The sequence below is a fragment of the Rana temporaria genome, chromosome 8 (genome assembly GCF_905171775.1).
Source record: "Rana temporaria chromosome 8, aRanTem1.1, whole genome shotgun sequence".
Taxonomy (NCBI): Eukaryota; Metazoa; Chordata; class Amphibia; order Anura; family Ranidae; genus Rana; species Rana temporaria.
Genome location: NC_053496.1, coordinates 68,457,577 through 68,529,665, shown reverse-complemented (window position 1 = coordinate 68,529,665; position 72,089 = coordinate 68,457,577). Strand labels below are relative to the sequence as shown.

The following is a 72,089-nucleotide window of genomic DNA, read 5'->3' as shown; positions in this document are numbered from 1 at the left end:
TCTCCCTCAGAGCGGGGCGGCGAATGGCGCGGCGGCGTCGGGGCCTAACCACACGGGCCAGGAACCTATGCAGAGCGGTGGGGAAGCAGCGCCATCGGGGCCCAGTCACACCGGCCGGGGGACCGCACGGTCGCGCTCGTCGCGCCCCCCCGCAGGTATTCACCCAGCACATCCCCTAGCCAGCAACGGTCGGAAGGCGGCCGGAACAGGGCCCCATCGGGCCCCCCCCGCAAAACGCGCGGCGGCGGCGGCGACAGGGGTCATCGAGGGCCCGGCAGGGGGGACCAGAAGCACCCAAGGACAGAGGGGGGGACGGCCGGGGGGCTCAGGTGCGGCGGCCGTGCCCGCCCGACGTGTGGAGCAGGTGGAGACGGGCCCGGTCAGCAGGCCTCGGCGAGAGGGATCAGTTTATGAAAGTGCGAACTCAGCACCTCACTGGCGATCTGTGACAGAATTCTCACTTTCTGATTCACCATCTCAGAGGTGGAGAATCAGAAAGAGAAGCGCAAAGCTGGCTGAGTATTGTGGAGGAAGAACGAAGTCTTTTGACTTCCATGCTTCACACACAAGCAGCCATACAGTCAGATCACATCTTCCCCACTATTACACACCCCAAAATTAGCAGGTTAGGAATTTATAGTGTATGTACCGTATTTATCGGCGTATATCACGCACTTTTTTCCCCTTAAAATAAGGGGAAAATCGTGGGTGCGCGATATACGCCCATTGCCGCTTCCTGCGCTCAGTTTGAATTCCTGCGCCGACATATACCGAGTGCAGTACACTCGGGTACATTCGGCTAGGCTCGGCTTCGCTCGTGCTCACGCATAAACGTCACAGAGCGTGAGCGCAAGCGAAGCCGAGCCTTGCCGAATGTACTGCACTCTGTATATGTCGGCGGAGGCGTTCGAACTGAGCGCGGGAAGCGGGGACTCGACTTGAGGCGCGCGCTGGAGAAGCCGGGAGGACACCACCGAGGCCGCAGACGGACGCCGGACCGGACGATGGACGCTGGGAAACACCAAAACTGTAAGTAATAAAATCATATAACATTTTTTTTTTTACAGGAATTTCGGGGGCAACTTTAGGGGTGCGCGGTATACGCGGGAGCGCGCTATACCCCAATAAATACGGTATATGTGTTTTTCTCTCTCTCTCTCTCTCTCTGTTTATTTTTATACGTGTGTGTGTATATATATATATATATATATCTCACACACACACACGTATAAAAATAAACACACACACACACACATATATATATATATGTGTGTGTGTGTGTTTATTTTTATACGTGTGTGAGATATATATATATACACACACACACACACACACACACACACACACACACACACACGTATAAAAATAAACACACACACATATATATATATATATATATATATATATATATATATATATATATATATATATATATATTCTACCTGCATTAAAATACTATTATTAAAGTCATTTTTTATCATTTCTAATTTATTAGTAACAAAAAAATTGTAAACCCTAAAATATGGTTTTACCCATGGACTGTTCTATTACAGTTATACAGGTTTATATTTGTATACTTTATTAAAAAAAATATTTAATGATTATAAATTTATTTTTCCATTTATTTGAATGGTGTATAGCTGCATTAGATATGTGTATTCCATTCCTATACTATACACCATTCACATTTAAATAGGCACATGTATGAGCTTCAAATATTGATAAAAACAATGTTTTTTTTATAATTAGGTTAATGTATATCGTTTGGTGGGAATGTAACTTTATTATTTTATTAATATGTGGTGTATAATGTGTGCTGATTCGTGTATTTTTCACTTCCTCATACTGTAATCACGCTACATCACGCGAGATTACAGTGAGAGGAGCCGTTCTCAGGAGTTTCCAGCCGTTTGTAGATCGCTCCTCATCTCAACATGAGAACCGATCTACAAAGTTTCATAAACAGGCACTCAGAGGAGAGCGATCTCCCCTGAGAATGCCTGAGAACTAAAAAGCGGTATTTTACCGCACTTTCATAAAAGGACACCTATGTGTGAAAATTGCTAACAATAATTTATCGTTGTCTAAAAAAAAAAAAAAAAAAAAAAAAAAAAAAAAACACACACAACCAAAATCTTTTTATCTTTTTTTTATTTTAAACTCTGCACTGCAGAAATGACAGTTGGAAGCCAACTGGTTTTCTATTGGCAATAAGGAATTTTGCTGTCAGACTTTTCATATATAAGCTCCACAATAGGCCATTATGCTTTGCATGTATCACAGCTCAATGGACTCAACTGGGACCTTTTTTTTAAATACACCTTTCACGCATGCTAAACCCAACTATAAAGCTAGAATTAGTAATTTTCTAGGAACAATGCTTTTTTTGTTCTTGAAACGTGATCAGTTGTAACATGCTTGGGGGGAGCAGTGGCCACAAACAGGTGCTTTTGTTCCACCTAGAGAATTCTGTTTTTTTTTCTCTATCTAAAGGCCCGTACACACGATCAGATTTTCCGACAACAATTATGTGATGGCGGGGTTTTTGTCGGATAATCCGACCGTTTGTACGCTCCATCGGACAATTGCTGTCGGAATTTCCGTCAACAAATGTGGGATAGCATGCGCTCAAATTTTCCGACAACAAATGTGTGCCTTCAGATTATCTGAACGTGTGTACACAAGTCCATCGGAATAAAATTCAAAGTACAAACACGCATGCTCCGAACTAATGCTAACCATCAGACAACATTAGCAGAAGTTGCCCAAAGGGTGGCGCTAAAGAGCTGAAAAACAACGTCGTTTTGTGTATGTTGGCTGAAAAAGTTCTGCAGTCTGTATGCAGAACATGTTCTTCAATATAAAACGGTGCTAGAACGAAAAACCCTGTTTTTTTTTTTGTGCAACCCTGTTCTCCGTTTCAGGGACACATTTTTGCCTGGTTATGGCCCTGAAACCGAGCCAAAGACGCACAGCTCTGCAGCCACAACGGAGATATGTGAATCGGCTCCATAGAGAGACGGTCACACTCTCCTGTAATGCGAATTAGATGCGGAGGGAGATCCACATCCAATTTGCATAGGTGTTAACCCAGCCGAAAGCTGTACAGTATACTAACCGTACCCTCAATACATTCTGTCCAACAGTCAGTTTTCCCTTAAAGTAGATTATTGCACCTTGTTATGAGACCCCCCCCCCCCCCCAACGTGATAGTATAAGTTGGGATGGACGTTTCGTCCTCCTGGGAATGCTGGGGCTTGTGCTTCTATGGTTGCTAGGATGCCAGCAGTCCTAGGAACCAATGATAGGTGTGGGAGGGAAGCCTTCTAATGGAGAAAGTGGGCGATTGGTGTAGAAGGGGGGTGCCAAGACCACAGGCTGCTGCATATTTGAGCGTCACACACTGATTAACAATGAGGGTGAGTACCCTTACTGGCATGTTGTGCCCCCCTTGGAGTGTTTCCCAGGGTATGTGCCATACCTGTAACAAAGAGATGGCCCCTGCCCCCACCTATAACTGGCCTTCACAGCAAGGAGCACATGGAAGGGTAAACACATGAAAGACAAAACCAGAGAAAATTCCCAGCTCAACTCACGAATCAGTCTGCTTACCAACCAAATTAACCTGTCCAACAGTATGCATTAAAAACAGGGGTTTAGTTAGCACACATATTTGCAAACACATGGGTAAGCTGCAAGGCCTCTTCATGGCACCCTGTATTGTCTGCAGTCCTAACCCTTCTAAATGTATGAGAGTCTCCACAGTGGGAGCATATGCATTGTAATGGATAGATAAGGGGCAGGTGGGCCTGGAGGTAGCCCAATCCTCAAAGGCACAGGGGCACATTGGACCCCAGCACAATGGCATCAAAAAGGTACCCAGTGTGTCCCCTGACCAAATTTACACCAGTAACAAAGAAATGGCCCATGCACCCACCTATAACTGGCCTTCAAAGAAAGGAGCACATGGAAGGGCAAATGCATGGAAGACATCTGCCATACCCTAGATACCCCAAATTACTGCGAGGGGGCATATCTTGGAGATGGGCTTTAATGCCACTTTATATATAAAGTTTTCTTACACTTTAGTCAAAATGACAGTTCCACAATATCAAAGTCTCCCTTATGACAGTGCTGTAATATAAAACTGCCAACCTTAAAAGGGGTTGTAAAGGTTAATGTCTTATGTTCTAAATTGGTTCCTTTAAGCTAGTGCATTGTTGGTTCACTTACCTTTTCCTTCGAATTACCTTCTAAATGTTTATTTTCTTTGTCTGAATTTCTCACTTCCTGTTTCTCCTTAGTAAGCTTGCCCCCATCATCCGAGCGGTGGTTAGTCAGCCAGAACAGCTTACTGAGGAGGAACAGGAAGTGAGAAATTCAGACAAAGAAAAAAAACATTTAGAAGGGAAATCGAAGGAAAAGGTAAGTGAACCAACAATGCACTAGCTTAAAGAGGAAGTTAACCCCCCCCCAAAAAAAAAAAAAACCCTGCAAGACAATGCATAATGAGCCAGTATGCATAGCATACTAGCTCATTATGAAGTACTTACCTGAGATCGAAGCTCCCGCAGCCGACCTCGTTTGCCTCCTCCATCGCCGCCATGTCTCCCGGAGTGACTTCCATGTATGGCGGCTCCAGCACTGTGATTGGCCGGAGCCGCGATGACGCGGCTGCCGCCACTAACGGCATGTTGCCGTTAGCAGCTGTTGTCTACGGCGCATGTCTTTTGCAAATATCTTCTAAAGCGTGTAATTTTAAGAGATATTTCTTGTACCTACAAGTAAGTGTTAATCTAGGCTTACCTGTAGGTAAAAGTGGTCTGTAAGGGTTTACAACCACTTTAAAAGGAACCTATTTAGAAAATAAAAAACAAGCCTTTACAACCCCTGGCAGTGCCATCACATCACTGGCTCTCTTATAATGCCCCCCTGATTATACAGTACAATGATGCCCCCCCTATGACAGAGACGTAATATTACTGTTCCTTTTATAAAGGAGCTGTAGTGTTAAAGTTCCCTTTATGACAACGGTGTAATATCATGGCCACACGTCTATCTCTTGACAATACTATAATGTCCCTGCCCTCTTATCACATTGCTCCAATATCATCATTATTTAGGATTTATATAGTGCCAACAGTTTGCGCAGCACTTTATAACATGAGGGTACAGTTACAATACAACACAGGAGGAATCAGAGCGCCCTGCTCATTGGAGCTTACAATCTAAAACGCATCTCTCCTATAATAGTGGTTATAATGTCACGGTCTCCCTTATGACAGCGCTGCAATATCCCTGTCCCCATTATAACAAGGGCACAATGTCACCATCTCCCTTACCCACACACAGGGGTCCCAGATGTGCTCCTATTCAGGACACAATGTTCTTCCTCTTTCTATGTAGGTCATAGTGACTGTGTATGGGACAGCGGCACCTCGGGATGCCCAGACTGCAATCAATGTTGTTATTTTGTATATTTCTTCCCTGTACAGACACAATGTCTAAACATTTGGAAGAATTATGCAATGTTGTTGCTCAGTCCTAAAACACTGAGTGGGCGCAGTCTGCAGCCACCAATCTGGTGCTTCCATTCATCTTTTAGCCTGCACTGGAATAACGGCAGCTACATTCTGATTGGTTGACGGTCTCCCCCTGCTCTTCTACTGTTCACATGGAGTTCAGGAACAGAGAGGAAGCAGCAGCAGCGGTTCATGCAATACTGAAGGGGTTAAATGAAGCATCAGAGAAGCCCTCCCCTCCCATTGCAGTGCTGAGAAAGGAGGAGCACATGCTTCCCCAGGGGCCACATCCAGCTGGACGGGGACATCCACCTGCCACCCAAATCCAACAATCTATACAAATCCATCTAGATTTTCTTATTCTCGATCGGTCATATTATTGCCCATAATGGATTCCTAATGCCTGCGCACTTCTGGGTTGGGAGACGACAAAAACAATAGACGGATTGCAAGCTCTACATGAAAATGGGCCAAAAAAAATGCAATCTTTAAGATTTTTTTTTTGTTTTTGTTTTTGAGATTTTTATCTCTTGTTTTTATGCCAGCCCCCTTTCCTCTGCCTATAAACTCCCCCATTGTCCTCAGAACAATCCCAAAGGCCAATCACTTAGATTGTAAGCTCTGATGAGCAAAACCCTCTCATCCCTTCTATATTGTATCGTTTTTTTTATTTTGTAGACTGTTGACACTCTATAAATCTTGTACAATAATAATCCCATCGTCCTTTATTACCAAATTATTGTGTCATAGCTAAAAATTAAAGCACCCCCCAATCACCTGTATCAATCCTGTACACCGCCATGGTCTTTATTCCAACACATACCTCCCACCTATTAGATCATCATAAATGGGTAACCAATAAGATCACAGGGGACCCCACTTTATGGCTTTATAACCTAAAAAACAAAATAAAGGCAAAAACACACAAAAAAAGTACAGCTCCCCTCCCATAGCAAGCAATGAGTAATCACATTTCCTGTCTGGATTGCAGGAAGGGGTTAATCATGCAGGTAGAATGCACCCAGAGGAGGGGTCATACTCACTGGCACCCTGTCTGGGTATTTTTTCCTGATCTTCTCCCCCTCCTTCTTCCTGTACTCGTAGGGGTGATCCTCTTTGTACTGAAATTTCATGGCTGCCCTCTGCGGTGTCCTGCTGTCTGCACAACAGATGATCAGATCCTATACAGCTCGCTGTCAGCCTGTCTGCTAGGGAGCAGGCAGAGAGGGACAGGTGACGTCACCGGCCACTCCTCTGGGCGGGACCCATGCAGCCAAACAAAGGGCACGTCGGCTTAACCCCTCCTTTGCTGCGACTCACTGCTCAGCTGATGGAGGAGACAGCGAGCAACCCAGGGAGAAATTCCTCCTCCTCCTCCCTCTCATTATGCCCTGCCAAGACAGGGGGGTCTGGGACTTCTAGTCCTATACAGGACAGGCTGGGACTTCTAGTCCTATACAGGACAGGCTGGGACTTCTAGTCCTATACAGGACAGGCTGGGACTTCTAGTCCTATACAGGAGAGGATGGGACTTCTAGTCCTATACAGGAGAGGCTGTGACTTCTAGTCCTATACTGGAGAGGCTGGGACTTCTAGTCCTATACTGGAGAGGCTGGGACTTCTAGTCCTATACTGGAGAGGCTGGGACTTCTAGTCCTATACTGGAGAGGCTGGGACTTCTAGTCCTATACTGGAGAGGCTGGGACTTCTAGTCCTATACAGGACAGGCTGGGACTTCTAGTCCTATACTGGAGAGGCTGGGACTTCTAGTCCTATACTGGAGAGGCTGGGACTTCTAGTCCTATACAGGACAGGCTGGGACTTCTAGTCCTATACAGGACAGGCTGGGACTTCTAGCCCTATACAGGACAGGCTGGGACTTCTAGCCCTTTACAGGACAGGCTGGGACTTCTAGTCCTATACAGGACAGGCTGGGACTTCTAGTCCTATACAGGAGAGGCTGGGACTTCTTGTCCTATACAGGAGAGGTTGGGACTTCAAGTCCTATACAGGACAGGCTGGGACTTCTAGTCCTATATAGGAGAGGTTGGGACTTCTAGTCCTATACAGGAGAGGCTGGGACTTCTAGTCCTATACAGGAGAGGCTGGGACTTCTAGTCCTATACTGGAGAGGCTGGGACTTCTAGTCCTATACTGGAGAGGCTGGGACTTCTAGTCCTATACAGGACAGGCTGGGACTTCTAGTCCTATACAGGACAGGCTGGGACTTCTAGTCCTATACAGGACAGGCTGGGACTTCTAGTCCTATACAGGACAGGCTGGGACTTCTCGTCCTATACAGGACAGGCTGGGACTTCTCGTCCTGTACAGGACAGGCTGGGACTTCTAGTCCTATACAGGACAGGCTGGGACTTCTCGTCCTATACAGGACAGGCTGGGACTTCTCGTCCTATACAGGACAGGCTGGGACTTCAAGTCCTATACAGGAGAGGCTGGGACTTCTAGTCCTATTAAGGAGAGGCTGGGACTTCTCGTCCTATACAGGAGAGGCTGGGACTTTTAGTCCTATACAGGAGAGGCTGGGACTTCTCGTCCTATACAGGAGAGGCTGGGACTTCTCGTCCTGTACAGGACAGGCTGGGACTTCTAGTCCTATACAGGACAGGCTGGGACTTCTCGTCCTATACAGGCGAGGCTGGGACTTCTCGTCCTATACAGGACAGGCTGGGACTTCTAGTCCTGTACAGGAGAGGCTGGGACTTCTAGTCCTATACAGGAGAGGCTGGGACTTCTAGTCCTATACAGGAGAGGCTGGGACTTCTAGTCCTATACAGGAGAGGCTGGGACTTCTAGTCCTGTACAGGTGTAGCGCTACCCCCGAAGGAGCCGCTGGTTAGTTTGGGATCGGCTTACTGAGTTACCTTCTTGGCTTGGTTTAGGGGTGACATCCGTGAGTGTAGAGCAAGTGTCCAGACACAGAATGAGTTTTCAATGCTTTATTCCAAGGCCCAACATGGCCAACATCAACATGGCACACAATAGAGAAAGGTTGATGAGCGTAGAGAAACTTTAGTATCAGGCCTTGGATATGAAAAAGAGAAAACCTGCTCTTAGCAATATTGTAACTCGATTCTTTGCCACCCCGATCAGGGTGGGTAAAGTGCCCCCAGACAGGCGATTATCACATGCCTGGCAGCCGGAGCGCCACTTAAAAATCACTGGGAGGAACAGGCCTGTAGCACCGGCCTGACTCAGAGCCTCGGGTACAGGCTTTATCAATTGGAGGTATGTGAGATCAGGACGAGTGAATCCTCCCAGTCAATTCAGATTTTTGTGTCACCAACTGACAGCGCATACCTGTCATGCGGCGTGGTGACCGGATCCCCAATGGTTCGTCTAGGCCTCCTGGACAACCTCTAGTTCTAGGTTCTCCTTGAGCCGATCCCCCATCGCACAGCTCCCAGCTTAGGACCATGATGGAAGATGGAAGCCTCTATATTGACCATGATGGAAGCTCCTATAGTGACCATGATGGAAGATGGAAGCCTCTATAGTGACCAAGATGGAAGATAGTAGCCTCTATAGTGACCATGATGGAAGCCTCTATAGTGACCAAGATGGAAGCCTCTATAGTGACCATGATGGAAGATGGAAGCCTCTATAGTGACCAAGATGGAAGCCTCTATAGTGACCATGATGGAAGATAGAAGCCTCTATACTATAGAGGCTTCCATCTTGCATCATGGTCACTAAAGAGGCTTCCATCTTTTATCATGGTCACTATAGAGGCTTCTATCTTGCATCATGGTCACTATAGAGGCTTCCATCTTTCATCATGGTCCTATCTAAGCCTCTAGTGACCATGATGCAAGATGGAAGCCTCTATAGCAGGCGTCTCAAACTGGCAGCCCTCCAGCTGTTGCAAAACTACAATTTCAATGAGGCATTGCAAGAATGACAGTTACCAGCATGACTCCCACAGGCAGAGGCATGATGGGACTTGTAGTTTTACAACAGCTGGAGGGCCACCAGTTTGAGACCCTTGCTCTATAGTGACCAAGATGGAAGCCTCTATAGTGACCATGATGGAAGATAGTAGCCTCTATAGGGACCATGATGCAAGATGGAAGCCTCTATAGTGACCATGATGGAAGATAGTAGCCTCTATAGGGACCATGATGCAAGATGGAAGCCTCTATAGCAGGGGTGGCAAACTCAAATTCATTGGGGCCGCATTAGCAGTATGGTTGCCCTCAAAGGGCCGGTTGTATTGTATTGTATTTACAACAGCTGGAGGGCCACCAGTTTGAGACCCTTGCTCTATAGTGACCAAGATGGAAGCCTCTATAGTGACCATGATGGAAGATAGTAGCCTCTATAGGGACCATGATGCAAGATGGAAGCCTCTATAGTGACCATGATGGAAGATAGTAGCCTCTATAGGGACCATGATGCAAGATGGAAGCCTCTATAGCAGGGGTGGCAAACTCAAATTCATTGGGGCCGCATTAGCAGTATGGTTGCCCTCAAAGGGCCGGTTGTATTGTATTGTATTGTCACTGCATTTGTTTATTACTGGTTTTATGGAGCGCAGGATTCAGGAGTTTGCTGCGTACGAAATGCAGCATACAGGAGTATGCTATGGACCGTGTGCAATATCTGACCTCTGCACCCTTCACTCTCCTTCCATCCACCCTGGGATGAGATGGGATGGGGTGGATGGGATGGGATGGGGTGGGGGGGTGCCGTAGGATGGGGTGGTATAGGATAGCATGGAGTGGGGGTGGAGTGGGATGGGATGGGGGTGGGGTAGGATGAGATGGGATGGGGGATGGTGGGGTTGGATAGGATGGGATGGGCTACCTGACATACATGGACCTACCTGACATACACAATGACTTCACCTACCTGACATACACTGACCTCACCTACCTGACATACATGGACCTACCTGACATACACAATGACTTCACCTACCTGACATACACTGACCTCACCTACCTGACATACATGGACCTACCTGACATACATGGACCTACTTGACATACACAATGACTTCACCTACCTGACATACATGTAATATGGACCTACCTGACATCATGTGTCACAGCAGCCAGCCAGCCAGAAAGGAGGGGAGGAGAGGAGAGGAGAGCCGTCCGCCCATGCACTAGTGTTGTCATATTCTGCTCCCTAGTGCATGGTGTCGAGGAGGCTTGTAATTGCCGCCTTCTGAAGTCTGCGGCGCCTATGATGGACGTCACACATCCCGCGGTCCTGTGATTGGATCTCCAGGACATCTATCATAGGAGCCGGGTGTACCAAGATGGCCGACCGCTCCGGAGCTAGGCCGAAGCCGTGACCTTTCCTAAGGCCGAGGCAGCGGTGCGCTCCGCTGATCACAGATCGGTCACGATCCGTTGCATCACTAGAGGCAACGGACGGCCCGTTGCACGGGCCACATGGCAAGGCCTTGTGTTTGCCACCCCTGCTCTATAGTGACCATGATGGAAGCCTCTATAGTGACCATGATGCAAGATGGAAGCCTCTATAGTGACCATGATGGAAGATAGTAGCCTCTATAGTGACCATGATAGAAAGGTTGAGAACCACTGCTCTGTAGTAAGGATGAGCTCTGGCGTGTTCGCATAGAACACGTGCAGAGCCCGCCAGGATCCCTGCAGCCGAGCATCGGGACAATGTCTCCCTGGCTGTGATTAGCACAGCGCTGTGCACACTTCCTGGCGGGCTCTGCATGTGTTCTATGCGAAAACGCCGGAGCTCATCCTTACTCTGTAGTGACCATGACGCTGGAGGGCTTCATTTCAAGGTAAGTCTTTCATAATGTGCTAGTATGCAATGCATACTAGCACATTATGCCTTTTTTTTCCTTTAAAGCCTTTCTACCGCTTTAAGCACATGCACATATGACATTTTCAATGCTAATGGAAAGCATCGTACACATATCAATGTAAGAACGCGTTTGGCGTATATCACATGGGGAAATACGTTATATAATGGTCCAAAAAGGAATTAATAAGAGAAGTTCATTGCTAAGGTTATCATCCATTGTAATACCTTGTTATTCCTTGTCTGAAAGCCCAAATAGCATGAAGTACAGTGAAGTGCAGGGAGGGAATGGGTTAATGGCGATGGTATTTCAGTGTTTGTGGGAGGAGGTAAGGACTGTGTTGTTGTGGTTTCTGTGCTCCAGTCTTGTGACTGTGTATCACATGAGGACTAGGCAAGGTAAACAGGTGACTCAGGCAGTATGAAGGAGCAGGTGTGTAATGTGTGTGTAATGTGTGTAATGTGTGTACTGTGTGTGTCTGCAAGGGCAGCATAGACTTCCATCACCTCTATGGGACTAACGCAAGCCAAACATTTATTACGCAATTATTTGTAGCCGCTATATAAGCAGATCCAACATGACAACATGATTGATGCTCAATAACGTTGAATCCGACGACCATCCAAATCGAGCAGTTTTGTGAAAAGTAGGCTGAAATATGCGCAATCGCTTCCCGATCAATACAATTGATTGCTGATGGAAACTAACCTCTTCAAACAAATTATTGATTAAAAGATCAATGAAATTGTCCTCAGATTCCCAATCTCCTACATACTGATAAAATCAGACAGGGTGGAACAAGGCTACATTCATAGGGAGCGATTAGCGCACCCTGCGATTTTCAGTGGCAGGAATCCGCAAATTCCTGTGTCTATAATGACAGGTGTGTGCAAGCATCTGTTGTTCGTGACTGTTCATACAGCCAGCAATTAACTGCGGTGATCGTGGCTGGATGCACACATGATGCTATTCGCACACACCTGTCATTCTACATCCAGGAAGGGTTGCTAATCGTCTGTCTGAATGTAGCCTCAGGCTGGGCTTACACCAGAACACGGAGCTGCTGTGCGATGCGTCTCCATTCACCGTTTCGGGTCCGATTTCAACACAAATTTTGGGCTGAATTCGGACCTGAAATGGAACCAAAAGACGCACCAGAGCCGCTTCGGTGTGTGAACCGGCTACATAGAGAGCCAGTCACATTCTCCTGACATGCGAATCGGATGTGGCAATCCACATTCAATTCGCAATAGTGTGAACCAGGGCTGTGGAGTCGGTAGATAAATGTTCCGACTCCGACTCCGACTCCGACTCCTCAGTTTTATGTACTTCCGACTCCGACTCCGACTCCGACTCCTCTGTTTTAATATGCAAATGTATTTTATACATTCCTTGAGGGAAAGAAACGCAACCTACCACAGGACTACTGGCTGGGAAGCCAACAGTCTACTGTATTGCACAGTTTAAGCAAAAGACAAACACAATGAAAACAAAGTTTTATTAATTTTTTTTTATTAAAGCGGGGGTTCACCCGTACAGAACACTTTTTCCCTTTAGATGGATGCTCGTTTTGTCTAGGGGAATCGGCTAGTTTTAAAATATGAGCTGTACTTACCGTTTACGAGATGCATCTTCTCCGCCGCTTCCGGGTATGGGCTGCGGGACTGGGCGTTCCTATTTTGATTGACAGTCTTCCGAGAGGCTTCCGACGGTCGCATCCATCGCGTCACGATTTTCCGAAAGAAGCCGAACGTCGGTGCGCAGGCGCAGTATAGAGCCGCACCGACGTTCGGCTTCTTTCGGCTACTAGTGACGCGATGGATGCGACCGTCGGAAGCCTCTCGGAAGACTGTCAATCAAGAAGGAACGCCCGCTCCCGAAGACCCATACCCGGAAGCCGACGGAGAAGATGCATCTCGAAAATGGTAAGTACTGCTCATATTTTAAAACAACTAGCTGATTCCCCTAGACAAAACGAGCATCCATCTAAGGGGAAAAATTGTTTTATGGGTGAACTCCCGCTTTAATCAATCAAGTGGCTGGATAGTAGCAGCAGGCATAAACATCAGGAACAGGATCTTTACCAGTTCAAAAATACAAACCACATAATTTGGTTGTTTTAGAACAAAAACAAAACATAGGGCAGTGGGAGGATCCAGGAAGGGGCATTTATTCTAAAACATGATTTTCCTAGGAGAATCCCATAGTCATGTTTAAAGTTTAAGCTAACAACCGGAGTTTACACGTTTTTATAGCCTTAGCTAAATGACAGCAGTTTTTCCAATGGTTTACAGCTTCAGTCTTGAACTATTGGCCCTCCATTCCCTTCACTTATACAAGTGTCTCACTCTCTAGTCCTGCAAAAAACATATTTATTTAATCCCTTATCAGTGAGAGGCTAGGTTACACATGGACGCTGCGTTCCCTGTAAAAGCAGAACACAACACTATGGAAAGTATAAGTATTGCAGCTCCTAATTGTGCGTTGCGTGCCATATAGTGAAGCACATGAAAAGCATGCTTCTTCACGGTCACTTAACCTGTTTGTTTTGTGATTACGTGAGGCACTGCATGCATTGGTCTTTATTCTTACAGTAGAGAAGTCATTAATTATAACTTTTTGTGAATTGGGACATTTAAACTTGCTTTTTTTTTTTTTATTCCAATCTAAATTTAGTAGGAGTCGGAGTCGGTGCATTGTTTGCCGACTCCGACTCCGACTCCAGGTACCCAAAATTTCCCCCGACTCCGACTCCTCGACTCCGACTCCGACTCCGACTCCACAGCCCTGGTGTGAACACAGCATTTTAAAATGGTGGAAGTTGGTACATTACGAGATCTACATGCCTATGGGTGTGGTATTTATCAAACTGTCATTTCTAAGGCTTCATTCACACACGAGCGTAGTTCCCACTCATGTTTTTTCGCGTCACACCGGGAGAAGCCCATTTCTTTTCATGGGCTGCCCTACGCGCGACAAACACTCCAAATTAGCTCCAGAACCTTTTCAGTCACTAATTTTGTTGCATGGCAAAAGACACGTCTGCTATCCGAATTTGGGGTGCCATTAACTAATGTTGCCGCCTCTCTAATCCATGTGCCCAGCCCCTAAACTATATGCAAAAAAAGAGGGGAGATTTTGGGACTTTAGATGAGATGCGTTTTTAAGCAAACAGTAAGTATAAATAAAGTTGTAAACTTGCAAATGCGTGCAACCAATCCTCTGCTTTTAACATATACAGTTAGACAGTTGAATTTGGCTTGCTGTTTGGGTGGTAAGTGTGAGCCTGATTAAAAACGTTTACAACTTTATTTATACTTACTGTTTGCTTAAAAACGCATCTCATCTAAAGTCCCAAAATCTGCCCTCTTTTTTGTATCCAACAGGGATGGAGGCGTACGTTTTTCATATGCCTCATTTAAAGTCCCAATGCTAGTTTTCTCTAAACTACATGCAGGGTGCCTGACGCATTGATTTCAATGTTTTTTTTCTTTCTTTGAGGCACTTGCTTAGAGCCGGAGGCTTTAATTGTGTTCAAAAAGGGTGGGCTCGGGGCGCAGAGCACTGCGCCCCGAGCCCACCCAGTTGTGTGCTATTAACAAATGATTATTCGCTAATGTCTTCCTGGTTCTCCTCCCGGCCAATCGTGAAGCGGGTCCTGAGACCCGATTAGCCAGGAGTGCTAAGACCCAATTGGCCGGGAGTTTTAAGTCCTGATTGGCTGGGAGGAGAAGCAACTGCTGGGACCCCAGAGGAGATGTGGGGGGGGGAGCCTCCGAAGCCAGGGGCCTTTCGGGCGAGCGAAGCAAAAGTCGATCAATCAATGGGGGTGGGCAGTGGCAGTCGATGAGTGAGAAGGTGGGGGGTGTTTGGCTGGCTAGGTGGGCCACCTTCCCATGAAAATTGAGCACCAGCTGCCACTGATTGTCAACTATTTTTATAATCGATTAGTTGGTCAGCCGATAAGTTTTACTGCATACAGAATGCATTATTTGTTTCAGAAAACACAGTGCAGTACACCCTTCATAAATGTGAATATACACAGTGCAGCACACATACAGCTCAGTCCACCATCCATACATGTGAGTAAGTGCCTGATAGCCTATGAATGTGAATGTGGGAGGAGCAATGCCTCATGGGACATGTAGTCCTGGCAAGGAGAAGGACGTGATTTGAAGGCAGAATTGCATTTTTCTCGTCATGAAAAACGGTTGTGTGTACGCGGCATAACTCTATGCTTTCTGGTTTAAATTCTGCTGGGTCTTGAGCTTACATTACAGTCACACAACAAATCTCTCTTTTTGATTCTGTGAACACAATATACAACTGTTACATGACATCCATATATAAAGTCACAGGCCCGGATTCAGATAGAATTGTCTATCTATCGTCAGGCGTAACGTATCGCAGATACGTTACGCTGCCGTAAATTAGGGCGCAAGTTCCGTATTCAGAAAGGACTTGCGCCCTATGTTACGGCGGCGTAACGTATGTGTGTCGGCGTAAGCCCGCCTAATTCAAATGGGGATGATGTGGGCGTGTTTTATTTAAATGAATGGTGACCCCGCGTATTCGACGTATTTTACGAACGGCGCATGCGTCGAATACGCGGGGTCACCATTCATTTAAATAAAACACGCCCACATCATCCCCATTTGAATTAGGCGGGCTTAATCCCAGTGTGCATGCTCGAAATTACGCCGCAAATCATCATTGCTTTAGACGTGAACGTAACTTACGTACAGCCCTATTCGTGAACGACTTACGCAAACAACGTAAAATTTTCAAAACTCGACGCAGGAACAACGTCCATACTTAACATTGGCTACGCCTCATATAGCAGGGGTAACTGCCGGAAAAAGCCTAACGTAAACGACGTAAAAAAATGCGCCGGCCGGACGTACGTTTCTGAATCGGCGTATCTACCTAATTAGCATATTCATCGCGTAACTATACGGAAGCGCCACCTAGCGGCCAGCGTAAATATGCAGCCTAAGATACGAAGGTGTAAGACACTTACGCCGGTCGGATCTTAGGGAAATCTTTGTGTAACTGATTCTATGAATCAGTCGCATAGATACGACGCCGCACACTCAGAGATACGACGGCGTATCCGGAGATACGCCGTTGTATCTCCTTTCTGAATCTGGCCCACAGTAAATAGCTCTGCTTTTATGTCTCACATATGAGCATATGAATTGTATTAAAGGGGAGTTCCAGCCAATATTTATGTTTATTAAAAGTCAGCAGCTACATAAAGTGTAGCTGCTGGCTTTTAATAAACAGACACTTACCTGCTCCAGCGTTCCAGCGACGCGCCGGCCGGGGCTCCGCTCCTCTCCCCCCCTCCCCGGCCGGCGTCTTCATTGTCACTGTGGGCACCCGGCCGTGACAGCTTTCGGCTTCACGGCCGGGCACCCACTGCGCATGTGCGCACGGCGTGGCCCGGCGCTGCGCTGTTTGATTGGACAGGCGATCGCCTAGGACCTGTCACGTGTCCTAGGCGATCGCCTACAGGGAGGGGCTGCTAAAAGGCGATTAAGCTTAATCGCCTTTGCAGCCCCTCGGCGGAAGGAGGAAGTGGGACAGGAAGTCCCCTTCTCCTGAAGCCCCCACTGCCCCCCCCAAAAAATGACATGCCAAATGTGGCATGTAAGGGGGTGAGGAGTGGGATAAGCGGAAGTTCCATTTTTGGGTGGAACTCCGCTTTAAGGTTATTAGCAGGTCTAGCTGTATTATGCATGTAAGTCACATTAGCAACCTAGGACAGGTCTTAGCTGGCCAGCTACAATACATAATGACCTAAATATTTTATTTAAAAAATATTTTTTTATATGTTTTATAGCAGAAAGTAAAAAATATTGTTGTTTTCTTTTTTTCAAAATTGTTGATCTTTTTTTTGTTTATAGCACAAAAGAATAAAAACGCAGAAGTGATCAAATACCACCAAAAGAAAGCTCTATATGTGGGTAAAAAATGACATAAATCTTATTTATGTTCGGCGTTGCACAATGCGCAATTGTCATTTAAAGTAAGGCAGTACCGTGTCGCAAAAAATGGCCTGGTCATGAAGGGGGGTAAATCTTCTGGAGGTCAAGTGGTTAAACTGACACATACGCAGCACCTTTACGTGTGCCTTGATAGAATCACTCCTACACGCCCAGGAAGCCTCTGTACGTACGTGCCAGATGTAGGACTGTTTATCATACAATCTGGTGACTATTACCCCTGACCATGCATAGATAAGGTATGCAGTCATCCTTGCTACATGTGTGTAACAATCATGTGATAGTAATGACTATGTAGGATCACGTGTGTGATATTATCCGGTATGATTGGATTATATAATGCTCTGTGAATGTATAAGGAAGAACCTGCTATACTGGACACATGAGTCAGCAGATGTTGGCCATATGAACATCATAGCGTGATTCTCTGGCTGCCAAATGCTGCGTTTTATGTCACATGACTCAGTCATAAAGAACATCCCTCATTGTAAAAGAAAGAAAAGTCTATATTTTCTGTACACTCCAATGTGTATTGTGTTGTGTTACTGTTTTGTTACAAGGCTAAGGCCTCTTGCACACTGCAGCTTTATAATGCTCAGTACTGCTTATTTTTTTTACTGAGCTAAAATACAGGCCATTAACTACTTCAGCCCCGGACCATATTGCTGGTCAAAGACCAGAGCACTTTTTGCGATTCGACACTGCGTCGCTTTAACTGACAATTGCGCGGTCGTGCGACGTAGCTCCCAAACAAAATTGGCGTCCTTTTTCCCCCCCACAAATAGAGCTCTCTTTTGGTGGTATTTGATCACCTCTGCGGTTTTTAGTTTTTGCGCTATAAACAAAAATAGAGCGACAATTGTGAAAAAAAATTATATTTTTTACTTTTTACCATAATAAATATCCTCCAAAAATATATATAAAAAACGATGTTTTTCCTCAGTTTAGACCGATATGTATTCTTCTACATATTTTTCATTAAAATCGCAATAAGCGTTTATTGATTGGTTTGCGCAAAAGTTATAGCGTTTACAAAATAGGGGGTAGTTTTATGGCATTTTTATTAATATTTTTTTTTTACTAGTAATGGCGGCGATCAGCTATTTTTTTTTTTTTTTTTTGGTACTACAACATTATGGCGGACACTTCGGACACTTTTCACACATTTTTGGGACCATTGGCATTTTTATAGCGATCAGTGCTATAAAAATGCATTGATTACTATAAAAATGCCACTGGCAGGGAAGGGGTTAACATTAGGGAGCGGGGAAGGGGTTAAGTATATTCCCTGGGTGTGTTCTAACTGTGGGGGGGGGCGTGGCCTCACTAGGGGAAATGACTGATTGCTGTTCATACATTGTATGAACAGAAGATCAGCATTTCTCCCCTGACAGGACCGGGAGCTGTGTGTTTAAACACACAGCTCCTGGTCCCCGCTCTGTAAAGAGTGATCGTGGGTGCCCGGCGGCGATCGTGCCCACCGGGCACGCGCACAGGAGTCAGGGCCCCTATTGGCTGCTGGGCGAGGTGACGTATAGATACGTGCTCTCGCCCAGCAGAGCCGAACTGCCGTCGTAAAACTGCGGCGGCTGGTCGGCAAGCAGTTAATTGTAATGTGCCTACGCACACAGGCGTGTAAACAAGCACCGTGTATTCTTCAGTATGTACGGCAAAAAATAAAATAAAAAAACAGCATACTGTAGATGTCGGAAGTATGCTGGATGTAATGGTATATACTGTAGATGTTTTTTAGGGTGAACCTCCACTTTAACCACTTCCCGACGGCCGTACGACTATATACGGCTGCAGGGTGGCTCTACTTCTCTGGGAGGCCATGTTTTTACGGCCGCCCCTTTCCTCGTTCCCCGCGCGCGCTCCCGAGCGCGCAGCGGGGAACTGCTGTGCTGGCTGTGTCCCTTGGACACAGCCAAACACACATCGCTGTAAATAGCTAATCACAGCGGCTATTTACAGCGCGATCTGTGCGGTCAATGAGAGATGATCTCATATGTAAACATATAAGATCATTTCTCATTGCCGGCTCTCACAATGACAGCGTTCTGTCAGGGAGAGAAGAGACCGATCTGTGTCTCTTGTACATAGGGACACAGATCGGTCACCTTCCCCAGTCACCCCCCTTCCCCCACAGTTAAAAAACTATATAGGGTACACATTTAACCCCTTCCTCACCCCCTAGTGTTAACCCCTCCAATGCCAGTCACATTTATACTGTAATTAGTGCATATTTATAGCACTGATCGCAGTATAAATATGAATGGTGCCAAAAATGTGTCAAAAGTGTCCGATGTGTCCGCCATAATGACGCCGTCCCAATAAAAATTGCAGATCGCCGCCATTACTAGTACAAAAAAAAAAATTATAATAATAATTCTGTCCCCTATTTTGTAGGCGCTATAACGTCGCTTATTGGGATTTTTTTTTTTTACCAAAAATATGTAGAAGAATACGTATCGGCCTAGACTGAGAATATTTTTTTTTTTTTTAAATTGGGATATTTATTACAGCAACAAGTAAAAAATATTGTATTTTTTTTTCAAAATTGTCGCTCTTTTTTGGTTATAACGCAAATAATAAAAACCGCAGAGGTGATCAAATACCACCAAAAGAAAGCTCTACTTGTGGGGGGAAAAAGGACGTTAATTTTGTTTGGAAGCCACGTTGCACGACCGCGCAATTGTCAGTTAAAGCGACGCAGTGCCGGAAGCTGACATTCCACACTCCACCTTATCTTCTGCTGCTTCCCTTTGAATCATTTACCTATTGAATGTTACTATAACTTAATTTTTCCAAATATTTACAATGAATCTCCCTTATGTGACCCAGAGACAGCCAGCAATAACTGGAAAGCACCAGGGAGCCCTAGGTGATAATGAAATGATATCCCTGGCATGTGATCATATTTCTACTTCACTCACAATTCCCATGGTAATGTTCATTGGTTTATTTAAAGGGATTCACATTTATCTCCACAGTGATGAGAATTTAAATGGCTCAGAAATGAGTGAAATGTCAGTAGTGCACCATCTGCTGGTAGCTGGGAGTGTTACACAGGTCATTTTACTATCACTGTTATGGTAGACAAACATGCTTTCATTTTTTTTTAATCCAGTCGTTGTGAGATTCAAACAAAATAAACAATCACGCAAACAATCAAATAGCCAAAACTTCCCTTTTAATAAATTTAGACTTAATTTTGTTTGTTTGTTTGGATTTGATCAAACTAAGTCAATTGACTAAGGCAAGATATTGATTGTTTTGCATCAATTGGCAGCTCTAAGATATTTTGATCATGAAAATGATAATATTGAAATTGATCAGACGTGAGATTACATGATGGAATCAGAGATGCAATTGTTAACTTTTGATCATAAGACCAGGCAACGTTTTCCCAATCTGCTATTGTCCAATTTTGGTGAGTCTGTGCGAATTGTAGCCTCAGTTTCCTGTTCTTAGCTGATGGGAGTTGCACCCGGTGTGGTCTTCTGCTGCTGTAGCCCATCTGCTTCAAGGTTTGATATGTTGTGCATTCAGAGATGGTATTCTGCATACCTTGGTTGTAACAAGTGGTTATTTGCACTACAGTTGTCATTCTATCATCTCTGACCATTCGCCTCTGACCTCTGACATCAACAAGGCATTTTCTTCCACACAGCCGCCGCTCACTGGATATTTCCTTTTTTTTGGCCATTCTCTGTAAACCCTAGAGATGGTTGTGAGTGAAAATCCCAGTAGATCAGCAGTTTTTTAAATACTCAGAGCAGCCTGTCTGGCACCAACAACCATGCCACGTTCAAAGTCACTTAAATCCCCTTTCATTCCCATTCCGATACTCGGTTGGAACTTCAGCAAGTTGTCTTTACCAAGTCTAGATGCCTAAATGCATTGAGTTCCTGCAATGTGATTGGCTGATTAGAAATTTGTGTTACTCAGTAGTTGAACAGGTGTACCTAATAAAGTGGCATGTGAGTGTATATACCAGTGGCGGTGCGTCCATAGAGGGCACAGGAGCGCCGCCCCCTTTCGCTCCTGCACTGCCATTGAAAACAATACATAGATTCATGAATTGCGTAAATCTATGTATTGTTGCCTCTGGCAAGCGCCGGCCATCTGAATAACGGCAGCTGGTTGGCTGTGGAAGTGTCTATCTGGTTAACACTGACACGAGTCTCAGCCAATCAGGTTCACCGATCTGGCTACCTGTAACCTGATTGACTGAAGCCACATTGAGGGCGGGAGAAGACATCGAGGGATCGTAGAGGAGGATGGCTGACCGAGAAAGGTAAATGCCGGGCGGGGGGGGGACGGGACCTGGCATTATTTTGGGGCAATCTGTCGACATTTTAAGGGGCAATCTGGCAGCATTTTAGAGGCAAACTGGCGACAATTGATGGGCACAGTGGCGACAGTGGCATGGCACAGTGGCTGCGTTTGGCATGGCACAGTGGTGACAATTGATGGGCACAGTGGCGACAATGGCATGGCACAGTAGTGACAATTGATCAATTGATGGCATGGCACAGTGGCGACAATTTTATGGCACAGTAGCGACAGTTTTATGGCACAGTGGCTGCGTTTGATGGGCACAGTGGCTGCGTTTGATGGGCACAGTGGCTGCGTTTGATGGGCACAGTGGCGGCAATTGATGGGCACAGTGAGGCTGCAATTGATGTTTGCCCCTCAAAAAAAATGTAAGCACCAGCTGCCACTGGTATATACTGTATATATACAATAGAAACCTGTTATTTAAACATCAGTGCTGTCAGCTGGAAGCTGTCCAAAGTTCCCCACATAGCAATACAAAGTGGCTGCATCACTCATTTTCTTTATTCTTCTATCAGGAACAATACTTTTTAAAGTTCCCAAGTTCCAAAAAGACAACAAAATCAAGTTTTGTTACTTGGCCCTTCATCAAGCCCAGTGTCTAGTTCTCATGGTTTTGCACAGAGCAGCTACAATCCTCCTCTTCTAGGATCCCCCGCCAGCGCTCTGGGCTCCTTTTTCTTCTCTGTGTGCCAACAGTAAAAGGTTTCTTACCTTAATGCAGAGAATGTGTTTAGGTAAAAAACCTTCAGCCTGTATAAACCATATCTGACACTGCCTCACTAACTTTAATCTGGCCATACATTGGTTGAAATTCTGCCAATCCGGCAGAGACTGTGTGGGGGCCCTATTTGCCAGCACGCACCCACGTGGATGTAAAATTGGTAGCAGCAGCTGTGTCCCAAATGACATGAATAGGACTGCTTGCATGCAGATGCACAGAACATCTACAGTGAGGGAAAAAAGTATTTGATCCCCTGCTGATTCTGTACGTTTTCCCACTGACAAAGAAATGATCAGTCTATAATTTTAATGGTCAGTTTATTATAACAGTGAGAGACAGAATAACCACACAAATATCCAGAAAAACACATTTCAAACAAGTTATAAATTGATTTGCATTTAAATTAGTGAAATAAGTATTTGACCCTTCGCAAAACATAACTTAATACTTGGTGGAGAAACCCTTGTTTACACACACAGATCCACGGTCCTGCTGTGATTGCAGGCAATCGCGGGTGCCCGGCGAACATCGCGGCCGCGGGCAAGCACACCGGGTCCTGAGCAATGCCACGGGCGCGCCCCCTAGATGGCCGGGAAGCCCAGGACGTCATATGACGTCCGCCCAGGATGGGAGATCCCATCTGTGGGCGTCATTTGACAATGAGTGGGTTGGGAAATGGTTAAAATGGTTCTAAAGGCTCAAGTTTTTTTTTTACCATAATGCATTAAAGTAAAAAACCTTCTGGGTGCAGCCCCCCCCCCCCTTCTTATACTTACCTGAGCCCCATCTCGATTCAGCGATGTGCATAAGAGCTCTTCTGTCAATCCTGTCTCCCATCTCCTGTCAATCACAGTCAGTGAGCCAATGAGGAGAGAGCAGGGGTGGGGCAAAGCCACGCTCTGTGTGTGAATGGAGACACAGAGAGCAGCTCGGGAGCGAGTCTGCTGGAGTGCTCCAATAACAAGAATATTTTTATTTGGGGAACTTGGCAGGGGCCAGAACTCAAAAAGAAGAGCATTGTCAGTCTTGGGGGAGGGCAGTGGTAAGTATGGCATACACAGGCTGAACAAAAAAAAATCTCAATGATTCCTGCATCCACACAAGCCATGTGAATGCAGGGATCTCGAATAATGGTTTCCAGCAGGACCACTCCACAGAAGCTGGTCTAATGATCCAGATCGGGCGCTGTTAAACATACAGGGCTACACACAGATTGAAATTCGGCCAGTTCATTTCAATGCATGTATACCCAGCTTCAGACTAGCAAGTTTAGATGGACTTAAAGGGGTTGTAAGGGTACAATTTTTTTTCCAAAATAGCTTCCTTTACCTTAGTGCAGTCCTCCTTCACTTACCTCAACCTTCCATTTTGCTTTTAAATGTCCTTATTTTCTCTGAGAAATGTTCACTTCCTGTTCTTCTGTCTGTAACTCCACACAGTAATGCAAGGCTTTCTCCCTGGTGTGGAGCATAATGCTCGCCCCCTCCCTTGGACTACAGGAGAGTCAGGACGCTCTCTACGTTGCAGATAGAGAAAGGAGCTGTGTGTTAGTGGGCGTCCTGACTCTCCTGTAGTCCAAGGGAGGGGGCGAGCACGACACTCCACACCAGGGAGAAAGCCTCACATTACTGTGTGGAGTTACAGACAGAAGAACAGGAAGTGAGGATTTCTCAGAAGAAATAAGGACATTTAAAAGCAAAATGGAAGGATGAGGTAAGTGAAGGAGGACTGAACTAAGATAAAGGAAGCTATTTAGGGAAAACAATTTGTACCTTTACAACCCCTTTAACTAACAAATTGAAGCTGAACTCCAGCTAACACTATTTAAGCAGTTACAGCAACATGTTTTTCCTTTGTAGGCAAAGGTTTTACATAAATGAACAAAAGCTAAATTATACATTCTATGAATGGAGGTTGGGCAGATGATTAAAAGGTCCACTCCCTCCATTCATAGATCACACTTCATTCATAGAAGCTTTAGTACCGGTGTCTATGAATGGAGCAGCTGAACAGAAAGGGCGGTGCATAGTTGGCCAGTTTTGATGATCCCTACCACAGCTCCCTTTAGATTTATTAACCAGTTAAGCCCCGGACCAATATGCAGCCTAAAGACCCAAGGTGTTTTTACAGTTCGGGACTGCGTCGCTTTAACAGACAATTGCGCGGTCGTGCGACGTGGCTCCCAAACAAAATTGGCGTCCTTTTCCCCCCACAAATAGAGCTTTCTTTTGGTGGTATTTGATCACATCTGCGGTTTTTAGTTTTTGCGCTATAAACAAAAATAGAGCGACAATTTTGAAAAAAATCCAATATTTTTTACTTTTTGCTGTAATAAATATCCCCCAAAAACATATATAAAAACATTTTTTTTCCTCAGTTTAGGCCGATACGTATTCTTCTACCTATTTTTAGTAAAAAAAATCGCAATAAGCGTTTATCGATTGGTTTGCGCAAAATTTATAGTGTTTACAAAATAGGGGATAGTTTTATTGCATTTTTATTAATTTTTTTTTTTTTACTACTAATGGCGGCGATCAGCAATTTTTTTCGTGACTGCGACATTATGACGGACACTTCGGACAATTTTGACACATTTTTGGGACCATTGTAATTTTCACAGCAAAAAATGCATTTAAATTGCATTCTTTATTGTGAAAATGACAGTTGCAGTTTGGGAGTTAACCACAGGTGGCGCTGTAGGAGTTAGGGTGCACCTAGTATGTGTTTACAACTGTAGGGGGGTGTGGCTGTAGGAATGACGTCATCGATCGTGTCTTCCCTATAAAGGGAATGACGCGATCGATGCGCCGCCATAGTGAAGGACGGGGAAGCCGTGTTTACATACGGCTCTCCCCGTTCTTCAGCTCCGGGGAGCGATCGCGACGGAGCGGCTATAAACAAATAGCCGCGCCGTGGTCCCGGATCGCTCCCCGAGCGGACCCGACCTCCGCATGTAGCGGGGGGGGTCCCGATCGGACCCCCCACCCGCTAATAGGCGAGGACGTACGTGTACGCCCATGTGCCTGTACGTGCCATATTGTGGACGTATATGTACATGCGGGGGTCGGGAACTGGTTAACCCATGTAATGATCTTTTTATGTTTTTTTTTTTTTTTTTTTAAATCCTTCTACAGGTCAAGCTAGAAATTACTACATTGAAGAACAAAAATTATAATAATTATTTTAGTATTTCTAAAAATTTCAAAACATTAAAAAATTGTGGGTGAAGAACATAATTTGAGGCTGAGCAACCCAGGAAAGTTCCCTCAGACCCAATGATACATTCTGTATTTTCTGGTTTAAGAGTAACTTTTTTGAGAGCGTTTGGAAAACGACAAGCAACATTTTTAAATACATTTTGACTTGATATACAAGCGATGTCATGTTACAACTGAGTATAAAAAAGAAGCGAGGCGCCTCTAGCAATATGGTTACATTTAATAGAGGTACATCATTTAGCAACGTTTTGAGGCACCTCTCTTCTCTTTAAAGGGGTTGTAAAGGTAAACGTTTTTTCACCTTAATGCAGAGGTGTCAAACACAAGGCCCATGGGCCGAATCTGACCCTCCAGGCCATTTCATGTGGCCCTCACACCCCCCTTGTCTCCGCCCCTACCTGGTCTCAGCAATCAGCAGCAGAGAGCACAGGACTCCTCCACTTCTCTGTCCAGCCCTCCTGGCAGCAGCACAAGGCAAGGGGGTGCATGATTTAAGGGATAGTGGGGGGGAATGCTCGACTTCTGATGGTGGGGGGCTCTTGCTGATACAACCGGCCCTTTGAGGGCAACCATAATGCTGATGTGGCCCGCAAGGAAATGGAGTTCGACACCCCTGCCTCAATGCATTCTATGCATTAAGGTGAAAAAACATCTGCTGATTAGCGGCCCCTCCGAGCCCCCCTTTACTTACCTGACCCCTCGAAAGTCCCGCGCCGTGAACGCACAGGCTTCTCGGCCGTCTTCCCAGCTCATTCATTGGTTGATTGAAAGCAGCGCAGCCATTGGCTTGCGCTGCTGTCAATCACATCCAATGACGTGGCGCGCCGGGGGCCGAGTGCTACAGTCGGTGGCTATGGCCGCCGCTGTATCTCAGGAGCGCACCCGCAATAATTCAATACCATGCAAACTCGCTCGCATGAAGGTGTTGAGTCCTTGCGGAGGGGGATCTGAGACAGCCGCCGAGGGGCCCAAAAGACCAGGTTCGGGGTCACTCTGTGCAAAATGAGCTGCACAGTGGAGGAAAGTATAACATGTTTGTTATTTTTAAAAAAATACAATTTTTATCTGTAGTGATCCTTTTATACTCTGTAGCTCCTGCTGAATTTTGCTTCTAATCTCCTTGTAGATCAGTGGTTCTCAACCTTTCTAGTGCCGTGACCCCTTGATAACATTTGCCAAGTTGTGGGGACCCCTAACCGTAAAATTATTTTCCTATCATGGGTTGTTGGCACAAGTAATTTGCGCCCCTAACCTCTGGACATTTAGCGCTCCCTGAGTTCCTTCCACTCATACAATATTAAAACCCCTTATAGTACATTTTAGGATGTACCACACTTTCTCTTTGTTCTCCTTTCTTTCCCTTTTAATTCTCTATATGCTCATTTCTTGTTTGTTTTCACCATCCTTCTCTAGCTGTCTTTTTTGTTCTTTCTCTTATTCTTTCTCTCCCTTTTTTTGTTCCTCCCCCTCTTTTGCTCTCCTTTCCATGTATTCTCTATTTTTATTCCTTCTTTTACTCCCTGGTGGGCAGTATGGGATCAGTGGCAGTGCTGGCGGGGAGTTGGAATCAGCCAACTTAGATGCTCTTGATCAAGGTCATCTGCTGATCTGAGAACTGTAGTGGGGACTTTTAAAGGCAACTATAATCACAGGTAGTGTTATTCACTGTGTCTCCGATTTTGTAGTGTCTCGTAGCAGTGACACCTATGCTGAAATCAGCAGATAGGGTCTCCTCCAGCCCCTCCCACTTCACATTCCTCACCAGTCAGCTGACCTATAGTCCCTGCCCCCCAGCTATGCCGTTAACTGAATGGGCGGCTGTGAAGAGGCTGAGTGGGGGGCCGTGTTCTTCAGGAACAGCCCAGGTTTTGGTGACCCCTGACAAATCATCATTTGACCCCCAGGTTGAGAACCACTGTTGTAGAGGCTTCGATTTGTGAATGGACATTTTATGGTTACACAACCTATCACATTGCTATAATCTTTTTCTATGGACTATAAACTGAAGGACTTATGAATAAATGTTTGTGGAATGAATCATCTGAGTTTCCATTATTTCTTATGGGGAAATTAGCTTTGATATACAAGTGCATTGGATTACAAGCATGTTTCTGGAACGATTTATGCTCTCAATCCAAGGTTTTACTGGACAGAGTTGATTGCTAGTGCAGTCCTGCTCTCAGATTTTTTTTTTTTCATCTTTGCTGGAAATAAAGCTATGGCTTTGTTATATCAAAATGCTCTTTATGGTATGGGTATCTAATTTCTTTCTTCAGGGACAGGAGCAAGACTGCAAGGCTTATGAGTACTGCGGGCGACAGTAAAGCGACTCATCCTCAAGGCCTCTTCATAACACGGTGGGGTTTCAGGTCCCACAGTCGTCAGCTGAGATGGAGAACCATGGGAGTGTGATACAGCAAATATCCTGCGGGCGGCTGGGCCAAATACTGACTGCAAAGCTGTAAGCAAAAAGAGATACAGAGTTTATTAGAGGACATCTTGGCACATTATCGATGTACTATTGATGGGATTTTATGGTAGTTTTAATTGTGCATTTCATATGAAGATTCCTGCCAAAACCTGCATAAGCATAAAGATTGTTAGAATGAGTCAATGAGGAGGTCAGCCAATGATTTCTAAGTAGTAATATTATATTGTATAATGCCTCACCTTTATCCTTTTCCTCCAGACAGTGTGTCTGATGCCACGTACACACAATCGGAATTTGCGACAAGAAAACCGTGTTTTTTTTTTTTTTCCGACAGACTGTTGGCTCAAACTTCTGTAGCATACATACGGTCACACGAATGTTGTTGGAAATTCCGAACGTCAAGAACGTGGTGACGTACAACACTACGATGGGCGGAGAAAAATGAAGTTCAATGATTCCGAGCACGCATAGGATTTTTGTGCGTCGGAATAGAATCAGAATTTCCGACAAGAACTTCTCCCCTCGGAAAAAATTGGAGAACCAGCTCTCAAATTTTTGCTGTCGGAAATTCTGAAAGAAAATGTCTGATGGGGCCTACACACGGTTGGAATTTCCAACCAAAAGCTCACATCAAACTTTTCCGATCGTGTGTATGCGGCATTAGTGAGCTAGGACTCTAAAACCAAGTGGGAAGGGTATTGACTAGATTGTCATTAGCATTCAGATTGGGTGGTTGGCAACACAAAATGACCACCTTGCCTTAAAGCTGACTTCTAGCCTTACCTTTTAATTTTTTATTCCTACGTTTGTAGCAAGTTTTCCTCTCCTGTGTTGAAGCAATTCTTTACAATTTCCTGCAAACTTCTTCTCCAAAATATACCTCTTTAAGGCTGCAGCAGCTTTCTTGAGCCCACAGAGATAACACAAGCATGTTAAATGCCAGAAATTCCTTTTCCTCCGGGAAACATTCATTTGAATGTCGGACAAAATGACGGTCGGCCATCTTGCTTACTGGAGGAATAGGGGGCCAGATTCATGTAGAAATCTGGCGGCGTAACGTATCCCATTTACGTTACACCGCGCAAGTTTTCAGCGTAAGTGCTTGATTCACAAAGCACTTGCCTGTAAACTTGCGGCGGTGTAGCGTAAAGCCGTCCGGCGCAAGCCCGCCTAATTCAAATGGGGCGTGTATCATTTAAATTAGACGCGTTCCCGCGCTGAACGTACTGTGCATGCTCCGTTTTGAAATTTCCCGCCGTGCTTTGCGCGAAATGACGTCGCCCCGACGTAATGTTTTGAACGGTGACGTGCGTTATGTACTTTCGAATTCCCGGACGACTTACGCAAAAAAAAAAAAAAAATTGAAATTCGACGCGGGAACAACGGCCATACTTTAACATGGGCTGTCTAATTTTACACCACCTAAATAGCAATCGCAACTTTACGACGGGAAAAGCCGACTAGCGACGACATAAGAGAATGGGACGAACGCGCGTACCTTCGTGGATCGCCGTAAACAGCTAATTAGCATACCCGACGCGGAAAACAACGCAAACTCCACCCAGCGGGCGCCGAAGTATTGCATCCTAAGATCCGAAGGCGTACGAAGCCGTACGCCTGTCGGATCTTAGCCAAATGCCGTCGTATCTTTGTTTGTGAATTCAAAATAAAGATACGACGCGGCAAATTTGAAAGTACGCCGGAGTATCAGCAGCGGCGTACTTTTTCTGTGAATCTGGCCCAGGATTTTTTAGATTTTGTTTTTGTAAAGAAGCGCAGATTGACTACTCTTAGCTAGAGGGTTCTGGTAAGCGTGGCATGAGGTTTAGTTGGTGACACCTACCCTGTCTTGCTTTCTACTACTAATCACGACATGCGGGACTCTGAAATTTGCCTAACAGGCTGCCTTTAACATGTTTATTTACTGAGGGAGCCGTTTTATGCATGTTTAGATGATAATGCATATATCAGGTGTGTGATGCATAGAAATAAGGAATTTTCACTTCTTAAAGGGGTTGTAAAGGTAAAAAAAAATCCCCTAAATAGCTTCTTTTACCTTAGTTCAGTCCTCCTTCCCTTACCTCATCCTTCCATTTTGCTTTTAAATGTCCTTATTTCTTCTGAGAAATCCTCACTTTCTGTTCTTCTGTCTGTAACTCCACACAGTAATGCAAGGCTTTCTCCCTGGTGTGGAGTGTCGTGCTTCGCCCCCTCCCTTGAGCAGGAGAGTCAGGATGCCCACTAACACACAGCTCCTTTCTCTATCTGCAACGTAGAGAGTGTCCTGACTCTCCTTGCATTACTGTGTGGAGTTACAGACAGAAGAACAGGAAGTGAGGATTTCTCAGAAGAAATAAGGACATTTAAAAGCAAAATCAAAGGATGAGGTAAGTGCACTAACGTAAAGGAAGCTATTTAGGGGATTTTTTTTTTACCTTTACAACCCCTTTAACCCACCATGCTTATAGTGCAAAGTATTCACATCGCTTCACTTTTTCCACATTTTGTTATGTTACAGCCTTATTCCAAAATGGATTAAATTCATTATTTTCCCTCAAAACTCCACAAGCAATAACGACAATGTGAAAAAAGTTTGTTTGAAATCTTTGCAAATTTATTTAAAAAATTCACATGTACATAAGTATTCACAGACTTTGCTCAATACTTTTTGAGTATAATACTGCAAGCTTGACACACCTATTTTTGGGCAGTTTCTCCCATTCTTCTTTGCAGGACCTTTAAAGCTCCATCGGGTCGGATTGGGAGTGTTGGTGCACAGCCAATTTTCAGATCGCTCTAGAGATGTTCAATTGGGTTCAATTCTGGGCTCTTGCTGGGCCACTTAAGGACATTCACAGAGTTGTCCCGTAGCCACTCCAATGTTATATTGGCTGTGTACTTAGGGTCAATGTCCTGTTGTATGAAGAACCTTTGCCCCAGTCTGAGGTCCAGAGCACTCTGGAGCCGGTTTTCATCAAGGATGTCTCTGTACATTGCTGCATTCATCTTTCCCTTAATCCTGTCTAGTCTTCCAGTTCCTGCTGCTGAAAAACATCCCCACAACATGATGCTGCCACCACCATGCTTCACTGTAGGGATGGTGTTGGCCAGGTGATGAGCGGTGCCCGGTTTCCTCCAGACATGACACTTGCCATTCAGGCCAAAGAGTTCAATCATTGTTTCATCAGACCAGAGGATTTTGTTTCTCATTATCTGAGAGTCTTTCAGTTGACTTTTTTCAAATTCCAGGTGGGCTGTCATGTGCCTTTACTGAGGAGTGGCTTCCATCTGGCCACTATACCATTTAAGCCTGATTGGTTGAATGCTGCAGAGATGGTTGTTCTTCTGGTTCTCCTCTCTCCACAGAGAGTTCTGTCAGAGTGACCATCAGGTTTTTGTTCACCTCCCTGACTAAAGTCCTTCTTCCCTGATCTCTTAGTTTGGCCAGAAGGCCCGCTCTAGGAAGAGTCCTGGTGGTTCCAAACATCTTCAGTTTGCAGATGATGAAGGCCACTGTGCTCAATGGGACCTTCAATGCTGCAGAAACTTCTGTGCCTTGATACAATCCTGTCTCAGAGGTCTACAGATAATTCCTTGGACTTCTTGGCTTGGTTTGTGCTCTGACATGCACTGTTTACTGTGGGACCTTTATATAGACAGGTGTGTGCCTTTGTTTTTTTTCACAGGTGGACTCAAGTTGTAGAAACATCTCAAGGATGATGAGTGGAAACGGGATGCACCGAAGCTAAATTTTGAGTGCCATGGCAAAGGCTGTGAATACTGATGTACATTTTTTTTTGCCCAGGGTCCAAGCAATATTAAAGACGGCCCTGGTAACATAACAAAATGTGGAAAAAGTGAAGAGCTGTGTATTTTCCGGATGCACTGTAAATAAGACAAACTCATTGCTTTGTGGATTTGTGATGGAAGTGATAATGTGTGGGAACCTTTTGAAGAAGTCTTTGTACAGTACTGTATGTATGATGCCACCTTGTGAACACCAGTAGGCACCAGAACAAGTTTATCTGTATTCCTGAGCATCACTCCCAAGCTATAAATGAATTACTGTGCTGATGTCATGGAATTATTTTCACACAGTAGGTATTATGTATGTAATTATCAGAATCTGTTTAATGGTGTTTAATTTATTTATCCACATAATGTGATTATATATATTCACAATCATGCATTGCAAATTAGACCGTGTCAGGATATGAATCACTAATGCTGTGTCATCCCTGTACCTGCTTCTGCATACATAATAGCGCTGCTTCATAATAGAGCAAGGAGCAGATAATACGCTACATGACTCACAGGTCATAGTGCTCTGGATGGTGCTGTCGTGGTCGATGGCTATGACTGTGACTTCATAGGGTTGCTCTTCTCCCCTCTCAGGGTGGTGATGCTGTCTAAGATACCAGCACCGCAGGCAGGCACACGTGATTCCAAACATGAGAAGCAGGACTCCGGCAGTGACAACAAGCCTGGGGTACAAGACAAAAGAGCATTAGTGAGATAGTCCTCAGCGATTAAAATGGTACTTCAGCTAATACTAGCTTTGAAAAGATTAAAGAGTCACGGAAAGTTTTTTGAAGATGTCATTTTTTGTCACAATTTTTTGGAAAATTAGGAAATTAAATAAAACATTTTTTTTTTACGTACTGTCACCAGTGTAGTACAGCGTCATCATATGACTAGTGTGGTGGTGATTAGGGATGTTTACTGGTGACAGTGGGGCAGATTCATCAAGGGGATACGACGGCGGATCTCCTGATCCGCCGTCGTATCTCTGAGATCCGATGGTCGGATCTATGCGACTGATTCATAAGAATCAGTTCCGCATAGATCTCCCTTAGAGCCGACTGGTGTAAGTGCCTTACACCAGTCGGATCAAAGGCTGCAATCTACCGCCGGTCGCTAGGTGTCGTCGCAGTTTTTTACGCGTCGGATATGCAAATGAGGAGAACCGCCGATTCAAGACCGAACGCCCGCCCGTCGCTTTTTTTTTACGTCGTTTGTGTTCGGCTTTTTCCGGCGGATAGTTACCCCTGCTATATGAGGGGTAGCTAATGTTAAGTATGGCCGTCGTTCCCGCGCCGAGATTCAAATTTTGACGTCATTTGCGTAAGTCGATCGGGAATACGGATGGCCGGAATTTACGTAGCCGCCGAAAACATTGACATCCTAGCGACGTCATTTGGAGCATGCGCACTGGCAGATTTCGCCGGCGATGCATGCGCAGTTAAATCGGCGCGGGAACGCGCCTGATTTAAATTGTACACTCCCCCTAGCCGCGGAATTTGAATTCCGCCGGGGGGGGGGGGGGTTACGATCCGACGGTGCAATTTTTTTTGAGGTAAGTGCTTGGTGAATCATGCACTAGCCTTGCAAAATTGGACCGGCGGATCGAAAAACAGATAGATTACGCGGATCTAAAGATCCGATAATCTATCTGAATCTGGCCCAGTATGTTAAAAAAATAATAATAATCTTTTATTGAATTATATATATTTTTTTTACATAGCGTATTTGCCGGCGAATAAGACGACCTTTTATACTTAAAAATATGCCTCAAAAATCGGGGGTCGTCTTATACACTGGATGCAGAGCAGTCAGACTGTGAGCGTCCATTTTTTAAAAGCCGCGCCTCCTACTCATGCTGTTCTGTGATAGGCGGAACACTCAGTTTCCCAGCAGGGCCTGTGTTCAGTGTTCCGCCTATCACGGACATCCTCTCGCCGAGGCGCCCCGAGACGTATGTGTATAGCTTTACAATTATATACGTATGGGACAGCCATATTTGTTCATTACATACACAGGCTCTTCTTATTTGATGTGCAATACAGTGTTTGCACTTTACTACTTCTTCTCACAACCTGAGTCAGCTGACTTATTGAAATCAATGCACTTCATGTGTGGCATGAGGTTCTTTTGCAGGAACATTGAGTGAGTGAGAAACTTGTATAGCGCTACATATGTGAACTGAATCGCCTCAAGGCGCTTGGTATCCATTTCCTATTTTTTTTTTGCCTTCAGAATAGATGGAATGAACTTGAATTAAATACAGCTATCTTAATTAATTAATCTATAATCGTTATATTTATTAACTAAAATAAAACTATATTAGTAAATCAACTCCTAAGTAAGCTTTTTTTTTTCTTTTGTATGGAAACATTTACTCTTAGGGTTCTATTTATAAAATATTAATTGCAGGAATGTCTGAAAGATTTGTGTAAGCTAAACAAATTGTGACTCTATGTTTTCAACTGTATCATCAGCTCCATCTAGTGCTCTAAATGCAGTATATTTTCTCATTGCAGTAGTTCAGAAAATTATACATTTTGGCCACTAGATGGAGCTAATGATACAGGAATTAAGCTATTTGAAAGCATACGGTGAAATTTTGTTCAGCTTTAATTTTTTTTTTAATAGACCTATTCTCTCATACTCTAATGCCTAGTACACACAATAGGATTTATCCGCGGATACGGTCCTCCGGACCGTTTCAGCGGATAAATCCTCTGAGGATTTTGATCCGATGGAGTGTACACACCATCGGATCGAAATCCGCGCCGAATTCCCATCGCGATGACGTGTCGCGCCGTCGCCGCGATGATGACGCGGCGATGTGCGCGACGCTGTTATATAAGGAATTTCACGCATGCGTCGAATCATTACGACGCATGCGAGGGTTGGGTTCGGACGGATCGATCCGGTGAGTCTGTATAGACCACCGGATCGATCCGCTGGAGCCGATTCCAGCGGATAGATTTCTTAGCATGCTAAGAAATTTTTATCCGCTGGAAATCGGTCAGCCCGAAATATATCCGCGGATAAATATCCGCTGGATCGTACACACCAGCGGATCTATCCGCTGAAACCGATCCGCGGATCAATTTCAGCGGATCGATCCTCTCGTGTGTACGGGGCCTTAAACTAGAATACATGTATGTGAATGTAATAACAACAAATGTCCTTTAACTGGCTACTACCCAAAATGCCAGACCTATAAACATTATTCCATAAACCGTTATTAGTTATTTTAGGATCTTACCATATGTACCACTGATTTATCCATTCTGTCTTAGAGCAGCTGCAGCAAAAAGCAAAACAATTAGTTTATATCTGCTTTAGGAGACATGGCACATGATGAATAGAATTAAACAAGGTCACTTCACCTACAGTACACAAGATCTTCTTTCTCTAGTCAGCAAAGCCTTACAGTTTGATTGTAAAATATACAAAGGGACGTAATGCAAATACAAGAGAATATAAAAATGCATAGAATACAATACCATAAGTTCTGTAGTCTTTGAAACTCAGTAGCGGCTGGTGCTCAAAATGTTGTGGGGGGGGGGGGGGGGTGCAAACAAACGAAAAAAAAAAAAATTACAGCCTCACTGTGCCCATCAAATGCAGCTACTGTGCCCAACAATTGCCGCCACTGTGCCCATCAATTGCAGTCACTGTGCCCATCAAACGCAGTCACTGTGCCCATCAAACGCAGCCATTGTGCCCATCAATTGTCGCCACTGTGCCCATTAATTGTCGCCACTGTGCCCATTAATAGTCGCCACTGTGCCATGCCATCAATTGTCACCACTGTGCCATGCCATCAATTGTCGCCACTGTGCCATTCCATCAATTGTCGCCACTATGCCATCAGTTGTTTCGCCACTGTGCCATGCCATCAAACGCAGCCACTGTGCCATCAATTGTCGCCACTGTGCCATGCCATCAATTGTTGCCGCTGTGCCATGCCATCAATTGTCGCCACTGTGACATCAATTGCTGCCACTGTACCATGCCATCAAACGCAGCCACTGTGCCATGCCATAAAACGCAGCCACTGTGCCATCAATTGTCGCCACTTTGCCCATCAATTGTCACCACTGTGCCATGCCATCAATTGTCGCCACTGTGCCATCAATTGTCACCACTGTGCCATCAATTGTCGCCATTGTGCCATGCCATCAAACTCAGCCACTGTGCCATCAATTTTTGCCACTGTACCCATCAATTGTCACCACTGTGCCATGCCATCAAATGCAGCCACTGTGCCCATCAATTGTCGCCAATGTGCCCATCAATTTCCGCCAGTTTGTCCCCTCATAATCCGCCAGTTTGCCCAGTAAAATCCTGCCAGATTGCCCCTCCTCCCCCCGCGCCTGGTAATTACCTTTCTCGGGTCAGCCATCCTCCCTCCACTGTCCCTCGTTGTCTTTTCCCGCCCTCGATGATGCCTCAGCCAATCAGGTTACCGGTAACCAGACCCAGTGAACCTGATTGGCTGAGATGCCTGTCAGTGTTAACCAGGGAACGCACACCCTGTGCATCCCCTGGTTAACTATTTGTAAGCCGATTACAGCCCTCAGGCTGTAATCGGAAGCCTATCAGAGCTGCTGGCTCTGATAGACACTTCCAAAGCCAATCAACCGCTGTTATTCAGATGGCCGGGGCTCACCAGGGGGCCGGCCATCTGAATAGTGGGCGGCAGCGGCGACAATGCATAGATTCATGCAATGCATGAATCTATGTATTGTTTCAGTGGCGGTGCAGGAGAGAGGGGGCGACGCTCCTGCGCTCTCTATGGACGCACCGCCACTGTTGAAACTTAATTTGTTTGGTTAGGTTTACAGAAAAAACGGAGAGCCAAACGGCTCTAAATCGGACTTTGAAGGCAAGATGGACGAGAGTATAGTAAAAAATGTATTTTATTAACAGCAAGTCAATTAAAAAAAAAAAAAAAAGTATAGAAAGAGTTAAAAAAACATACACTTAACACAAAATATACATAGACATATGGTATAAACAAGAATATTCCCACATGGAGATCTCCCAGATGACCATCAAGAATCACAGTGTGGAAAGGGAGTCATAATCAGCCAATGTTAGCAACCATATATTATGTAGCATAGGAATATAAATGTCTCTTCATGCAGAATTTATTGCAGTGTCATTCACCGGAAATACTCAGTGAATTGAATGGGTTGTTTTACAAGGTGATTGTTTACAATCACTTTAAGTCAGTTATTGCTTTTATTTTACTGCAGATGATAACAGCAGATAATTCTTAATATGTCACCTGTTATTTGTATTACATTATCATGTATCATTTAGACACAAAGTTGTTTTTTATTTACAGACATGCATTATTGGGTTGTTTGATATAGATGACTGGAGGTTACTTACTGCTTCGAGTTCTCACAATCCAACTCACACGATCCATGACAAATCTGAAAAACAATCATAACAGTTACTTTACCGCTACAGAGTAAATGCTGCATATACAATATACTGTATGTGTAACTTGTTACCGTATATGTTCAGATCTAATATGTTGTGGTGGGTAAATCACAGGTATACTTTAACCACTTGCTTACTGGGCACTTAAACCCCTCTCCTGCCCAGACCAATTTTTCTCACACTTTGAATGACAATTGCGTGATCATACAACACTGTACCCAAAAAAAAAATTCCCACAAATAGAGCTTTTTTTTGGTGGTATTTGATCACCTCGGCAGTTTTTATTTTTTGCTAAAAAAACAATAATAAGACCGAAAAGAAAAGAAAAAAAAATACAAAACTGTTGATGGGCGCTAATAGGCTGCACTGATGGGCACCGATAGGCTGCATTGATGGGCACTGATAAGGCGGCACTGGTGGGCACTGAGAGGTGGAACTGATGGGTGGCACTGAAGGGCATTAATAGGTGGCACTGGTGGGCACTGAGAAGTGGCACTAATAGGTGGCACTGATAGCAGTCATTAATAGGTGGCAGTGATGGGCACTGATGGGTGGCAGTGATGGGTACTGATCGGAACTGGTAGGTGACACTGATAGGCAGCACTGCTAGGTGGCACTGATTGGCACCACCGGTGGTCATTGGTTGGTGGCACTCGTGGGCATTGATAGGTGGCACTGTTTTGCACTGGTGGGCACTGATTTGTGGCACTGGTAGGTGGTACTGGCAGGCGGTACTGCCAGCACAGATAAGGCAGATGTGCCTCTTCCTCTTCGGGACCAATGTCCCTTGCACAAAAGTCGGTGATTGGCTTTTTATTACTGACTTCCTTCTTCCTCGATCAGACCCAAGACAGCAACCATGTCCCCCCGTCATATACTGTGTATATATATATATATATATATATATATATATATATATATATATAATGTGTGTATATATATATATATACAGTATCTCAGAAAAGTGAGTACACCCCTCACATTTTTGTAAATATTTTATTATAACTTTTCATGTGACAACACTGAAGAAATTACACTTTGCTGTAATGTAAAGTATTGAGTGTACAGCTTGTACAACAGTGTAAATTTGCTGTCCCCTCAAAATAGTTCAAAACCAATTAGCAATTTTCCCTTCCCGGTGTCATGTGACTCGTTAGTGCTACAATGTCTCAGGTGTGTTAAATTTGGTGTTATCGCTCTCACTCTCTCATATTGGTCACTGGAAGTTCAACATGGCACCTCATGACAAAGAACTCTCTGAGGATCTGAAAAAAAAGAATAGTTGCTCTACATCAGTGATATGCAATTGGCGGACCTCCAGCTGTTGCAAAACTACAAGTCCCATCATGCCTCTCCCTCTGGGTGTCATGCTTGTGGCTGTCAGAATCTTGCTATGCCTCATGGGATTTGTAGTTCTGCAACAGCTGGAGGTCCGCTAATTGCATATCCCTGCTCTACATAAAGATGGTCTAGGCTATAAGAAGAAGATTGTCAAGACTCTGGAGACCCTCAAACTGAGCCTCAGCACGGTGGTCAAGACTATATAGCGGTTTAATAGGACAGGTTCCTCACCATGGCCGACCAAAGAAGCTGAGTGCACGTGCTCAGCGTCATATCCAGAGGTTGTCTTTAGGAAATAGACCATACGCCGCACACTGCATAAAAGTGTCGTCCCAGAAAGAAAGCCTCTTCTAAAGATGAAGCACAAGGAAGCTGGCAAACAGTTTGCTGAAGACAAGCAGACTAAGGACATGTATTACTGGAACCATGTCCTGTGGTCTGGTCAGAACAAGATAAACTTATTTGGTTTAGATGGTGTCAAGTGTGTGTGGTGACAACCAGGTGAACAGTACAACGACAAGTGTGTCTTGCCTACAGTCAAGCATGGTGGTGGGAGTGTCATGGTCTGGGGCTGCATGAGTGCTGCCGACACTGGGGAGCTACAGTTCATTGCGAGAACCATGAATGCCAACATGTACTGTGACATACTGAAGCAGAGCATGATCCCCTCCCTTTGGAGACTGAGCCACAGGGCAGTATTCCAACATAACGACCCCAAACACACCTTCGAGATGACCACTGGCTTGCTGATGAAGCTGAAGGTATAGGAGATCGACTGGCCAAGCATGTCTCCATACCTAAACCCTATTGAGCATCTGTGGGGCATCCTCAAATGGAAGGTGGGGGGTCGCAAGGTTTTTACCATCCACCAGCTCCGTGATGTCGTCATAGAGGAGGGGAAGAAGACTCCAGTGGCAACCTGTGAAGCTCTGGTGAACTCCATGCCCAAGAGGGTTAAGGCAGTGCTGGAAAATAATGGTGGCCACACAAAATATTGACATTTTGGGCATTTTCACTTAGGGGTGTACTCACCTTTGTTGCCAGCAGTTTAGACATTGATGGCTGTGTGTTGAGTTATTTTGAGAGGACAACAACTTTACACTGTTATACAAGCTGTACACTCACTACTTTACATTGTAGAAAGTGTCTTTCAGTGTTGTCACATGAAAAGATATAATAAAATATTAATAAAAATGTGAGGGATGTACTCACTTTTGTGAGATACTGTACATGTTTATATAATGTGTGTGTATATATATATATATATATATATATATATAGTCTCAGGATATTCCAGAGCGGGAAGGCGTTTTCCACTGTTTGAAGCATTTGTAGGTTGCTTTATTTCACAAATGGAGAAGCAGTGCCCGAGTGACTCAATGGTCAGTCCGCCCCTGTCTACACCGCTTAATAAACAGGCACTCAGAGGAGAACGATCTCCTCTGTGAATGCCGGAGAACTGAGCAGTGGATATTTTAAACTGCTTCATAACTGGACGCTACAATCTTTGAATAATACACAATAACTAGTAGAGTAGCAATACACAACAAAAAGAAACACAGAAAATGATATTTAACAGACTAGACTACAATGTAGTGTTCATTTAAACCTACATTGTGTATGTTATTTTATGTAGGAATCTGCTGCCCTCTATTGTTTGTATTTGTAAATAGTTGTTTGTTCATTTCAACAGTTGATGGTTATAGACAGGTACTTCCTGTTCCTACTAGCTAGATGAGAAACACCAGAGAAAAGGAAGGAAGGGGAGAGAAAGCGAGAGAAGAAAAATAAAAAAAGTATAGTGTAAATAAACACAGCAGGCAGTTCATAAAAAGTCCTTTATTAAAAAAAATTATCCCCCAGTATTCCAACATGATAACGACTCCAAACGCAATCAAACGTCAATCACAATGCGCACCGACCTGCTCCCGATGAAGGCACCTGCAGAATGACAGCTCTGCTGCCTCCCGCTGCTAAATAAACGTCATCCATTGACGTCACCAGAGGACTCCGTGCTTTGTAATGTCGCGATCAGAGCATGCTGGGTCGTTGACGTCACAAGGGGCCTGATATGGTTCAGGAGAGGGGGGGGCGCTCGCTCATCTCCCCCTTTGCTGATCTGTCGGGCTGCATACTGAAATAAGGGTCTGGTATAGATTTTAGGAGGAACCCTATGCCCTTTTTATTTTATGCGGGGGGTTCCCCTTAAGATCCATACCCGACACAAAGGGTGTTTTTTCCTTGATTTTTTAATGCAGGCAAATCCTTTTGTTACATTCAGCTGTCAGTAGGTTACTGGTGACTTATCGGTTGTTAAGGACTCGGTGCCCACCCGCTACTTAACCATGACAGTTACTGGTTGTTAAGGATGCCTGCGGCTGCCCGCTCCTTAAAGCGGAGTCCCACCCAAAAGTGGAAGCTTCACTTATGTGCCTCCTTTCCCCCTCCAGTGCCACATATGGCACCTTTAGGGGGAGGGAGGAGTGGGTACCTGTTTTTGACAGGTACCCATCCCCTCTTCAGAGAACTCAGAAGTTCCCCCTCTCCTCCTTGTCCCACTGCCGGGCCATTCAGAAAGCGCAGTGCGCATCGCACATGCACAGTAGGGAACCGGCTGCGAAGACGAAGGGCTTCACTGACGGTTTCCCTTTCCACGAATGGCAGAACTCCGCTTTACCAGCCAGTACACATTCCTTAATTACTGCATGCCTCGATCACTATGTAATTATCACATGCATTTAATTATTTGTTTCTATCTGTGAATTGAGTTTAACGCCTGTTCATGCGGTATTTACCGATCATTTTCAACATTTTGCGGTATGTACCACAGAATGTTATTGTGAATTGACAGTTTTAGGAGGACGGATGCGGTATTTAGGAAAAGTGTGTCTGGACACCTACTGTACATATGGCAATGGGTTGCTGGATGTCAGAAAGCCATCGGCACCACATCCCTAATGCCGCGTACACACGATCAGAAATTCCGACAAGAAAACCGTGGATTTTTTCTGAAGGAATGTTGCTTCAAACTTGTGTTGCATACACACGGTCACACAAATCTTGTCAGAAATTCTGACTGTCAAGAATGCGGTGACATACAAGACGTACGACGAGCCGAGATCAATAAAGTTCAATAGGCAATTCGGCTCTTCTGCTTGATTCTGAGCATGTGTGGGGTTTTTTTGCGTGTCAGAATTGCATACAGACGAGCGGATTTTCCGCTAGGAACTTTTTAGAGAACAGAGAACCTGCTCGCAATCTTTTGTTGGTGAAAATTGCGACGGCAAAAGTCCGATGGAGCATACACACGGTCGGAATTTCTGACCAAAAGCTCACATCGGACTTTTCTTGTCGGAATCTCCGATTGTGTGTACGCAGCATTAGTTTTTTAAAAATGTAATTTAAAACGATCGTGTGTGGGCTTCAGAGCATTTTTCGGGTTCTGAAAAACGACAAAAAAAAAAATTTGATCATGCTCTATTTTTTCACAACGTTTTAAACAATGTTGTTTTTCAGGTTGTAAAAAATTATTGTGTGTGGGCTTTAACGACGTGAAAAAAACGCGCATGCTCAGAAGCAAGTTATGAGACGGGAGTGCTCGTTCTGGTAAAACTACTGTTAGTAATGGAGTAAGCACATTCATCACGCTGTAACAGACAGAAAAGCACAACTCTCTTTCACTAACACGAAATCAGCTAAAGCAGCCCCAAGGGTGGCGCCATTGGCATGGAACTTCCCCTTTATAGTGCCGTCGTACGTGTTGTACTTCACTGCGCTTTGCTAGAGTATTTTTTTTCACTATAGTGTGTAGGCAACGTCGTTTTAATGATGAAGTTGAAAAAAACTTTGTTTTTTCTAGAGGCTGAAAAACGTTGTTTTTTACAACCCAAAAAAAGATTGTGTGTACGCGGCATGAGATTTGTATAGCTAGTTTTAGCTCAGGTCTCAATAACCAGGATAGGCTGGAGCCAGTGGGAATGTTGTTGGGCCCTTTGCTGATACTAACTGTGTGTACATTGAATGTATGTCCTATTATTAGTCTTTTATTGTATAAAGCTTGTATTATTTCCATACTGGAGTGCATCTAAATACTTATGGCTAATGTTTAAGGCCTGGTTCACACTGGTGTGACATACGCTCTGACTTTGGGAGCACATGTCGCATGGCGTGTGCAAATCAATGATTCACTATGAGAGCCGTCTTAAAGCGGAGCTCCACCCTAAAGTGGAACTCCCGCTAATCGGAACTCTCCCCCTTTCAGGGGGGAGGGGGGTGCAGATACCTCTCTAAAGACAGGTATTTGCACCCACTTCCGGCCACACAGTCTCGGGCAGACTGCGGGCATGACGTCACCTCCCGTCCCCCCGTCCCCGTTGTGTTCTGGGAACACTCGGCTCCCAGTACACAGCAGGAGCCAATCTGCAGGCGTAGCGCGACTCACGCATGTGCCGTAGGGAACCGGGCAGTGAAGCCGGAGCGCTTCACTTCCTGGTTCCCTCACCGAGGATGGCGGGGGGGGGGGCAGCCGAGTGACGTGCGATAGCTCGTCCTCTGCTGCGGACGGCGCTGGACTCCAGGACAGGTAAGTGTCCAAACATTAAAAGTCAGCAGCTGCAGTATTTGTAGCTGCTGGATTTTAATATTATTTTTTTCAGCGGACATCCGCTTTAACTGGTCCGACTCAAGTCGGTCTGACTTTAGAAAATGTTCCTGCACTACTTTGGTCCATCTTTGGTCTATTTTCAGCACATTTAATATCATTGAAGTCGGATCAAATTCGGATCCTCGTCCTAACCACCCGACATGGTGACTACAGCAGCAGTTTTGGGATTGGTCAAAGGACAAGTAGGACTATCTCAAAATCGGAGAAAAATCTTATCTTGTTCATTCAAGTCAGATGCATAGGTGTGCGCAGCTTTTGGCATTAGGGTGTGCACCCCGAAGCTCAAACACACTCTACCGATCACTCACGATGTTCAATCAGAAAGGGAAGGGGCCGGTAAATGGCATATTTACCGGCCCCTTCCCCCACTCATCCTAAAACATCCACAGCAACAACCAGTGGGAGAGGGGGGAAGCCGGCAGTGCTGTGGGGGGGAGGAGGGGGAGCCATGTCAGTAGGGGGGAATCTGTTCTGCACAGGGTGATTTAGGGGGTACCTGGACACACCTGGCACACCCTGTGCACACACCTATGGTTGGATGAGTGTAGGACCGATGTTGCAGGGTGAAGTAGGATGACAGTTGTACAAAAGTCGTGCCGTACCAGTGTGAACCTGGCTTTATGCTGTCTGCAGTAGTTCCACTGCTTCTAATTACTTTGATTAGATTACTGGTTAATTTCCCAGGAAGGGAATCCCCTCTGTTCACAGACGCCCTATCCTGGTTGGAGGCACTGTAATGTTATTATCAAACCCACACTTTGGCTGGGTTTACACTGGTGTGAACACAGACATTGCATGTGATTCGCACTGCATTGCTGTGCAGATCACATGTGCGATGCAAATTCAGCCATACAAACTGTATGGCTAAAATCGAATCGCATTCGCACCAAAATGGTGCAGGACCCTTTTTTTGGTCTGCACTGGAATCAGATCGCATGGATTACATAAAAGTTAGTCAGGTTGAAAAAAGTCACAAGTCCATATAATTCAACCCAAAAAAAAAAAATCATACAATCCCATATACACAATCATTCCCCCACAGTTGATCCAGAGGAAGATGAAAAACCCCAGCAAAGCATGCTCCAATTTGCTGCAGATCTCACTTCAGATTCTCAGCTCTGCCTCTATATTGTAAGGCCCGGTACACACGACCGAGTTTCTCGGCAGAATTCAGCGAGAAACTCGGTCAGAGCCGGATTCTGCCGAGAAACTCTGTCGTCTGTACACTTTTGGCCCGATGGAGCCGCCGAGGAACTCGTCGAGAAAATAGAGAACATGTTCTCTATTTTCTCGTTGTTCTATGGGAGAAGGCGGCCCGCCGAGCTCCTCGGCGGCTTCATCCCTGAACTCGACGAGGAACTCGATGTGTTTGGCACGTCAAGTTCCTCTGTCGTGTGTACGAGGCCTGAGTGCAATGTCTGCATTCATTTTGTAAAGTGTTGAGCAAACTGTTGGCTCTATATAAATCCTGTATAATAATAATAGTAATAATAATAATATTAATAGCATGGTAGTAACCATTCTCACTCAGCTTTGTGCAATGAAGCGAGAACAAGCATGCAGCAAATAAAGCCAGAGCAACTCTGGGGGTAATCCACAAAGATCCGGTATAACGTAAATTTTCCCATTTAAGTTACTTACTTTGACTTAAAATTTCTACCTAAGTGCCCGATCCACAAAGCACTTACCTAGAAATTTTTGGCTGTGTAACTTAAATTCCGCCTGCGCAAGGCGTTCCTCTTTTCATGGGGGCGATTCCCATTTAAATTAGGCGCGCTCCCGCGCCGGCCGTACTGCACATGCTCGTGACGTAATTTTCCCGACGTGCATAGCGCGAAATTACGTTACGCCGAGCTTTGTGGATCGCGACGGGTCAATAAAGTTGCGTCGGGAAAAAAAAAAGATACGGCGAAAAAAAAAAAATTCAAAACAAAAAAAAAATCGCGTCGCTGGACAGAAGGGTCTGCTTTTACATGGTGTAAACAGTTTACACTTTGGAAAAGCAGCCCTAATTTTGCGTTTGCAAACTAAAACTTACGGAGAAAAAACGAAGCTGAAAAGCTTTGTGGATCTCCGTAAGTGCTAATTTGCATACCCGAGGCGGCATTTCGACACAAAATGCCCCCAGCGGCGGATGCGGTACTGCATCCTAAGATCCGGCAGTGTAAGTCCCTTACACATGCCGGATTTTCTGCCTAACTATGGAAAACTGATTCTGTGGATCAGTTCCATAGTTAGAAACAGGGATACGACGGCGTAACAGCAGTTACGCCGGCGTATCCCTTTTGAGGATCTGGCCCACTGACCCTAGATTCACATATCTGCAAATTGTGCACCCCGCGTTTGCACTGGCGCGGCAGCGCATTCAAATGAATGGGCTGCCGTGCCTACGTTTCTGCAAATAAAAAAAAGCTGCATCCACCTTTTCAAAAATGTTCCCGCAGGTAAATCGCATGGCCTTTTCCCGCAAAACACTGCCATTTTACATACATCATTCTGAATGGCACATTCCGCAGAGCAGAGCATTTTCACTGCGGGTAGTTGCGGGTGCAGAATTGCTGCAGTTCCCTCAGCCACGCGCAGAGATGTAAACGTAGGTTGAAAGTATAGAAGCTGGAGGGATAATAATAACTGCAAGCAACTAGCATTTTCACTAGGAGATCACTAATGACAGCCACCCTGTATTTATTTATTTTTTTATAGCAGGTTTAGTTTTTAAACCATATTTTACATCTCTTGTCGCATTATTGCAAAAAATATGGAGGTTGCTATTGCCGACCCTCTCACTGAAAATGCTAGGTGCTTTTGCTGACCCTCTCACTGAAAATGCTAGGTGCTATTGCTGACCCTCTCACTGAAAATGCTAGGTGCTATTGCCGACCCTCTCACTGAAAATGCTAGGTGCTATTGCCGACCCTCTGACTGAAAATGCTAGTTGCTATTAGTTTCCCTCTCACTGAAAATGTTAGTTGCTATTGCTGACCCTCTCACTGAAAATGCTAGGTGCTATTGCCGACCCTCTCACTGAAAATGCTAGTTGCTATTGCTGACCCTCTCACTGAAAATGCTAGTTGCTATTGCCGACCCTCTCACTGAAAATGCTAGTTGCTATTGCCGACCCTCTCACTGAAAATGCTAGGTGCTATTGCTGACCCTCTCACTGAAAATGCTAGGTGCTATTGCTGACCCTCTCACTGAAAATGCTAGTTGCATGTCTTCCTATGGTATTAATAGTTTCAGGCTCACTGTCCTGCTGGTGCAGCAAGTGACATAAGAGTAAAGTCAGTAAAGATTTGCATACTTGCTCTAGGTCCATGACTTAGAATGTGCTGAAGCTATTGGATATGCATAAAAGCCAGGCAACTAGCAGAAGTCAGATGTGGCAGGCTACACATTTCCTTCATAAGAGGTTATTATTATATACTGTAAGGTTTACTGCTGGCATAACTTAACATTTGCTATGTAATAATGTATGTGTTCCGAAAGCTGCAATTGTGTAAATTATTTTTGCATTTGCTGGTTACATACTTATAAGTTTCCCTGTGCGAATATTATTCTGTGTTAAACATTACCAAATAGAGTCCAGTGACCACAGACAATGCAATCTGTCCTCTCATGTTACTGTGCCACATAGAACCTGAGTGAGAAAACATATATGTTTTAAATATACAGTCAGTGTATGTTTTCTTTCTAGTTCTGTTAAATAATAATGCAGTTTATTTTCTCAATACGAGTTAAACTGAAATATATGCTAAAGCAAGCATAACTTTTTTTTTTATTAAAATTCCAAATTTCACATGTTGGTAGAGTTAAGCCCTGTACACACGGCCCAGAGCGTTGTTTTTCCTGACGAGATTCTTGGCAAGATTCTCTTGCCGGCCGAGTGTACACACACTCCATTCAAAAGAACCGTCGTTCTTTTGAATGGCAGGAACGCGGTGACGTCATCGACTACGACGAGCATGCGCTCGTCACATTCGATGCTGTCGCCGCCATCTTGCTTCACCCTACCTATGCCTTGGAAGTCATTTCGAGCATGCGCAGGTTTCCACGGTGACAGGTAAGTATACAGACGCTCGGGTTTCTCGGCAGGAAAACACTGCCGAGAATCACGACGAGAAAATAGAGAGCAGGTTCTCTATTTTTCTCGTCTAGATTCTGGGCAGTTTTCTTGACGAGAAACCTCAAAGCCTCGTACACACACATGGTTTACTTGGCAAGAAAGCTCTGCCAGCAGTTTTTCTGCTGGTTCTTGCCGAGAAAGGTGCTTTACGTATCTGGTTCTCCCATACTTGCATACACTATTACATTATATAAGCAGAACTTTTTTTTGACAATGTAGAAAAGAGTTTAAACACAACAGAAATCACAACTGGTATAGTATATATAAATAAATTGTTAATGTTTTCTCACCTGTAGTCTTTGGCTCTGCCTAATCTTGTAGTCCTTCCAGAAGACTCTTAACGTATTACTTCATTTTGGATAAAGGTGCTGAGCAGATCCCCTATGTCCTCCTTTTGGACTATTAGTGAACAGCTACTTAACTTCTAAGTCAGTGTTTTATGGCATATGGGAGGGCTCAGAAGGTGGCATTCCAATAAGGCGGCGCACCGGCGGTAAGGTTGTTTCATTAATATAGTCTTGGTTTTATGGCTCTTCTTCATGGTCCAACTATTAGAAGTCATCGTCCTTGTTAGTTTGTTGTAAACAATAAAAATCATATGCATATTTGTTAACCTATTTATCTCTAACAGTCACAAATCAAGATTTGCTACTTTGAAAAAACTAAAATGTATTTGCTATTTGCTGGTCTGTTTTGGAGAGGCAGCCATGCAAACACATTTGTAATTGTTTTGCTTTACTTGGGCATTTTAATGTGTGTTTTACATGTTCTTTTATGTAAGCAAGAGCCCTGGAGGGATTTCAGTGGCTGAAATCCAATGGAAAGGGAGAACAGCTTATAGTTACAAATGTTAATATTAACAGAGGGCACATTAAAACTGCTTATGTGGAACCAATATAAATGGTAAAAAAAAAGAAAAGAGAGAAAGAAGAAGTCATAAAGGTCAATGAAGAGCATGATTAAAGTCAATGTATTAACCGTATACCATCTATGATGTATTACAAAACAAACAGTAGTGATGACCAGAATTAGATTTATCATGTTTCTTTTTTTCAATTTCTTTATTTTTCAATTTTTTTCATTTATACAGAGAAAATGGAATAACATGGATCTTAACAGAAAATCACAGTAAACAGTCGATCATCTTTACATAATCTAACCATAGCCTCTCATTTTATATATCAACAGTAGAGAGAGAAAAAAAACATTGAGACCTTTAATTCACCCCAATCCCATTAACTCCCACCTTGCCAAGATAATCTTCAGGGGTGAAGATGGGGTAATGGGCCACTAAGTCCCAATATTAAACCGGTGTGAGGGAGGGCAAGAGAGAAAAAAAACAGTGGTCAGCCAGAAACTATGTCCCAGTCTTTCCCTCTCACCCCCTCTCCCAATATTTCTATTAACTTACCCCCATTCCCCCTCACCTCCAATTCTTGTGATCCCTTATCCAATTATATTCCTTTCCCTGTTCCCCTCCATACTCACAGTAGGGGATTGTACTTGCTTCCATTTAAGCGGTATGCATGCCTTGGCAGCATTCACTAAGTGACACAGGATGGAATTCCTATATGTTCCCCACGGTATATCTGATAGATGCAGAAGGAAGAAAGCTGGGTCCTCCGGTATTACAACCTCACTAAACTTTTGGATAATCTCCCGAACTTTCTTCCAAAATCCCTTAATTCTGGGACAAGCCCAGAAGATATGTACCATCGTACCCTGCTCTGCTTGACATCTCCAAACAATCGCTCTTTATGTTTGGAAAATACCTATGTAGCCTTTCTGGGGTTCTATACCATTGTGAGATTATTTTATAGTTAGTTTCATGCATGTTTGTGCATGTTGCTGTCTTAAATATAGCCTGTATCATTTAAATTTTTTGGGTTTCCCCAAAAGTTCTCCCCAAATCAATTTCCCATTTCTGAAAAAAGGGCAACTGACAGTTCTCTGTTGCATTAATCATGTTTCTATTTAAAGAATGCAACCGTGGAACGTACATTCTGCTAAAAAATTTTAAAAGAAGGTTGTGAGATGATAATTATTTCAGATGTTATTTAAAATAAAATGTTTATATATTGCCACATTAATATCGAAAGGCGAATAAGCGAAAAGGAGCCTCGAAGTGCTCACAAAAATGGCAGGCATGTTTAAAGGCAGAGACAGTGGGGCTGGCCTTCCCTGCTGCAGGTATTAGATCAGAGAGGGCCTTCAGCAGAGTTGGAAGTGACAAGAACATCCACCTGTCCCAGAGAGTATTGACTGGCTTACTTTCTATATCACCCACAGCTGTACCTCGCTTTCCGCCCCATGTGGCTGCCAATAGCCTACCTACTGTAGCAGTCCTCCAGAGGGACACAAGTTTCTCCTCCAGTTGACTTTTGTGTAATTCAGTTTAAAGTTAGAATTCGGCCAACAATTTAATGAATTCACTGAATTATAATTTTGTCTGATTTCTCATCACTAATGCAGAGTAGTCAGATGGCAGGTTTTTGGAAATGCGTACTAGTTCCTGCCATGTTGTAGCTCATTATTTTGGTTGCCTCACAATGTGCCAAAAATACTGCACATGTCCTGAATGAGGCTACATGCAGTGAAAAGATTAGGAAACCCAAACCCAGTTCTCCAGAGCCTATCTTCATGCCATAATCATAGAGATACTCAATAATGGCACCATGGGCATTCGCAGCCTATTGCATTGGAGTGTGCACCCTTAGACCTTGTACACACGATAGGTCCGTTGTCCTAGGTTAACCTATGAAGCTGACTGATGGTCCGTCGTGCGTACACACCATCAGTTAAAAAACTGATCGTGTCAGAACGCGGTGACGTAAAACGACGTGCTGAAAAAAACGAATTTTAATGCTTCCAAGCATGCGTCGACTTGATTCTGAGCATGCACAGGTTTTTAACCGATAGTTTTGCATACTAACGATCGGTTTTGACCTATCGGTTACCAATCCATAGGTTAAATTTTAAAGCAAGTTGTCATTTTTTTAACCTAAGGTTAAGTAACCTATGGGGCCCACACACGATCGGTTTGGACTGATGAAAACGGTCCTTCAGACCGTTGTCCTCTGGTTAACCTATCGTGTGTACGAGGTCTTAGGCCCCATACACACGATAGAATCCATCCGCTGAAAAATCCCAGCGAATGGGTTTCAGCGGATAGATCCTATGGTGTGTACACTCCAGCGGATCTGTTTCCGCTGATATTTATCCCCTGGGATGGATTTCCAGCGGATAAATATTTGATGACATGCTATCAAATCTATCCGCTGGAATCCATCCCAACGGATGGATCCGCTGGTCTGTACAGACTCACCGGATCCATCCGTCCGAAGGGATCCCCCGCATGCGTCGTAATGATTCGACGCATGCGTGGAATTCCTTATATGACAGCGTCGCGCACGTCGCCGCGTCATAATCGCGGCGACGGCGCGACACGTCATCGCCAGAGGATTTCGGCGCGGATTTCGATTCGATGGTGAGTACACTCCATCGCATGGAAATCCGCGGAAATCCTCGAGATAAATCCTCCCGTGTGTATGGGGCCTTAGAGTGCAAACACACATGCGTGTGTGTATATATATATATATATATATATATATATATATATATATATATATATATATATATATAGATATGTATGTCTATAAGGTGTCAGTGGGGCAGATGTTGAGACAGTGATCAGTGAGACAGTGGATGGTGCCAGTCAGTAGAGCAGTGGATGGTGTTAGTCAGTAGAGCAGTAGACAGTGTCAGTAGGGCAGATGATGATGTCAGTAGGGCAGCAGGCGATTTCAGTCATTTTTTATTTTCTATTTTTTTATTATTTTTAACATTTTATTTATTTATTTTTTAAATATTATTTTATTTTTTTATTTTTTTGGAGCCCCATGGGGGGGGGGGCTTTAGTGAAATATTAGGGGTCTAAGCAGACCCCTGATGTCTTACTTTTAAAACAGACAAAGTGGCTGAGGACGGAGATTCCCCAGTCCCTTTCTCTACAGCCTCAGCTGCACTGGACAGTGAATAAATGAGCAGTGCTCTGTGCTGAGCGCCATTCACAAACTAAAGCAGAGTAAGCTGGGGGGAGCCTGGGCAACAGGAGGAAATCTGCACCGCAAGGAATTACAACTCTTGCAGACACAAAAAGGTAGTCCTAAAAACTGCTGACTTTGAACTGTGACTTTAAATTCCTACGCCACTGTTCATTTTTTTGCACAGAATGCATTAAGATAAAAAACCTTCTGCCTTTACAATCACTTTAACCACAAAATGTCTGTGTGAGATGCATCAACATTTGTTCCTGATTCGCGTGTCTGGTGACAATAAAGGAATTTATTATCTCCCTAGTGGTGTGCGGCTGATTTTTCCCTTTACCCTTGAAGCTGCGGTGGCGAGCCAGGGCGGGCACCCACACCGGATTGCTGTCTATTAATCACCTGAGCGATGTTCACAGTATCTTCTGTCTACAGTCGCCCAGCCCAAAGTTTGATTCAAGAAGTTGTGCATAAATTAGGTGGCTTGAAGTGCGTCCACCTAGTAATACCAGTATTTTCATCATCTGTCTATATGTTGCCAATAACATCAGTGAAGATTTATTTTTCTGTCATCAGTTCAGATGCAACTTCATAAATAGCCCTAAAAAGCAATAGGATAGTATGTTCCAGAGAGAGGGAAAGGAGAAAGAGAGAATAAAAAGATGGGAGGATTAAGAGAGAGCGAAAGATGTAAAGAATTGGAGATGGAGAGAAAAAGATTTAGGGCCGGATTCAGAAACAAGATACGACGGTGTATCTCCTGATACGCCGTCGTATCTGAGTCCGGCCGGTCGTATCTATGCGCATAGATATCCCTAAGATCCGACTGGTGTAAGTGTCTTACACCCTCGTATCTTAGGCTGCAGTTTCACGCTGGCCGCTAGGTGGCGCTTCCGTATAGTTGCGCGAGGAATATGCAAATTAGGTAGTTACGCCGATTCAGAAACGTACGTCCGGCCGGCGCATTTTTTTTTTTTTAAATATGTTTATTAGATTTTTCAAAATATATGCATACATGTATTTTCAGTAAAGTATTACATATAAAATTTGCGTTGAAAAACGCTGATACATAAGGTTAATGAACAATTATAACATACATTGCAACATGTAAATCTATTCATAGCAATGTTTAAATATACGGAAAAGGGGAAGGGAGAGAGAAAGAGAAAAAAAAAAATAGGAAGGTAAAGGTCTTCCCACTCAACGAACCGGAAATTGGTCATTGTGCATTAGTGGATGTAGTTTGAATTTCCAAACTGTAGTGTATAGATTAGTTACTTTGAAAAGAAAGATCAAATCACATCAAATAATATAATCAGGATTCTAGTAAGGCACGACATTCAGTGGAATTTACAAAGTGTGTCCAACAAGACCATTTAGCGAGGTACGTCCTGGAAGAGTCTCTAGATTGACTTATTAATTCTTCCATTTTGGCAACGTGGCTTACTTTGCGTATCCAATCTGTTGTGGTAGGTGGGAGACTCTGTTTCCATTTTATTGGGACACAAAGTCTCGCCGCATTGATGAGGTGTAAGATAATGGTGTCTTTGTAAATCGAGTGGGAGAGGCTAGAGAGGTGTAGTAGGTATTGTCCAGCAGTGTAATCGGGAGAGTATGTTGTTATTTGTATGATTAGTCAATGGACTTCCCTCCAGAATCTGGCTATTATATCGCATTCCCACCAAATGTGTAATAAACTGCCCGGGGCGTTATTACATCGCCAGCATAAGGGCGACGTATTTGGGTCAAATTTGTGAATGACCAAAGGAGTTTTATACCATCTCGAGTAAATTTTGTATCCATTTTCCTGTGTACAAATATTTAATGTGCCCTTGTGTAATCGTTTGAAAACGGTTGTCCATTGATCATTAGACACAGAGATCTGAAGGTCTTTTTCCCAACGTAGATTTGTATCATCTAATTGAGGTTCAATGTCTGAGTTTAAAAGGGTGTATGTGAGAGAAATGAGATGCTTCTGAGGGCATTCCCTGTGACAAATCGTTTCAAACAGTGTCTTTGGTCTATACCATTTATTCATGGGTGCAAGTTTTTCAAGGAATTTAGAGATTTTATTATAACTGATATTGGAAACGGTGCAATCAGGGTTGATAGATTTGAAGGCATCAAAAGAAAAATGGTTACCATGGGCAAAGAAGTCTGCAGCCCCGTATGACATTACTGGGAGAACAGCGGATAGGGATGTGTTGTATTCAGGAAGGTGAATTTCAGGATTTAGGGTGATCGGTGTAAATGGTCCATACATAGAGGACACATTTTTCGTCTTACATAAGTACCTGAATATTTTCAGGGTTGTTCCCACCATGGGATGCGTTTTAGTCAACCGAGGATTTTTTTTTGGGTTGATCCATGGCAAGTGTCTTATCGGTGCAATTGAGAAGCATGAAAGTTCCTCTAATGTTATCCAATCTTTGGATTGAGCATGTACCTGCCAGTCAATTATTCTGGACAGGTGACTGGCCCAATAGTATTTGCGTAAATCTGGCACTCCTATACCTCCCAGATGTTTTGGCTCCACTAATTTGTCCCATTTGATTCGTGGTTGTTTCCCACCCCATAAAGTTTAAGCAAAGCTTCCGAAATGATGTGAAGAAGGAGCCGGGTACGTAGATGGGTAGGGTTTGGAACAAGTATAAAAATCTCGGGAGGATATTCATCTTAAGAATGTTCGCTCTGCCAAACCATGAAAACAGACCCTTATCCCATTTTGACAAGTCAGATTTAACTTCATTCAATAATGGCAAAAAATTATTAGAGTATACGTCTTTCAAATCGGAGGATAAGTTAACTCCTAAATAGGATAATGTTTTGTCTTCCCAAATAAATGGGAAGTTTTGTTTGCACAGGTTAATCTGGTCCGGGGGCAGGGAAACATTAAGGGCCCTGGATTTCGCAAAATTAATTTTGAAATTAGATATGTCTCGGAATAAGGCAAAGTCCTTCAACAAATTGGGGAGTGTAATGATAGGATTAGTTAGGAATAGAAGCACGTCGTCTGCAAACGCTGCCAATTTATATTGTTTATCTCCTATGTGTATCCCAACTATGTCCTGATTGGCTCGAATTCTACATAGGAGGGGCTCCAATATTAGAATGAATATGATTGGTGACAATGGGCATCCCTGCCGCGTCCCATTGGACACAGAGAAAGCCTCCGACAGGGCGCCATTAATTTTAATCCTTGCCGTCGGCGATGAGTACAGAAGGTTGATATATTGTAGCATACGTTCTTTCAAACCTAGAGATTCCAGCGCTTTGTGCATGTAATCCCATGCCACCCTATCGAAGGCCTTCTCTGCGTCCAATGAAAGCATAAATCCTGGAAATTTAGATTCTAGTAGCCAATTTTGAATGTTAAGGGCTTTGATGGTATTATCTCTGGCTTCCCTCCCCGGGGTGAATCCCACCTGATCCAAAGAGATTAACGTGTTTAGAAGGGGTAAAAGGCGATTCGCTAAAACTTTTGCATACAGTTTTACATTTACGTTTAAGAGTGAGATAGGTCTGTAGTTGGTTACCAGATTTTTGTCCTTATTTGGTTTTGGGACCATCACTATATGTGCTTCGAGTAGGTCATGGGTTGATGTCCATTGGGCAGAAGTAGAATTAAATGCCGATATAAAATGGGGGATAAGGAGTTCTTGAAAGGTCTTATAATAATTAACCGAGAAACCGTCTGGGCCAGGGCTTTTGCCTACTTTCAGTTGTTTTAGAGCTACAAGAGTTTCATCCGTCCCCAGTGGTTTATCCAAGTCTTTGGCCATTTTTGGGTCAATTGGTTTGGGACAATAAGAATTTAGAAAGTCTACGATCATGGATTCTCTAGATTGTGAGTCGCAATTTGGTTTTGTGACTTGTAAATTATATAGTTTAGAAAAATATATTTGAAATTGTTTGGCAATATCAGAAGTACGTGTTAGTTTTTTGCCAGTCGAATCATTTATTGAGTGTATATTGTCAAATTTCTTTTTTGAAGCATTTAGGGAATTAGCAAGGAGTCTGCCGGTTTTATTTCCATATTCATAAAAGAACTTCTGCGAATATACATTGTTTCGTTTGATCTTTTTTTCTAGGATATGAAGTAGTTCATTCCTGGTATTAGTTAATTCAGTGAGTATGTTAGAGGCAAGTGAGTGTTTATGTTTTCTCTCTAAAACCTCAATTCGGTCAGTAAGGAGTTTTATATGTTCCCTCCTATCTTTATTCCTTTTAGCTAACAAGGAAATCAGCTCGCCTCTGACCACACATTTATGGGCAAGCCACGATGTGGGAGGATGTATATCAATGGTTGAGTTTTCCTTGAAGTAAAAAGAAATTATAGATTTTAGTTTTTGGATATTGTTTGAATCGTTCAGTAATGTATTGTCTAGTCTCCAAGGTTTCCGGGAAAGGGGTTAATTTTCAAAGGTCAGGCATATAGAGATAGGATTATGATCGGATAGGATCATGGGGTCTATGGAAGTGTCAACTAGCAATTCAAGACCTGTTTGTGATATAAAAAAATAGTCTAACCTCGAGTAGGAATTATGTGGGGGGAAGTAGAAGGTATAGTCCCTCGAAGAAGGGTTCAAGGTGCGCCAAGAGTCGTGCAACGAAAGACGCTGCAATAATTTTTTAATTAAATTTAACGTTCTATATGAGGTCTTAGATGAGCTAGAAGAAGTGTCCAGAAGGGGGTTGAGTGCCAAATTAAAGTCTCCACCCATTATCACTAGGCCAGAAGCAAAGATGTCTAGAGTGTCTATAACATTTTGAAAAAATGGGACGTGTAGTCTATTGGGGGCGTAGATGTTAGCCAAGGTTACAGACTTATTGTATAGTGTGCCTTTAATGAATAAAAATCTGCCCTCCTTGTCTACTTTAGTATCCAATATTTGGATGGGACAATGTCTAGATATCAATATAGAAACCCCTTTGCTCTTGGAATCCGAGTTAGTGGCGTGTAAAATGTGAGAAAAGTATTTATCAGTAAAGATGGGGTAATTATCGGTCTGGAAGTGTGTTTCTTGCAAGAAAATTACGTCGGCACCAGTTTTTTTGAGAAGTAACAATAGTTTCGACCTTTTTTCCGGTATGTTGAGGCCTTTGGTGTTCATGGAATACAATTTGATCCTTCGTTTCGAAGCATCCACTTTGCCAGTGGAAGAAGACATTTCAATTACTAGAATGGAAGTGGGTAAATAGGTATTAAAAAAAAAAAAAAAAAAAAAAAAAGGGGGGGGGGGGTGGGGGTAGTGGGGGGAGGAACTCAAATGATAATAAATGAGAACGGTAATAAACGGTAGTGTTGAGCAGAATATGCCATATTCGATTTCGCGATATATCTCGAATATATATTCGAATATTCGAGATATATTCGCTAAATTCGAATATTCGTGATATTTTATCGAAATTAAATGATTGCGATTTTTCGCTATTGCGAATGCGAAAATAATTGCGATTTTTTGATAACTGCGGTAGGAGCACTCTGATTGGCTCAGAATATTCGTGATATTTTATCGAAATATCGCAACATGCGAATGCGATATTTATTGCGCAATTTCGAGAAATGCTGGAGGAGCGCTCTGATTGGCTCAGAATATTCGTGATATTTTATCGAAATATCGCAACATGCGAATGCGATATTTACTGCGCAATTTCGACAAATGCTGTAGGAGCGCTCTGATTGGCTCAGAATATTCGTGATATTTTACAATACAAAATAATTGCGAATATTCGGCAAATGCGGAAGGAGCACTCTGATTGGCTCAGAATATTCTTGATATTTTACAATACAAAATAATTGCGAATATTCGGCAAATGCGGAAGGAGCACTCTGATTGGCTCAGAATATTCTTGATATTTTACAATACAAAATAATTGCGAATATTCGGCAAATGCAGAAGGAGCACTCTGATTGGCTCAGAATATTCTTGATATTTTACAATACAAAATAATTGCGAATATTCGGCAAATGCAGAAGGAGCACTCTGATTGGCTCAGAATATTCTTGATATTTTACAATAGAAAATAAAAAGTGTTTTGCATTGGTGGTGATTCTTTACTCTATCCATCTGTCACAGCCGTTTGTCAATCAAACACCTTGAAGATTGAACACGTTCATGCTGCATGCTTTGGACTTTTTTTCACTTCACATATCAAAGACATTTTTATGAAAGATTATTTTTCTATTATTGGGACTATATTTCTTTATATATTTGTTTCACTGTGTATTTCACAAGTTATTTGCGCTTGCTTATTTTATAATTTGCCCACATGTCTTGTCACTAGACATATTTTTTATTCTTGTAGAGCGACTCCATTTTCTGTCTTGTATTAATTTATGTTGTATAACATTTTTGAGTTGCTGCTGTATTCTCCCCTTTTTTTAAGGTATGCGCAATTTTTTCCTTCTTACAAAAAAAAATAATATCAAACATACAAATATTCATAACAGAAACATACACAAAGCCCCCCCCTTTTGCATCAGAGACAATCAGAGTTCTCCTACCACAGTTATCGAAAATTCGCAATCATTTTCGCATTCGCAATAGCGGAAAATCGCAATTTTTTTTTTTTCAATTTGGCAACATAAAAGGATCGCCTCAGCTTAGCTACTCGGCCCAGGGTCTCTAATCATACCAGCAATGCTTTTAGACGTCGATAGGATGTGATCTGTTTTAAAAATCAAATTGAAAAAATGCGAATATTCGGAATTGCGAATATTCACCGCGAAATTCGAAATATAGCGCGATTTCTCGAATATGCTATATTCGAGTCGAATATTCGCAATGCGAATATTCGTGAGCAACACTAATAAACGGAGGTAAAGAAAAGAAAAACGTATTTTTTAGTCAAATCCCTCACCAGTAATGATCTCAGAGAGGGTGTTATTAATATAATTGAAAAACAAGAAAAAGAAAATGAGAACAAAAATTTAATAACAAAAATAAATAAATAAAAAACAAACAGGAGATATTCAGCAGTATGTTTGAAACCTCCTGTAGGAGGATAGATACAAAAATATAGAAATGCAACAATGTCTCTTTGCACTACACCAGAGGGGTGAAACAAGCAAAGATAGTTGTCACTTGGGGGTTGAAACTAACCAAGTCCAAAATCAACACTAGGACTAAATCACTGCCCGCCTCCACAAATATATATACCATACATTTTGTATTAGAAAAGGCGAATAAAGATTATATTAATTGATTACCCTACTCATTAAGGAATAAATGAATAAATAAATAACAGGAACTATAAGTTCATCACATATGACCATCTATCATACTTTGTCTGATTACTGCATGTCTGATAGTCATGCAGATTATCATCCAACATGTAAACACATACATGGCCCGCGTAGAGAACATATCTATTTGTCATAAAATGGGATAAAAATATAATAAAAGAGAACCAATTCATATAACAGCCATAACTAGTAACCATTAATAAGTGCGCGTACAAGGAGCGCTACCATCTAATTGCAGTGTGAAGTGAGGTGAGACACAACCATTAGATAGTATCACATCTAACGACAAACCAATCCTTATAAATACCCATCAAGTGATATTCATATAAGGAGATGGAGGCTAGGGAAAAAAAAAAGGGGAGAACAGGAAACATATCAAGGATGAAAGAAAACATCACATAAGACATCAATATCCTTTCCTTGCCCTCCTGGGTTTAGGTGAAGCTGTTGCTCGATGATCGGTCATTGACTCCGCGTTGGGGATCAATCTGTTATCAGACGATTGAGATCGTCGTCTCCGGGATCTGGAAGAAGTCGTCTCCATCATGTCATCTTTTACAGTGTCTTTTGCAGGAGTCTTAGCGCGAAAGTCCGCGTACCAAGTTGGTAGATCCATATATTGTATGTCCATCGCTTTGCAGAATGACAGGAGATCCTCTGGTACTCTTAGAACCGCAATGTGCCCTTGATTATTGGCTTGCAGACCGAATGGAAACTTCCATTTGTATATTATCCCCTTGTCTCGCAATTTGTCTAAAAGTGGTTTCAATTCTCTTCTATTTTGTAGTGTAATATGAGACAGGTCCTGATAAAATGATATGGTGGCACCCTCATACAGGTATTTTGCTCTCAGCCTGGCATTCCTAAGAATGCTCTCTTTAAGTTGGAAATCGTCTATATGACATATTACATCCCTGGGGGGATCAGATGGCTTGCTTCTCGCTCTAAGCGCTCTGTGAATGCGCTCCATTTTAACGGTAGTGAGTGGGGGACGTCCCAGTAAGTTGTTAAATATACCCGATATTACCGGGGTTAGCTGTTCCATTTCCACCGATTCGGGGAGCCCCCTCACTCTTATATTATGCCTCCTACTGCGATTCTCTAATTCCTCTACTTGTCGATTTAATTCTCTAAGCTGCAAGGTGTTAGCATTCACTTTGGAATTGACATGACGCAGTGCAGCTCCTTGTTGCGCAGCAGTTAATTCCACCTCAGTAACTCGCGCTGTAACTGCGCGCATCTCCAAACTCAATTCAGCAATGACAGCTGTCAGGGTGGTCTTAATGTCAGCTGCTACCAAGTGAAGATCATCAAGGCTGAGATTGTGTTGCGTATCGCCCAAGGTTGCCGGTGTTCTGTCGCTGTACGCGGGCACCGGATTAATACTCTGTAATTGAGCTCCGCTGTTCCCAATGGGGAGGTTATGTGATTCCGCCATTGTGGGACTGGGTACAGCAATTAAAGGATTGAAAACCTCCTTAAAAAGTCCTCCGCTATAGGCGGTTTCGGTGTCAAAAGATTCCCTGAGGTTGTAGGGTGTCAGGTGGTAAAAACGGGACGGTCAGTCCTCTTACCGGCGCCTATAGGTTTAAAGTTGTGTTTGTGGCGGCGGGAGCTTTCCGTTCAAGCTGCCATTCCCGATCCTGGCTAGACCACGCCCCCCTGCGGCGCATTTTTTTTTTACGTCGTTTACGTTAGGCTTTTTTCTCTGTATAGTTACCCCTGCTATATGAGGCGTAGCTAATGTTAAGTAGGGCCGTCGTTCCCGCGTCGAGTTTTGAAAATTTTACGTCGTTTGCGTAAGTCGTTCGCGAATAGGGCTGGACGTAATTTACGTTCACGTCGAAAGCAATGACGTTTTGCGGCGGATTTTCGAGCATGGGCACTGGGATTTTTTCACGAACGGTGCATGCGCCGTTAAAAAAAAACGTAAAATACGTGGGGGCAAGTCAAATTTAAATAAAACACGCCCCCAACATCCCCATTTGAATTAGGCGAGCTTACGCCGGTCCACATACGTTACGACGCCGTAACTTAGGGCGCAAGTTCTTTCTGAATACGGAACTTGCGCCCAAAGTTACAGCGGCGTAACGTATCTAAGATACATTACGCCGGGCCGACAGATAGACCATTCTATCTGAATCCGGCCCTTAGACTCCCTTGAACACAATACAAAGAAGTAGACTGATAGCATATCTATTTATTGAATCAAACAGACTCGAGAAAAATGTTTGCAGGAAAAGGCATTCGTTTAAATGAAGCATTAGGTCAGTATTTGCATGTAACAGAAACTGGAGGTTGATGAATGGTGATCAATCAATGTCAAATATCCACAGGTATTAGAATGAGAACATGCTTATTAGGCTTACCTGTCCATATGTAATTACACACTTCAGCACAATTTCAGTAAGGTGAACCATACAGTATGTTCTAATTTCTTCCAGTGTTCCTACTTAAACATATCCCACCATTCCAGGACCTATAATCTTTTTTATTTTTTTACTTTTTTTTTGCGCTTACCCCAGCAAGAACCAGTGGTTATGATGGGTCCTCTGTTTTGTCTGGACTCTTTAACCACTTGCTGGTCAGTGATGTACCCATACATCTCTAGACTTCAAGTGGTTATACTGGGATGATGCCTGTAGGGCTGGACTGGTAGGCCGGCTGCCCTCAGTGCCGTGGGGGCGCTTTGGGCTAGGCGCTTGCTGCTGCCACTTGAAAAGAAGCGATGCTTCTCCTTCTGATCACGGCGCCGCCCACTGAATGGGTTCCTGCAGCTGCAAAGTAATATGCCTAGGGGCAGCAGGAGAACGACCGCTGGATTCCTCTTTCGATCCGGTGTGGCACCTGCGGCCAGTACAGAGTAACATGCAGAAGAGGGAGAACGACAGAAGGATTGAGGTGCTGGATTTTTTTTCTCTCACTGATGGGCACTGGTCAGGCTGCATTGATGAACACTGTTGAGGCTGCAAACTGGTCAGGCTGCATTGATGCACACTGTTAAGGCTGCACTGGTCAGGCTGCATAGTAGTACACTGTTGAGGCTGCACTGGTCAGGCTGCATAGATACGCACTGGTGAAGCTGCATTGGTCAGGCTGCATAGATGCGCACTGGTGAGGCTGCACTGGTCAGGCTGCATAGATGCGCACTGGTGAGGCGTAATGGATGAGTGATTGGCTGCTGAAAAAGGATCGGACTCTATTGCCTTAAAGCGGAGTGGAACTTCCGCTCATTGGATTCCTCCGCCCCTCCAGTGCCACAATTGGCACCTTTCAGGGGGAGGGGGGACAGGATATCTGTCAAAGACAGGTATCCTTTCCCACTTCCTGGAGTCCGGCCGTGACGTCACCGTGGGGCTCCCTCCTCCTCCCCTGGCCACCGGGCTAATAGGAGATGGGAGCGGGGCCTCGCGCATGCGCAGTAGGGTACCCGACGTGAAGCCGAAAGGCTTCACTGCCGGATTCCCTTATCCGCAATGGTGACGGTAGCACCCGACAGCTGATGTGAAACATCAGCTGCAGTGCCGACATGGAGGGACATCAGGGCAGGTAAGTTTCCATTTATTAAAAGCCAGCAGCTGCAGTATGTGTAGCTGCTGGCTTTTTAAAAAAAAATTGTGCCTGGGGTTGCCTTGAACACCCCTTTAAATGTGTGAGTGTACAGATAAGAGCAGAAGATTTGGCTCACCCCTAATGACATGCAATGAGACTGGTCCCGTACACGGTCTGCTGTCCTAGAAGTCTCTGATCCTCCTATTCAGGTTCTCACAAGACTCAGCTCTGGTCCTCATAAGCCTCTTACTGACATAAGCAACAGGTCTCTCCAGCTGTGGTCCCAGCCCAGTGAAAGACCTCTCAGTGTCTCAGTCCCAGGATCTCTCTCATGCAGTGCACAGACCCCAGAAACTGGTCTGCATTGTCTCTTTCTCAGCTCTGGTCTCCCCAATCTCTAAAGAATTGCCCAGAAAAAACACTGATCTCTCCTCCTCTGTGTGGCAAGCAATTCTGGGTATCAAAATCTGCAGCTCCATTAGCCTCCATTGACTTTTATTGTTCAGTGCCCCTTTAAGGACTACAGTTTCCAGAATCTGAATATTAAATACTCACTCCCCCTGATTGGCTCAGGTCCCCTGCTGCCAGGAGGGAGGGGGAACAGGAGCGAGTGGGAGGATTTCACACAGAGCCGCTCCCATGCTCACACAGCAGGGAAGCTCAGGGTGAGAGTTGTGTCTTCTTTATGAGTCCTCATAAGAAGTGCTGACACTATTTACTACTTTACTTGAGCTACCTGAAAGGGGTTTAAAGGGTCACTAAAGGAAAAACATTTTTTGCCTAAAATGAATGTCTGCAAGGTAGACAGACAGAATAGTGTAATGATTCTGTTAAAAAACTAGTAAATACCTATTAAATTCCTTCATCTATATCACCTCCGGCATTCTAGTTTCTGTTCTCTCATTCACTTCCTGGTTTGCGGCTCTCGTTCATGTAAGAACTACATTTCCCAGTATGAATTGCAGCACGCCCAGTAATTCACACCTCCTTGAAGTCTCTAACACGTAGAGATCGTCCTGCCACACAGCTGTAGTTCCCAGGAGGGGGTGAGCACGTCACTGACCACCGCAGTAAACCCTCCCGTCACGGTGGTCAGTAAAATCAGACAAGCAGGAAGTGAACAGAACAGAGAAGAAATAGAGCAACTTCTGAGCAAAAACGAACAATGAGGAAGTGAAAAGAGGAATGTCTGCAGGTAAAGGATGCTTATTATGAAAAAAAAATGTTTTCCTTTACAACCCCTTTAAGCATTTTTTATGAAAATATAGCATCTGCATATGCTTCAGATATGACTAGCTGAAATTCAGACAAAACGTTCCAAATATTTCATACGCTTTGACATCAGGTCAAAAAGGGAAAACTTACAGCAGAGAGGCCAGCTGCCAAGAGCCCGAATGGCTTCTGACCAAAACCTCTGAGGCCCTGTACATGTCCGACTGTGTGAACGGCCTAGCGGACAGGCTTCCAGCGGACAAAAGTTTCTTAGCATGCTAAGAAACTTGTCCGCTGAAAACATGTCCGTCGGACATGTCCGATGGTTAGTACGACTCATCGGACATGTCCGCTGGTTATGACGTATAACCAGCGGCCCGAAATCCCGCGCATGCGTCAAATTGATTCGACGCATGCGTGGAAGCATTGAGCTTCCGTGTTAGAGAACGTCGGTGTCTTCTACGTCACCGCGTTCTCTGTCCGCGGGGATTTTGGTCTGATGGTGTGTACACACATCAGACCAAAAGCTCCCAGCAGACATGTCCGATGAAAACGGTCCGCGGACCGTTTTCATCGGGCATGTTCGGTCGTGTGTACAAGGCCTGAGAGGCCGCTGGCACGTTCCTACCTGTTTTAAATGTATGCAATGTGCAGCGCCACCATTACCCTCAGTATTGTCAACAATGTGTATCTAGACTTTTCCAGCTGCAGGGGATAAATTAAATATTTAGCAATTAAGAGCCTCAGTTTAAACCCTGACCATTATCTCTTGTATTATGTTATTTGTAGGAGCTAATTCCGCTGTGTGCTATTGTTACCTCTTGTGTGTGAAGTTCCGCAAAACAGAAACTGAACATGCAAATGTGGTATATTTTGTTACCAGAATGGATTTTACTACCAAAAACCTTGCACATTACAACGCAAACACCTATACAAACTGATGTGTTAAATAACAGGCCAAGCCAGCTGTGCTAACCTCTAGCACGAAGTTCAGCTCTAGCACATTATACAACTTGAGAAGGTCCTATGTAAATATGGACAGGTGGCAAATTTGTGTCCAAATTCACTAGCGTAACATTTTTTTAAACCTTAAAGGGGTTGTAAAGGTTCGTTTTTTATTTTTTAAATGGGTTCCTTTAAGCTAGTGCATTGTTGGTTCACTTACCTTTTCCTTCCATTTCCCTTCTGAGGCCTCGTACACACGAGGGGACATGTCCGATGAAAACGGTCTGCGGACAATTTTCATCGGACATGTCCGCTCGGAGATTTCGGTCTGATGGTTGTACACACCATTAAACCGAAATCCCCGCGGTGACGTGGCTGCGCCGTCGCCGCGCCGATGACGCGGCGACGTGCGCGACCCTGGAAGGTCAATGCTTCCACGCATGCGTCGAATCACTTCGACGCATGCGAGGGCTTTCGGCCGAGCGGACATGTCCGGTAAGTCGTACAGACGACTGAACATGTCCGACGGACAGGCTTCCAGCGGACATGTTTCTTAGCATGCTAAGAAACACTCGTCCGCTGGAAACCTGTCCGATCCGCCGAAAAATTGTCCGGCCGGTCGTACACACGACCGAACATGTCTGCTGAAACTGGTTCACGGACCAGTTTCAGCAGACATGTTCGGTCGTGTGTACGAGGCCTAAATGTTTTTTTTTTCTTTGTCTGAATTTCTCACTTCCTGTTTCTCCTCAGTAAGCTTGCCCCCATCATCCGGGCAGTGGTTAGTCAGCCAGAACAGCTTACTGAACAGCTTACTGAGGAGGAACAGAAAGTGAGAAATTCAGACAAAGAAAACAAACAAAAAAACATTTAGAAGGGAAATTCGAAGGAAAAGGTAAGTGAACCAACAATGCAATAGCTTAACCAATTAAGGACCGCCTCCTGCATATATACGTCGGCAGAATGGCACGGCTGGGCACAAGCACGTACCTGTACGTCCTCTTTAAGTGTCCAGCCGTGGGTCACGGGCACGCGCCCGCGACACGGTCCGAAGCTCCGTGACCGCGGCCGGAGCTGAAGAACGGGGAGAGCTGTGTGTAAACACAGCTTTTCCTGTTCTTCACTGTGGCGCTGTCATTGATCGTCTGTTCCCTGTTATAGGGAAAGGCGATCAATGATGTTACACGTCCAGCCCCGCCCCCTACAGTTAGAAAAACATATGAGGTCACACTTAACCCCTTAAGCACTCCCTAGTGGTTAACTCCCAAACTGCAATTGTCATTTTCACAGTAAACAATGCATTTTTATAGCATTTTTTGCTGTGAAAATGACAATGGTCCCAAAAATTTGTCAAAATTGTCCGATGTGTCTGCCATAATGTCGCAGTCACAAAAAAAATCGCTGATCGCCGCCATTAGTAGTAAAAAAAAAAAAATAATAAAAATGCAATAAAACTATCCCCTATTTTGTAAACGCTATAAATTTTGCGCAAACCAATCGATAAACGCTTATTGTGATATTTTTTTACCAAAAATAGGTAGAAGAATAGGTATCGGCCTAAACTGAGGAAAAAAACGTTTTTTTATATATTTTTGGGGGATATTTATTATAGCAAAAAGTAAAAAAAAATGCATTTTTTTCAAAATTGTCGCTCTATTTTTGTTTATAGCGCAAAAAATAAAAACCGCAGAGGTGATCAAATACCACCAAAAGAAAGCTCTATTTGTGGGAAAAAAAGGACGCCAATTTTGTTTGGGAGCCACGTTGCAATTGTCAGTTAAAGCGACGCAGTGCCGAATCGCAAAAAGGGACCTGGTCCTTTACCTGCATTTTGATCCGGGTCTTAAGTGGCTAAGAGCCCATTCACACAGGGACGACTTTGGATCCGGCTTCAAGTCGCCCCTAGTCGCCTCAAGTCGAGCTGCATGAGAAAATCAATGTAAGTGAATGGAGCCGTCTTAATGTACACTACTGCAGTCGCTCCGACTTCAGAAAAGGTTCCTGTACTACTTCAATCTGACTTCTAGGTGACTTGTAGGCAACTTGTACCCATTGATTTCAATGGAAGTCGCCTCAGAAGTCAGATCACTGTCTTAACAGAAGCAACAATACAGGAAGAGAACATACATTTCTCAGGCAAACCCCTCCCCCTCCCTCCCCCAGAGCTGATTGGCCACTGGAAAGCCTCCTGTCCTGGAGGCAACTTGAAGTTGCCTTGTAAGTTGCCTCAGGTCGCGCTGTGATTCATACTCAAGTTGTGTCCAAGTTGCCTCCCAAAGTCTTGCTGTAAGTCGTGTTGCCCCTGTGTGAATGGATTCTAAAGGAACCTATTAATAAAATAAAAAACAAACCTTTACAACCCCTTTAATGCTTTGCTTGTGTCTACATTTTGGTCAATTCTGTCCCATTAAACATTTTCTGCCACTGCCATTTTCTGACACTAACATCTGCAGGCTGATGCCCCTAATTCTTGGAAGAAAAATGTGCCATGCCATCAAACGCAGCCACTGTGCCATGCCATCAAACGCAGTCACTGTGCCATGCCATCAAACACAGCCACTGTGCCATCAATTGTCACCACTGTGCCATGCCATCAAACACAGCCACTGTCCCCTCAATTGTCGCCACTGTGCCAATTTCACCACTGTGCCCTTTAATTGTCGCCACTGTGCCCATTGTTGCCACTGTGCATGTCACTGTGCCCTTTAATTGTTGCCACTGTGCCCATTGTCACCACTGTGCCCATTGATGCCACTGTGCATGTCACTGTGCCCTTTAATTGTTGCCACTGTGCCCTTTAATTGTTGTCACTGTGCATGTCACTGTGCCCTTTAATTGTTGCCACTGTGCCCTTTGTCGCCACTGTGCCCTTTGTCACCACTGTACCCATTGATGCCACTGTGCCCTTTGTCGCCTCTTTGCCCATTGTCGCTGCTGTGCCCTGTAAAATGCACTTACCTTTCTGCTTCCACGTCCCTCGATGTCTTCTCCCGCCCTCGATGATGCTTCAGCCAATCAGGTTACCGATAACCAGAATAAAGCATCCGGGAGACGAGGGCTGTACTCGGAAAGCCTATCAGAGCCGCTGGCTCTGATAGGCACCTCCGCACAGCCAACCAGCTGCCATTATTCAGGTATCTGGCACCCAAGGTCCGGCCATCTGAATAGACCAGCGGCAGCTGGCAACAATAACATACATTCTTGCAATGCATGAATGTATGTTATTTGCGAGTGCCAGAGGGGGCGGCGCTGCAGTTAATATTAGTAAAAACAACATTTTAACGGAAAAATGTATTCTTAAAGGGCCCGTTTTAATTTTTTAATTTGTATTTATTTTTATTTTTGTGACTACAGGATCGTGGGGCGGCGCCCAGGCGCCCCCTATGGACGGGCCGCCACTGCCCAGGTCCAACAATATGAAACACAAGCCCTAAAGTGGATGTAAACCCACTCTCATCCTTTCTAAACTATTGCCATAGTGGTTATCTATAAGGCTATACATGCCTCCTGCATGTATCCTTACCTGTTAAATGTCTCCCCTCTGTCTGTTATGAGACCCAAAAAACTGCAGATTCTGTGGGTGGGTCTGTTGTCCGAAACTCGTTGAGTGGAGTCATGATGTCAGTAAACTCCCCGCCCTCTTCCACCAACCAAACCATTCAATTCAACAAAAATCTTTTAAGATTATACAGTATCCTACAAAAGTGAGTACACCCCTCCCATTTTTGTAAATATTTTATTATATCTTTTCTTGTGACAACACTGAAGAAATTACACTTTGTTACAATGTAAAGTAGTGATGTACAGCTTGCATAACAGTGTAAATTTACTGCTCCCTAAAAATAACTCAACACACAACCATTAATGTCTAAACCACTGGCAACAAAAGTGAGTACATCCCTAAGTGAAAATGTCCAAATTGTGCCCAAAGTGTCAATATTTTGTACGGCCACCATTATTTTCCAGAACTGCCTTAACCCTCTTGGGCATGAAGTTCATCAGAGCTTCACAGGTTGCCACTGGAGTCCTCTTCCACTCCTCCATGACGACATCATAGAGCAGGTGGATGTTAGAGACCTTGCGCTCCTCCACCTTCCGTTTGAGGATGCCCCACAGATGCTCAATAGGGTTTAGGTCTGTAGACATGCTTGGCAAGTCCATCACCTTTACCCTCAGCTTCTTTAGCAAGCCAGTGGTCGTCTTGGAGGTGTGTTTGGAGTCGTTATTATGTTAGAATATTTCCATGGGGCCCAGTCTCTGAAGGGAGGGGATCATGCTCTGCTTCAGTATGTCACAGTACATGTTGGCATTCATGGTTCCCTCAATGAACTGTAGCTCCCCAGTGTCGGAAGCACTTATGCAGCCCCAGACAATAATACTCCCACCACCATGCTTGACTGTAGGCAAGACACACTTGTCTTTGTACTCCTCACCTGGCAGCCGCCACACATGATTGAAACCATCTGAACCAAATATGTTTATCTTGGTCTCATCAGACCATAGAGCATGGTTCCAGTAATCCATGTCTTTTTCAATCCATGTCTTTAGTTTTCTTGTCTTCAGCAAACTGTTTGCAGGCTTTATTGTGCATAATTTTTAGAAGAGGCTGTCTTCTGGGATGACAGCCATGCAGACCAATTTGATGCAGTGTGCGGCATATGGTCTGAGCACTGACAGGCTGACCCCCCACCCCTTCAACCTCTGCAGCAATGCTGGCAGCACTCATACCCAACGCTGTGTCCTGGCCTAGGCCAACAAGGCCCAGGCCTAGAGCAGCACTTTGCAGGGGCGCAGCACAGAAAGAGTCCCTGCTGGCTTGTGCTACACTGTTTATGTAGCACCAGTCTTATGGGGCGGACTGGGCTGAGAGGCAAATTTGTCTAGCGCCCCCATAAAGCAGCCACACTGCTTCCAGTAAGCAGGCGGCCGGCATTCTGCAACTGTGGGGGGCGCTGCTTCCAATTTTGACTGTCCTATCATCCTGGACCACAAACCTTCCTCACTGTGCTATATATTTCTGCTGCACCATTGGCATGGTTATATCTTCTTAGTCCTCTCCATACAGAAATCTGTACTTTTTTTTTTTTTTTTTTTTTTTTTTTTTTTTTTTTCTTTTTTTTTTTTTTTTTTTTTAAAGTGTATTTTGTGCGTGTACTCGAGAGAGGAGCTGGACTGCAGGAGTTGGGAGTAGGCAGGCCTCCCCCAGAGGCAATCTGCCACCTTTCTCCATGCCCCGGGTGGCAATGGTGGGTGTGTGAGGGGGTCCTCCCACACAGCCCGCCCTACCTGCTCCGCTTTGAAGCCCAACGGGGCAGAGGGACTCCCTATAAGGGAGTGAGAGGATTAGCCCGCTCAACCAGCCCCATTAGTCCTTCGCCTCTCTTTTAGAGACCGCGTGGTCAAAGTGCGTGTGTTAACCCAATTTAGAGTGCGTGTGTAGGTGTGGTGGTTTTTTGTGGGAGGGGGGTGGGCGTACTAAGCACAGGCTTACCTTGCATAGCACACCCACCGGGAGCCGGGCTGAGACCACCAAACTCAATTCACATGTAGCCGAGACCGGGATCCGAACCTCTAGCTGCAGAGGTGAATGGCTTGTCAGCGCAGTGCCAATCGCGTTGAGCCACCGCAGCTCCCTCCAGAAATCTGTACTTAAAGTAGAACTATAGGCAACACTTTTCTTTTTCATTTTGGATAGAATAAGGGAGGGTTATAGCCCCTGTCAGTCAACAATTCTTTTTTTCAGATCCTCAGAGAGTTCTTTGCCAATAGGGTCCATGTTGAACTTCCATTGACCCGTATGAGAGAGTGAGAGCCCATTCACACCTAAAACCTTGTAACACTAATGGGCCCAGTTTGGACATTTTCGCTTAGGGGTGTGCTCACTTTTGTTGCCAGTGGTTTAGACATTGTCGGCTGTGTGTTGAGTTATTTTGAGGAGACAGCAAATTTACACCGTTATACAAGCTGTACACTCACTACTTTACATTGTAGCAAAGTGTAATTTCTTCATTGTTGTCACATGACAAGATACAATAAAATATTTACAGAAATGAGAGGGGTGTACTCACTTTTTTGAGATACTGTATTTGCATTTTACATATTTTATGTTATTTACCTGTAAAAGCCTTCCTTGTGTAGACATACAAGAGTGCTGCTGGCCACTGCCATCTTGGATGTGCTGTCAGCAGCCCCACAGAACTTATAGCCGTCACTCAAGTGACACTTTATAGCCAGGGTGCCTTGAGGTTTCTTCAGGGGCACCTTGGCAAAATGCCAAATGCCTAAAAATGTATCAAACATTGTATACAAGCCAGCAGGTGGATCAAGCCTGCCTTTTAGTAACACAAAGCCACAGGTTTTCATTATGGACCATTGCTGCTTTCTAGACACTGGCATCCTAACAACCAATGATGTCATCGGTTAATAAGGAGCACTTTGGTGGCATTAGCTGACTGATGGAGAGAAATTGACTGAGAAAATAAACATTGGAATACTAGTCAGTACCAGTGTGTAAAAATGGATTTGCTTTAGAAGAATAAATCACCCCTAATGTTGGGTGTCCTACATGTTTGAATGTTGCTGCGTTATGTAAACCTATTAGAATTGTTATTGACATTTTTAGAATGGGGGGCCTAAAGACTGTCCATAATTGTAAAGGATGCCTTGAGAATGTCTATCATTTTAAAGGGTGCCTTGAGAATGTCTATCATTTTAAAGGGTGCCTTGACTGAAAAAAGGTTGAGAAACTCTGCTCTATAGTATTGCCCTTCGCTCCTCCCCTGGCAGCTGCATGAAAAGTTACGGTATGTATGAAAACACTACAAGTAAACAATTAAATACTTGATCTCTCTGTGCTTTAGGCTACATGCCCACGGGCGTTTTAAAAAATTGGGCTGTAAAGCTAGTACAGACTCCAGGAAAAAAAGCTGCATGTTTTGCATTGAATTCAATTCACGTTTTGCCTCGCTTTTTCTTTCTCTATTCAAAATTAATGGTTCCCTTTGGGAGCCCATTGATTTGAATAGAGGTCACATCGTCACATCGTACCCATACCCATTCACCTGGGGGAAAAAAGTGTCAATAAAAAAAAAACACACTACAAAGTAATTTATTAGGCATCTCCAGGGTCTTCTTCCGACTTCGGGGGTCTTCTTCCGACTTCTCCGCTCTCTCCGGCATCTTCTCCTGCTCTCCGGTACCATCTCCGGTTCTTTTCTCGCTCTCCGGTGCTTTCTGCCAGAACCATATTTACTAGGTAAACTGTTTATAGAATTTAACAATTTGGGTTTACATACACTTTAAATTATATTTAAAATGTATGAGTTTAACTTTAGAAAGAGTATGGAATGGTGAATTTTTTTTCTGTTTGTCCACAAGGGTCAAATGTGTGCCTAGGGAATGATTACTAACTGTGGGGAGGTGCTTTTACGGTGTTCCTGCTTCACAGGAGCACAGGATCCATGTCTTTTTGTACTCACGGAATGACAGTCTGCCTTGTGTACATAGGCAGATTGTCATTCTGTCAGAGGACCGAACGATTAGCAGGTCCTGGCGGACATTGGGTCTGCTCCCACTGTATAAATTCACAGCAGGAGCGAGCTGCCGGCGTTAAAAACCTGTGCCCAAAAACCAAAGGCACTGATTCTATGATTCTGCACA

General features: G+C 44.1%; 2 protein-coding genes and 1 long non-coding RNA gene across 4 annotated transcripts in view; 1 reads left to right on the top strand and 2 right to left on the bottom strand.

Annotated features, from left to right (window-relative positions):
* The window catches only part of GABARAPL1 (GABA type A receptor associated protein like 1), a 16,801-nt gene extending 10,042 nt beyond the window's left edge, over nucleotides 1–6,759 (bottom strand). Inside the window, exon 1 of the mRNA XM_040361967.1 lies at nucleotides 6,566–6,759. Coding sequence (XP_040217901.1) covers nucleotides 6,566–6,655 — 90 coding nt within the window. The 5' untranslated portion in view covers nucleotides 6,656–6,759. The remainder of the gene's footprint in view (nucleotides 1–6,565) is intronic.
* A 10,498-nt stretch (nucleotides 6,760–17,257) lies between these two features.
* Nucleotides 17,258–28,390, top strand: LOC120947033. The gene is made up of 3 exons (XR_005750806.1): nucleotides 17,258–17,296; nucleotides 20,333–20,411; nucleotides 27,899–28,390. It is a non-coding gene; the product is annotated as an uncharacterized LOC120947033 (long non-coding RNA).
* TMEM52B (transmembrane protein 52B) lies at nucleotides 27,788–47,966 on the bottom strand. Of its 2 annotated transcripts, XM_040361966.1 has the most exons (6): nucleotides 47,717–47,943; nucleotides 46,876–46,940; nucleotides 37,246–37,289; nucleotides 35,108–35,146; nucleotides 32,368–32,537; nucleotides 27,788–28,081 (listed from the first exon to the last, which is right to left on the bottom strand). In XM_040361966.1, exons 2-6 carry the CDS (start codon nucleotides 46,933–46,935, stop codon nucleotides 27,882–27,884), a joined length of 513 nt encoding a protein of 170 aa, XP_040217900.1. In that variant the 5' UTR covers nucleotides 46,936–46,940; nucleotides 47,717–47,943; the 3' UTR covers nucleotides 27,788–27,881. The 2 variants fall into 2 exon arrangements, with proteins under 2 accessions (XP_040217900.1, XP_040217899.1); XM_040361965.1 differs by lacking the exon at nucleotides 27,788–28,081 and having other exon boundaries at nucleotides 32,105–32,537; nucleotides 47,717–47,966.
* Between the last annotated feature and the right edge of the window lie 24,123 nt (nucleotides 47,967–72,089).

Bases quoted from the DNA above. Each gene is read 5' to 3' on its own strand.
- TMEM52B (XM_040361965.1), bottom strand. From the start codon at position 46,935: ATGTGGCACAGTAACATGAGAGGACAGATTGCATTGTCTGTGGTCACT. The intron at 37,290-46,875 runs GTAATGTTTAAC...ATTGTTTTTCAG, and splicing joins TGGTCACTGGACTCTATTTG to ATTTGTCATGGATCGTGTGA. The intron at 35,147-37,245 runs GTAAGTAACCTC...TTTTTGCTGCAG, and splicing joins GATTGTGAGAACTCGAAGCA to CTGCTCTAAGACAGAATGGA.